The following is a 72,089-nucleotide window of genomic DNA, read 5'->3' as shown; positions in this document are numbered from 1 at the left end:
CCCATACATAATTCATAAAAATAATAGCAAGTGGAAGTATAATTGAAAATACTCATTATCCATGTCATGAATCCTAAAGAGAGTAAGGTAGGAAATTCATAGAAAACTCTTCAATTCTATGAAATAATCATTAATTCATATTGAAATAGGATCATAATCATAAATTAAAATTATAATTCGTGTAATTAAAATATAGATCATAAAACCATAAAAATACATACTTGATTTGATTGAAAAAGATGAGAATTTATTGGGCTCCCTATGTGAAAGGTACCCTAGGATGAATTACCCACATACCTTGAATGAGAAGATCAAAGAAACTTGAAGAAATTGGGACTTTTGATGTAGAGCTTGGGAGAATTCCTTGAATGTCTTCAATGGAGTTTTCTAAAGCCTTTGTAGAGAGAGAATTAATTGAATAGATGAGTTGTGGTTGAATAAATAAGAGTTAGGGATTTAGAGTAATTATAGGGTCGAATTAGGTCCTAAAAATGTTCAACTTTATTAAATTATAGTTAGAAAAAGGTCAAAAGTGTCTTTACTTAAAAACTAAATTTGAACGAAAAAGCTAACCAGGTCCGCAATGCGGACTTGTTCCCTGACAGGCCAATTTTGAGAGGATGAAAATTTAGCCAGATTTGACCTAGGAAAAAAATTGTACGATGGGTGAGTAGGTCGGCGAAGTGGACCTGTCGCTTACTCTTCTCTAAATATAATTTCTGTAAAAATTTGTCTTCCGAGATATTTGACCTAAAAATCCACCGAGACTATTTTTGCAATGTTTAAGCTTATTATTCCATATTCCAACCTTCAAATACCCAAAACATCATAGGAAAATACTTCTAGAAATTCATTCACATCTAAAACTGACTCAAGAGTAGTGGCCTCAGAATTTGTATCTCTAACCCTACTAGATGATAAATACAACCTTTAGAAATTATCTTTTGAGCTTTAAGGCATGAGATAAACCGACCCTTATATATTGAATTATTACCCTTCCATTCTATGACTAGTTCATTCGAAAACTGAAACTAAACCACTTGAGTGCTATAGTCAATAGAGGCATAAAAAGTATGAAGCCAATCCATACCAAGAATAACATCGAGGACAATCATATCTAACCATACCAGATCAACTTAGGTGATTTTTTGAAAAATTGAAATCGAGCAATTTCTAAATACTCGTTTAGCTAAATTGAATCACTGATCGGAGATGAGACTAAGAAAGGTTCTACTAGGGTTTCGAGAATGACATCAAACTTCATAGAAATATAAGAAGTCACAAAAGAAAAATCTGCTCCAAGATCTAAAAAAAGAATAAACATTAAACTGAAAGACTCATAACATGCTAGTGACCACATCAGGGGAATCCTCTTAATCTTGTCGAGTCTGAAGGGCATAAAATCTATTCACCACTACCAGACCAGATAAAGTACCTTATTGACTCGGGCAACCCAAAAAAGTAGACTATGTTTGTTGACGACCATCTTTACCATTGCTAGCATGCGAAGGACAATCTCTCAATCTATGACCAACCTTACCACAACCATGGCATCTATAGGTGCCAGCTAAACATCTCCCCGAGTAACTCTTGCCATATTTATGGTAAGTGGGGAAAGTTTGACCACTAGGAGCACTTCCTTGAGGCTTAGGGTTAGACACCCTATGTAGTACCCCGGAAGTCAAGAAGTTGGAACTAAGGAGAAAATTCTCAAAATTTCTAATTGACTCATGTTTACGAGTCACTCTACGACTCGTAAGAGGGAGTCCCAAAGGTTCATCCAGAACAAACCTTATATGACACATTATGACTCAATCAGTTGTAGGAGTGTCTACAATTCGTAATACCCAATCTCAGCCTAACTTTAGAGGCCATGTTTCAGAAATTCCTCAAGGTCAATTCTATGACTTGACAAGATGACTCATAGAAACCATTACGAGTCATAGAACTAAATCATAGCCTAAGATCAGAGATTCTCAAAGTTGTAGGTTTTGGGACCTGCAGGACGGATCAAGTCTACGACTCATAGATAAGTTGATGAGTCATAGAAACGACTTATTTGCAAACTTCAGAGACATGAAAATTAGGCCTCTTCCAAAGCCTTCAGGACAAGTCTTCTTGACTACTTGTCATCTTCTTTACGACCCGTAGGGTTAATCTCAAAGTTTTAACAAAGGGTATTTATGTTATTTCCCAAGATCGATTCAATGAACCCAGACATAATTATGGCCAAGTTCAAGCCTACATCCATGCAATACTTTGAAATTTCTCTCATTTTAAATCATTCTTCTAAAAATATCTAAGGCAAGAATCAAATTCTCTCAAAGATTCTTCTTCAAGCTAGGGTTTCAGATTTCTACAAAGTTTTCTCTTCAATTCTTAGTGAATTCAATCAAGGTATGTGGGGATTGATTCATGGGTTTCTTTCATCCATGGAGTCCCAAAGTTTCTTTCAATTTTTAATTGATTATGAACCCTAGTTTTGATAAATTACATTGGATTATTTTAATTTCATTTTGATTTATTATCAATGATTATTCTAAGCATATTTCTACATGAATTTCAAGATTTTAAGTTAAATTATGGATGCCCATGCATAAAGCTATCTCAATTATGATTCTAATATTCAAAGATGATTTTCATAAGTTGACTGTGAGTTCAATGATTTTCAACTAAAGTTTACATGATTTAAAGTTAAGAATATGATTTTAATGATGAAGTTATGATGATAAGCACATTATTATTAAAGAAAGTTATATGGTGTGATAAGTCCAATTCTCATACAATCATGTTAAAGGTGGTGATAAATACAATTCTCACCGAAGTTATGGATTCTTATTTAATCATTAAAGTTAATGAGTTACTCCTAATATGTTTTATAAAGATGAATTGATAGGTAGTTACTATGTTTCCCTATTATGTTATGATCATGTTTTATGAGTTTCTATTGGTATATTGACTAAGCATAGAGAGGACTTCTAGGTGGGGTTCGGTTTGATAAAGCAGTTAGTTATCCAAGGGAATTCTAGTAGCAAACTAAAGTTCCAAACTATGTTGCTTGCATAGGTTTATCTTTATGGTTAAGCTAGTGGATCCACATATAACACAATTGAGTTGAGATGAGTTAAGTACCATGAAGGAGTATACCCTGGTAATATAGCCCCCCCTTCTTGATGAGGGTTCTATTAAATTCCATGTTATAGCTCGCATGGTCTTAAGATGACAGTTAACTGTCTTATCCCACAAAAGTTAAAGTTAAGCTATGAGTTTAGGATGAAGTCTTATGATATGCATTGACCAAGAGTTTTCATATGTTTTCAAATACTTTTAATCTTTGCTCATGCTCATGCTCATTATGTTGGTCATGCATTTTATGTTATATTGCTCATGTCCCTTTTTTACTTGTTCATGCATATCTCACATACTTAGTACCTTCTATGTACTAATGCATATTTTGCCTACATTGTCTCATAATGTAGGGATAGACGAAATTCATGATCATCTTTTTTGTGGCTAGAGTTTGCTTTAGATTTCAAGGAGTTAGTGAGTCCTCATTATATTGAGGATATGAATTTCATTCTTATTGATCACTTGACTTTTCTTCACTTGATTTGGGTGATATAGGAGCTTGTCCTAAGCCATCATCAATGATTAAACTAGAGGCATGTTTAGATGGTATTATGATATAGTCTATTTGGACATTAGTTGATTTTATCCCTTTGTCCCATTCCCTTAAGTTGTTACTTTCGCTTTTATTATCATATTTATTTACCTTATGTAAATGATGTATGATATAATGATTTGGTTAGGGTCCCTCGCATTCTGATCGTTGTGTCATGGCTTGGCCCTAGTTTGGGTCATGACAAACTTAGTATTAGAGCATAAGGTTTAGAAGAGTCCTAAGAAGTATAACATGCCGCATTAAGTAGAGTTTTATTCATTGGTGTGAAGCATATCACATCCATGAGTAGGATGTTGTGAAACATCTTAGAAAAGTCTCACTTCTTTCATGATCTATGTTATGTAGTAGAGTGGTTAAGTCTTTCCCTCTAATGCTTGTTCTTTGTGATTTTTAGAAAATGCCTCCACGAAGATACCACACTAGAAGGAATTTGGCTAAAGAGAAGCAACAAGCTTGGAATGATCCTTTGAGTGATCAAGTCTCCAATGCCATGTCTTGAACGACCTTTGAAGTACTTGCTCAAGTCATTACTGTTTAAGTTCACCGTGAACTGGTTGTTCCTGTGAACCCAAATATGGGTACGATGGCGATAAGAGTTCGTGATTTTATAAGGATGGATCCTCTGGAGTTTTAGAGTTCTAAGGTAGAAGAGGATCCACAAAAGTTTTTTGATAGCATTCACAAGATTGTGGATATCATGGGGATTAGCCCAGTTGAGAGGAAAGAGTTGATTATGTATCAATTGAAGGATGTTTCTCGTATTTGGAATGATCAATGAAAAAGTGAGAGGCCTAGAGAGGCGGATCCCATGACTTGGGATGAGTTCAAAGGAGTGTTTCTTGATCACTTTTCCCAATGTAGTTGAGGGAGGCCAAAGTGCAAGAGTTCATCAACCTCAAGCAAGGTGGTATGAGTTTGGAAGGAGTATGCCCTTAAGTTTATCCAATTATTGAAGTATGCTCCATTCATAGTTGCCGACTCAAGCACTCATATGAACAAGTTTGTGTCGGATATGTCAGATATAGTTTCAAAGAAGTGTAAAATGGCTATGTTAATGCGAATAATAGATATCTCTAGACTTTTTATGCGGAGCAAATAGAGAGTGAGAAGCTAAAGAAGAAAACCAGGGAGTCCAAAAGGCCAAGGATCGATGGTGATGAATTCTCTCATGACAAGTACGGAGGTGGTGGATGTCTTTATTCTCGCCAAATATATTCTGGTCCAGGTTCTTCAAATGCTACTAATCTAAGGTTTAACAAAGATAGGGTGCCCAAGCCTAAGCCTCAAGGAGGTGCTCCTATTGGTCAAGTAACCCCTGCATGCAAGAAGTATGGTAAGAACCACAAGAAGGAGTATTTAGCGGGCTTGAATGTGTGCTACCGATGTGGTAAGACGAGCATCCTTCTAAGGAATGCAAGGTCAAAGATGGTCTTCCTCAAGTCCAAGTTGCTCATGGAGGCCAAGTTACACAAGGTGCTCAAGTGTAACCAAAAGGTGGTCAATGCAAAAATTGGTTCATGGTACGCAAGAGGTGCAGGAGACTCCCAATATTGTTATCGATATGTTATGGGTCGTTTACTTTGATGTTTATGCCTTACTTGATCCTGGTGTAAATTTGTCTTTTGTTTCCTCTTATGTGTCCATGAGATTTGATGTTAGTCCCGAGATACTGTTAGAGCCTTTTTCATTTATACTCTCATAGGTGAGTCAGTTGTGGCTAAAAGAGTTTGTAGAAGTTGTCCGATTTCATCTTTTCATAAAATTACTCTATGTGATCTTGTTGAGATTGAGATGACCGATTTTGATGTTATCCTTGACATGGATTGGCTATATGCATGTTATGCTTCTATTGATTATAGAACTCGAGTGATTAAGTTCCAATTCCCAAATGAGCCAATCCTAGAATGGAAAGGTAGTAATTTTATATTCAAAGGTCAATTTATTTTGTTCCTTAAAGCTCGAAAAGTGATTTCCAAGAGTTGTATTTACCATCTTGTGAGGGTTAGGGATGAAAATTCTAAAGCCACTACTCTAGAGTCTGTCCCAATAGTTAATGATTTTCTGGATGTGTTTCCCAATGTTCCTCCCGAAAGGGAAATTAATATTGACATAGATATTCTTGTGGGTACTCAACCCATTTCTATTCCTTCTTATTGAATGGCTCCAACAGAATTAATGGAATTAAAGGACCAATTGAAATACTTGTTAGAAAAAGGATTCATTAGACCAAGTATATCCCCATGGGGTACTCCCGTCTTATTTGTTAGAAAGAATGATGGTTTACTATGTATGTGTATTGACTACCAAAAATTGAACAAAGTAACCATCATGAATAAGTACCCAATTTCGAGGATAGATGATTTATTTGACCAATTGCAAGGGGTAAATTATTTCTCTAAGATGGATCTCCTTTTCGGTTATCACGAACTAAGGGTGAGGGAGTGTGATATTTCTAAAATGATATTTCGAATACGGTATGGCCATTATGAGTTCTTAGTTATGTCATTTGGTTTGACCAATGCCCCCGCAATATTCATAGATTTGATGAATAGGGTGTTCAAACAATACTTGGACATGTTTGTAATTGTGTTCATTGATGATATTTTGGTTTACTCTCGAAATAAGGAAGAGCATGCTAATCATTTGAGGAGGATGTTACAAACTCTAAGGCACAAGCAATTATTTGCCAAGTTTGATAAATGTGAGTTTTGGCTACGGGAGGTGGAATTTCTTGGTCACATTGTATCCGGTGAAGGGATTATGGTTGATCCTAAGAAAACTGAGGTGGTGAATAATTGGCCGAGACCATAGTCCCTTCGGGTATTAGAAGTTTCTTAGGCCTATCCCGATATTATAGGAGATTTGTGGAAGGGTGTTCATCGATCTTGTCACCTTTGACTAAGTTAACTCAAAAGAAGGTAAAGTTTTAATAGTCGAAAGCTTGTGAGAAGAGTTTCCAAGAGTTCAAAGATTGTCTCACTACTTCTTCTATTTTGACTCTACCGAAAGGGTATGATGGTTTTGTGGTGTATTGTGATGCTTCAAGGGTTGATCTAGGTTGCGTATTGATGCAACATGGTAAGGTGATAGCCTATGCTTCTAGGCAACTTAAGGAGCATGAAAGAAATTACCCAACGACTTAGTACTGGCGGCGATATTATTTGCTTTAAAGATTTGGAGACACTATCTTTATGGTATCCATGTGGATATGATCACAGACCATAAGAGTTTACAATATGTTTTTAAGCAAAAGTACTTGAACCTTCGACAAAGGAGATAGCTATAATTATTGAAGGACTATGACATGAGTGTGTTGTACCATCCGAGCAAAGGTAATATGGTTGCTAATGCACTAAGTAGATTACCATGAGTAATGTGGTACATATAGAAGAAGGTAAGAAATAATTGATTAATGATGTTCATAGATTGGCACGTTTAGGTGTACAGTTGGTTGACTCCGATGATGAAGGTGTTCTTGTTCATAATGGTTCAGAATCTTCTATTATGGCGGATATGAAGGCCAAACAAAACTATGATCCAGTGATGGTTGAGTTAAAGAAGTCACTTGCTGAAAACTCCATTGAGACTTTCTCTCAAGGGTGAGACGGTATACTCTGTTATCAAGGTCGGTTGTGTATGCCCAATGTTAATATATTAAGAGAGTTGATATGAATGAAGCTCATAGTTCCCAATAATCAATTCTTCCAGATTCCACCAAGATGTATTGTAATTTGAGGGAAGTGTATTGGTGAAATGGCATGAAGAAGGACATCACATAATTTGTGGCTAAGTGTCCTAATTGCCAACAAGTTAAAGCTGAGCATCAACAACCAAGAGGTCTATCCCAAGATATTAAAATTCCTACTTGAAAGTGGGAAGATAAGATTATGGATTTTGTAACGGGTTTGCCTCGTACTATGAAGCAATATGATTCCATTTGGGTTGTTGTAGATCGGATGACTAAGTCGGCTTATTTTCTACCAGTTAAGACTTCTTATGGTGCGGAAGACTATGCTAAGTTGTGTGTTCGTGAGTTGGTAAGACTTCTTGGTGTTCCCTTGTCCATTATATCAGATCGAGGTGCTTAATTCACTTCACACTTTTGGAAGTCATTTTAAAAGGGTCTTGGTACAAAGGTTAAGCTAAGTACCGCTTTCCATACTCAAAATGATGGTCAAGCCAAAAGATTGATCTAAACTTTAGAATATATGTTAAAGGCGTGTGTTATTGATTCTAAAGGGATTTGGGATGGACATTTGCCATTAATTGAGTTCGCCTACAATAATAGTTATCACTCTAGCATCCAAATAACTCCTTTTCAAGCCTTGTATGTGAGAAGATATAGGTCCTCAGTGGGATAGTTTGAAGTAGGTAAAATGGCCTTGATTGGTCCAGAATTAGTAATAGATGCCATGGAGAAGGTGAGACTTATAAGGGAGAGATTAAAGACGACTTAAAGCCATTAAAAGCCCTATTCGGACGTTAGAAAGAGAGACCTTGAATTTGAGGTAGATGATTAGGTTTATTTGAAAGTTTCATCCATGAAGGGTGTAATGCGTTTTGGAAAGAAAGGGAAATTGAGTCCTAGATACGTTGGACCTTATAAGATATTAAGATGTGTTGGTAAAGTGGCCTATGAGTTAGAGTTGCCATTTGAATTAACTATGGTTCATCCGGTGTTTCATGTATCCATGTTGAGAAAGTTTGTGGGTGATCCAAATTCCATTGTTCCATTGGAAGATGTAAGTGTTGAAGAGAATTTGACATATGAGGAGGTTCCGGTGGAAATTCTAGATCGGCAAGTTAAGAAGTGGAGGAACAAAGAGGTTGTGTTCGTTAAAGTATTGTGAAGGAATCAACAAGTAGAAAGTGCTACTTGGGAAGCAGAGGTGGATATGATGAAGCGATACTCGTACCTCTTTCCCTCTACTCAAGCCTAATGTAGTAAGTTGTTCTTATTCAAGTTGATTGAACTCTTATGCATTCAGTTCCTCCCATGTCATTCATATGCAGGCATGTTTATGAAGTTGATTTTTAAATCATTATTTATGGTAAGTTTGAAGTCTTCATGTTCTATGTATTTTAAAGGTGTCATTATGTTCATGTTGGGTTGCTAGTCCTCTTTCTTTGTCTCTCTTATTCTAGTTAAATCTTATTCGAGGACAAATGTTCCCAAGAAGGAGATATTTTAGCACCTTAAAATTCAGGAAGTTGGAACCAAGGAGAAAATTCTCAAAATTTCTAACGGACTCATGTTTCTGAGTCACTTTATGACTGTAGAGCTTTCTTCGACTCGTAAGAGTGAGTCGTAGAGTAAGTACCAAAGGTTCGTCCAGAACAACCTCAGATGATACCCTACAACTCTACAGGACGAGTCATAGGAGTGTCTAGGATTCATAATACCCAGTCATAACCCAACTTCAAAGGCCATGTTTCAGAAGTCCCTCAAGGTCAAGTCTATGACTTGATAGGATGACTAATATAACCGACTCGTAGCCAAAGATCAGAGACTCTCAAAGTTGTAGGTTTTGGGACCTATAAGACAGATCAAGTCCATGATTTATCGACAAGTTGATGAGTCATAGAAACTACTCATTTGAAAACTTTAGAAACTTGGAAATCATGCCTTTTCCAAAGCCTGCAGGACGAATCATCTTGATGACTCTTTATCTTCTCTACAATACGTAAGGTCAGTTTCAAAGTTATAACGAAGGGTATTTGTGTTATTTCCCAATTTTAATTCAATGAATCTAGACACAATTATGGCAAAGTTCAAGCCTATATCTACCCAATCCTTTGGAATTTCTCTCATTCTAAGTCATTCCTCAAAAAATCTCGAAGCCAAGAATCAAATTCTCTCAAGGATTCTTCTTCAAGCTTCAAGCTTCAAGCTAGGGTTTCACATTTCTTCAAGTTTTCTTCAATTCTTAATGAATTCAATCAAGGTATGTGAGGATTGATCCATGGGTTCCTTTCATCTATGGAGTCTAGAAATTTCTCAAAGTTTCTTTAAATTTTCAATTAATTATGAACCCTAATTTTGATAGTTGCATTGGGTTGTTGCAATTTTATTTTTATTTGTTATCAATAATTATTCTAAGCATGTTTCTACATGTATTGCATAATTTTAAGTTGAATTATGGATGCCCATGTAAAAGCTATCTCAATTATGATTCTAAGGTTCAAAGATGATTTTCATGAGTTGATCATGAGTTCAATGATGTTTAAAGAAAGTTTTATGATTTAAAGTTGAGATAATGATTTTATGATGGAAGTATGATAATGATCAAAGTTAAGATCAAAGAAGTTATTATAGTTTGATAAGTCTAATTCTTACACTATCATATTAACGGTGGTGATAAGTACAATTCTCACCGAAGTTATAAATTATTACGAATCACTAAGTTAATGAGCTATTCCTAATATCTTTTTTAAGGATGAATTGATAGATAGTTAATATCTTTCCCTATTATGTTATGATCATGTTTTATGATTTTTCCATTTGGGATATTGACTAAGCACCGAGAGGACTTCCAGGTGGGGTTCGGTCCGGTAACGCAGTTAGTTACCCAAGGAAATTCTAATAGCAACCTAAAGTCCCAAGCTATGTTGCCCGCATAGAATTGCCTGCATGGCCTAGCCAGTGGATCCACATATAGCACAATTGAGTTGAGATGAGTTAAGTAGCTTGGCGAAGTATACCCTGTTAAGGTAGCCTCCTCCTTCTCAATGTGACTTCCATCGAATTCTATGTTATCAATCGCATGGTATTAAGATGTCGATTAACAGTCTTATCCCATACTAGTTGATTTTAAGCTATGAGTTTATGATGAAGACTTATGATATGCATTGACCAAAGCATATGTTTTCAAATGCTTTTAAGCTTTGCTCATTCTCATTATGTTGGTCATGTATTTTATGTCATATTTCTCATGTCACTTTTTACTTATTCATGTATATCTCAGATGCATAGTACCTTCTACGTACTAGCGCATATTTTACGTACATTGTCTCATAATGTAGGGATGGACGACACTCATGATTATCCTCTTCGTGGCTAGGGTTTGCGTTAGATTTCAAGGAATTGGTGAGTCCTTATTATATCGAGGACTTAAATTTCATTCTCACTGTTCACTTGACTTTTCTTCAGTTGATTTGGGTAAGCTAGGATCTAATTCTAAGCCCCCATCAAATATTAAACTAGAGGCATGTTAAGACGGTATTATGATGTAGTCCATTCGGACATTGGTTGATTATTCTATCCCTTGGTCCCATTCCCTTGAGTTGTTATTTACACTTTTATTATAATATTTCTTTATCTTATGTATGATATGCATACTAAATGGCATAGTTGGGGTCCCTTGCATCCAAATCACAGTGTCACAGTGGGGCCCTAGTTTGGGTCGTGAAACCCTATCTTTGTTGAACTTTTGACTTCAATGATGTGTAAAGAAAGTTTTCATGATTTAAAGTTGAGATTATGATTTTTATGATGGAAGTATGATGATGATCAAAGAAGTTATTATAGTGTGATAAGTCCAATTCTCACAAAATCATGTTAAAGATGGTGATAAGTACAATTCTCATCGAAGTTATGGATTATTACGAATCACTAAGTTAATGAACTATTCCTAATATCTTTTTTAAAGATAGATTGATAGGTAGTTAATATATTTCCCTATTATGTTATGATCATGTTTTATGAGTTTTCTATTTGGGATATTGACTAAGCACCGAGAGGACTTCCAGGTGGGGTTTGGTCCGGTAATGCAGTTAGTTACCCAAGAGAATCCTAGTAGCAACCTAAAGTCCCAAACTACGTTGCCCAAATAAGATTGCCTTCGTGTCCTAGCTATTGGATCCACATAAAGCATAGTTGAGTTGAGATGAGTTAAGTACGATGACAGAGTATACCCTATCAAGGTAGCCTCCCCCTTCTTGATAAGGGTTCCATCAGATTCTATGTTATCACTCGCATGGTCTTAAGATGTTGATTAACGATTATATCCCATAAAAGTTAATGTTAAGCTATGAGTTTATGATGAAGTCTTATGATATGCATTGACGAAAGCATATGTTTTCAAATGCTTTTAAGCTTTGCTCATGCTCATTATGTTGGTCGTGCATTTTATGTTAAATTACTCATGTCACATTTTTCTTGTTCATACATATCCTACATGCATAGTACCTTCTACGTACTAGCGCATATTTTGCCTACATTATCTCATAATGTAGGGACGAACGACACTCACGATCATCCTCTTCGTGGCTAGGGTTTGCTTTAGATTTTAAGGAGTTTGCGAGTCCTCATTATATCGAGGACTTGAATTTCACTCTCATTATTCACTTGACTTTTCTTCACTTGATTTGGGTGAGCTAGTATCTAATTCTAAGCCCCCATCAAATATTAAACTAGAGGCATATTTAGACGGTATTATGATGTAGTCCATTCGGATATTGGTTGATTAATTGTATCCCTTGGTCCCATTCCCTTCAGTTGTTATTTCCACTTTCATTATCATATTTCTTTACCTTATGTATGTGATGAATGCTAAATGGTTTGGTTAGTGTCCCTTGCATCCCGACAGGCAATAGTTCATTTCGTGAGAACCTATCTTTGTTGAACTTCTGAATTTGTAAGGCCCTGAAAGTCAAAAAGTTGGAGCCAAGAAGAAAATTTTCAAAAAATTCAAAATGACTCATGTTTATGAGTCCTTCTACGACTCGTATGAGTGAGTCGTAGAGTGAGTCCTAAGGGCTCATCCCGAACCAACCTCAGGTGACACCCTACGACTTAACAGAATGAGTCGTAGGCGTGTCTACAAATCGTAATAACCACTCTTAACCCAACATCAGAGGCCATGTTTTAGAGGTCCCTAAGGGTCAAGTATACGACTTGATAGGATGACTTGTAGGAATTATTATGAATCGTAGAAATGACTCATAACCAAAATCCTAAGACTGTCAAATCTGCAGGTTTCAAGACTTGCAGAACGAGTCTATGTTATAACTCATAGGCAAGTTTACGGGTCATAGACACGACCCATTTGAAAACTTTAGAGACCTGATTTTCATGCCTTTTCTAAAGCCTGCAGTATGAGTCATTTTGACGAATTGTCAGTTCTTCTATGCCACGTAGAAAGGGTCTTATAGGGTCAAATTTCAAATTTAATGAGGGGTAATTTTGTCATTTCCCAAGTGTGGTTCAATGAACTTAGACACAATAAGGGAAAAGTTCAACTCTATAAATACCCAATTCTCTGAAATTCCCTCATTCACAAGTAATTCTCCAAAAATTCTCTAAGGCAAGAACAAAGTCTCTCAAGATTTCTTCTTCAAGCTACATAAAAGTTAGGGTTTCCGATTTCTTCCAATCTTCCTTCTCAATTCTTAGTGAATTCCATTAACGTATGTGGGGATTGATTGATGGGTTCCTTTCACCATGAAGTCCCAAAGTTTTCTCAAATTTCGTTTCAATTTTCAATTGGTTTCTGAATCCTAGTTTTGATAAATTGCATTGGGTTGTTTTAATTTTATTTTAAATTGTTATCAATGATTACTCTAAGCATATGTCTACATGAATTTCATGATTTTGAGTTGAATTATTAATGCCCATATATAAATCTATTTTCAAGTGATGATTATGAAGTTAAGGATGATTTTCATGAGTTGATCATGAGTTCAATGATGTTTAAAGAAAGTTTTTATGATTTAAAGTTGAGATTATGATTTTTATAATGGAAGTATGATGATGATCAAAGAATTTATTATAGTGTGATAAGTCCATTTCTCACACAATCATTTTAAAGATGGTGATAAGTATAATTCTCACCAAAGTTATGGATTATTACAAATCACTAAGTTAATAAGTTATTCCTAATATATTTTTTAAAGATGGATTGATAGGTAGTTAATATCTTTCCCTATTATGTTATGATCATGTTTTATGAGTTTTCCATTTGGGATATTAACTAAGCACCGAGAGGACTTCCAGGTGGGGTTCAGTCCGGTAATGTAGTTAGTTATCCAAGGGAATCCTAGGAGCAACCTAAAGTCCCAAACTACGTTGCCCAAATAGGATTGCCTTCGTGGCTTAGCTAGTGGATCCACATATAGCATAGTTGAGTTGAGATGAGTTAAGTACCATGATGGAGTATACACTATCAAGGTAGCCTCCCCCTTCTCGATGAGGGTTCCATCAAATTCTATGTTATCACTCACATGGTTTTAAGATATTGATTAACGGTTATATCCCACAAAATTTGATGTTAAGCTATGAGTTTATGATGAAGTCTTATGATATGCATTGACCAAAGCATATGTTGTCAAATGCTTTTAAGCTTTGCTCATGCTCATTATGTTGGTCGTGTATTTTATGTCATATTGCTCACATCATATTTTACTTGTTCATGCATATCCCACATCATAGTACCTTCTACGTACTAGCGCATATTTTGCCTACATTATCTCATAATGTAGGGATGAACGACACTCACAATCAAACTCTTCGTGACTAAGGTTTGATTTAGATTTCAAGGAGTTTGTGAGTCCTTATTATATCTGTTATACCCTACCCTTTTTAAAATTGAAATGTCTCATAAGTTCCTTGGACATTATCATGTGAGTTAGATATGCTACGACACTATCAAACGACTCTAAGGAAGGGAGAATGTAATACCCCATAGTAGAGAAGGTTGGAGATGGAGTCATAAGAATCCGGAAGGAATTGGAGGCTAAGTAATGAGTCGTAAGACTCGATTTACCTACATAATATACTAACTTGAAAGTCTTACATACTTAAGCTATTAGAGTACGTACCAAGCTTGCGTAGCACATATTACATAGGCTCTTAAAATAAGACGAGATTACGAACCCACGAGGGAGGGGAAAAAAGATGATGTGGCAGCCTAGGAAGGTGACACGTGGCAGCACCTCAAACGGGCAGGTGACCCACCTACTTGGGGTCAAGTAGGTGACCCACCTGCTTGGGGGAGGTAGACCCCACTGCCACATAGCAGCACCCCATTGGCCGCATGGTTGAGGTGGACCAATAAGGACCTGACATATGTCACCTTTAGGGGCTGACATGTGTCACCTCATATATATATGTACTATGTGACTATTCACTTATTCATTATCCAAAATCAGCCAAAACATAGAGGTAAAAGGTTAGAGGAAGAGGCAGCCATGGTTTGAAGACTTGGAGGTAAGTTTTCTAATTTTCCTCCGTAAATTAATTATATACATATTTTACGATGTTTACAGAATTAAAACTTCAGCTTTACAATTGGAAACTTAGAAGAAAGAAGAAGAGAAAAACGCTGGAGGTAAGAGAGAAGGGCTATGGGGTAGGCCTATTGGAGGTAAGCCTCTGAGTTTCATTCCGTGAATTAATTAATTATGGTATCCTGTGGTTGTATAGAAATGTTTAATAATGATAAAATCCAATTTGGGGCAGCGAGGAAGTCATACAAACAGCCCGCTCAATTTCAGCGCGTTTGAAGAGGTTCCGAGTGGCGATTTGACAATTTTGGCCAATTTCGGGTAAGGTAAGGTTTCTACTTTTAATTTGGACTTTATGTTGTTGTTATGGAGTGTGTTACACTCCCTATAGGTGGCTGGAAATGTGAAAATAGCATAGAAACACTTGACGTTCTGAATAAACTAAATTGGAGTCGCTATAGTTGAATTGTCGTCGAAGTAAAGTGTTGTTCTTGTGAGGTGTTGTTGTAGGGGTGTGGATTGTTGTTGCAGGGTCTAAATATCTTCTAATTGAGGTGGGGGAGATTCTGGTTTCATCCACACAACCCCCCACTTCGTACGGTTAAAGGTTTTTCCAAATGGAGACTAGAAACCCTATTTTGATATCATATTTTTGAACGAGTCGTTTGGAGTTTCTGTTGTATATTGTTGGTGTAAATTGCATAAACATATGTTGTAGGTTGTTGTTGTTGGTTGTATTTAGTATTTAGGTGTCTAATTGGAAATTTGGATAGGGCACATTATAGGGGAGGTGTTGCCCAATTTTCGTTAATGCCTTAACTAGTTAAGGAACTAGTCGAGAAGGCGAGCGAAGGGATGAATGCTATGAATACTCGTGGGTAGTCTAAGTTGATGAAAAGTCTAAGGTTGTTAACACTTGCACTACTTCCATGTTAAATAGGTTTCGAGGACAACGACGTGAACACGATTAAGGGGAGTCCATAAGAGGTATGTGAAGCTTCTCTTGGTATGTTTTTGGTATAGGTATGTAAAGCCTATCTTTTCTTTTTTGGCATGTCTTAGATGTAAGTAGGATATGATATGAGCTTTGGGGGTAATTTCATTCCCAGGTTCTGAATATGACTTCAGGACCCTCACTCACTTTTGAATGATTAAACTTTAAAGTAGTAAGCTGCTATCTTCGAGTCTTCTATATGACTGTATAACAATTGATTCGACTAAGCTCTTGTTTGTAAAAAAGAAAGGCTCTGAGATAACCAATGCTCGGACTGCTATAAGATATTTCACATTGGTATATGTCTAAGATTTCAGAAAACTCCTTTTTACATAGTCCTTAGTGACAGTTAGAGAGTATACGTCAGATACCTTCTGCCCTGATCCCCAGGTGATGGTTCACTTGATGACTTCATTGAGTCTCAGATAATGATTTAAACTGTGTTTTGTTTCTCACTACTCTATTCGTGTATACTGTAACACTTCTTCTCCGAGTTCTGGGCCGGTTATCAGATTCGTGCAATTCACTGCATTGTTCACTGAGTCCCTCGCTAGAGGGCCAGCATCCATATGTATAAATATGATGATGATGTGTTGTAATAAGGTAACGATGGCACGGGTCCTGATACTGATACTACAAATATGATTCACCAGATCCCTGATAGGGCCGGCTATATTGAAAGTTTGAGCATGTATGATTTTACTTTTCTAAGTACCAGTTTCTGATTTGACATTTTATCCCCTGCTTCTCTACTTCAGATATGCTTCCAGTTGTATCATGTTATGTTTTACATACTCAGTACATATGTCATACTAACCTCCTTTCTCGGGGGGCTGCACTCATGCCCGCAGGTATAAATACAGGTTTTGGGAGTCTGTCAACTTGGGATTCCATGCAGCTCAGCTGGAAGAGGCTCTATTGTATCGGGGCCTAGTTTTTGATACTATCCATTAATGTATAACATTGTTTTGTCCATTCAGGGGTACGGCGGGGGCCCTGTCCCACCATATATTGTCATTTATATTTTTAGAGGTCTGCAGACATATATATGTGGGTTGTGTATGTCAGTTTGATTCAGCTGGGTCTACATGATATATGATATATGTTATTATGTTATGGCAGCCTTGTCGGCTTGCGTGCCCTATCATGTTGTGATACAAAAGAAAAAGGCTACAGGTTTATGAAAATGTTATCGCCCGGTGGGGCTCTGTTATATGATATTGTTTTATTTACAGTTCAATTTGACCATAGTTGATAGCTAGGTACACGGGGGGTCTAGGTCAGACCCCAGTCACGTCCTACCGAGTTGGGTCGTGACAATATCGAGGACTTGAATTTCACTCTCATTGTTCACTTTACTTTTCTTCACTTGATTTGGGTGAGCTAGTATCTAATTCTAAACCCCCATCAACTATTAAACTAAAGGCATGTTTAGACGGTATTATGATGTAGTCCATTCAGACATTGGTTGATTGATTGTATCCCTTGGTCCCATTCCCTTGAGTTGTTATTTCCACTATCATTATCATATTTCTTTACCTTATGTATGTGATGCATGCTAAATGGCTTGGTTGGGGTCCCTTGCATCCCGATCGATAGGCAATAGTTCAGTTCGTGAGAACCTATCTTTGTTGAACTTCTGAATTTGTAAGACCCCGAAAGTTGAAAAGTTAGAGCCAAGAAGAAAATTCTCAAAAAATTCAAAATGACTCATGTTTATGAGTCCTTCTACGACTCGTATGAGTGAGTCGTAGAGTGAGTCCTAAGGGCTCATCCCGAACCAACCTCAGGTGACACCCTACGACTTAACAGAATGAGTCGTAGGCGTGTCTACAAATCGTAATAACCACTCTTAACCCAACATCAGAGGCCATGTTTTAGAGGTCCCTAAGGGTCAAGTATACGACTTGATAAGATGACTTGTAGGAATTATTATGAATCGTAGAAATGACTCATAACCAAAATCCTAAGACTGTCAAATCTGCAGGTTTCAAGACTTGCAGAACGAGTCTATGTTACTGTAACATCCCTCAAAAATTCCCATAATATACTTGAAGAATGCCTTGAAAATAGGTCGCTCACGTAACATATTATCCTTAATCTTTTTTGAAAATCCGAGTTTGGAATATTGATCAGGGGGTCAAAACCTACGGAAAAATGGTCTCGGTGGATTTTTAGGACCCCTAGATCGGAAGAAGGATTTTTTAAGAATCCACCAAATAGTGTGGTCCGCGACAGGACCGCATCGCGGACTTGGGGACAGTTTTCCTGCCAAGTTGGTCCAGACAGGGCGGACCTGAGAAGTAGATCTAGCCGAAATTAAGTTTTTTTAAGGTCATTTTAGACTTTTCCCAAATTATTAGTTAATGAACCTAGACGTTTTTAGGACCTTATTCAACTCTATAAATTAACCTAAACCTCTAATTTTATTCATTCTTCTACAATTCATCTATCAAATATTTCTCTCTCAACAAAAAAGGCTCTCAAGGGTTTCCATTGAAGACTTCAAGCAAATTAACTCAATTTCTCCATCCAAACTCTCAAGTTCTTCCAAATTAATTGGTGTTCTTACTTAAGATATGTGGGTATTGATTCATGGATCCTTTCATCCATGAAGTCCAATCAATTTCTCAAGGTTTTCTATCAAATTAAAGTATGTTATTTTATGGGTTTTGTGATCTCCATCCCAATTGCATGAATTTTGATTTAAAGTATGATCATGAGTCTATTTTGATATAAATTAATGGTTATTGAATTAAATTGAATAGTTTTTCCATAAATTCTCCTATTTTGATTTTTAGGATTCATGATGTAAATTATGAGTATTTTGATTTATACTTTTAAAGAATATTATCTATATGAATTATGTATGGGCTGATATAAAGTTTATGATCATGCATGTTTTCAAGTAAATTTTATAATTTTCAAGTCAATTGATCATGCATTTATGTCATACCCTAATTTCAAGTTCAAGATATGGTCATGAATTTTCAAAGCATAAATTATGACTATGTATTTCCATTATGATCATGAATTATAAGTATGTTTCAAATTATTGTTTTCATGCAAGTTATGAAGTAAGGCGACCTAAGGCGTAACTATATGAATTATGCAAAAATGATTGTAATGATGAAAGGACAATTCTCACATTACAAGTATGTTATGAAAATGAGCTACTCTATGATTTCAAGCCTATGCTTATGACTATGATATATGAAATTATGATCTTATGTTATGTATGTATTTCGTGGTATTTGATTTACCACCAAATGTGGACTTGAGGTGGGGGCTCGAAGCAAGGGGTCCTTATATAAAGTTTCTTGTCTCATAACTACGTGCCACCATAGGATTGCCTTTAGGACCTAGCTAATGGATCCAAAAATAGCACATGTTCATGATTACGAGTCTACCTTGGCAAAGTAGCCTCCCCTTCTTGATGTGGGAATTATCGGATTCCATGTTATAGCTCGCATGGTCTTATTATTGGTTATAGTTCTTATCCCACATAGGTATGATCTCTTACATATGTTATGACTTGAATTTATGTTTTAAATGCTTTGGTCAAAATCATTTTCTCATTACTTTACGTATTCCAACTTATCATGTATTTTACTTGACCTTTGCATTACATGATTTACGTTGCATGTCACGCCCTCATACTTAGTACATTCCAACGTACAAAACATACTTTTTTCCTACATTATCTCATAATGTAGGGGTTGAGGTTGAAGATCCTAATCGTCCACGTAATTAGTAGGCGTTCCTATCCCAAGGTGTTGTGGTGAGTCCTCATTATCCGGGGACTAGTTTCAAGTTGGTTACTGTTTTCTTTTTAAAAGACTTTTGCTTATGTTGTATATTGAGGGTGATCTAGAGACATGTCTTAGTCCCCACCCATACTCATATTTAGAGGAATCTCGTTGGACATATGTTTGAGTTTATGTTGTCGTAAGACATTTTTAGATTTCTATTCATGATTTAGACTCTCTTATAATATTTCTGCTTTTATATTTTACCTTATGTATGCTTATGATATGTACAAGAGGCTTGGTTGCAGCCCTTCGGGGTTTCAATCATCGTGTTACGACTAGGCCCTAGGTCGGGTCATGACAATTATGACTCGTAGGCAAGTTATGGGTCATAGACACAACCTATTTGCAAACTTTAGAGAGTTGATTTTCATGCTTTTTCTAAAGCCTGTAGGGTGAGTCATTTTGACGACTCGTCAGTTCTTCTACAAGTCATAGAAAAGGTCTCATAGGGTCAAATTTCAAATTTAATGAGGGGTAATTTTGTTATTTCCCAAGTGTGGTTCAATAAACTTAGACACAATTAGGGCAAAGTTCAACTCTATAAATACCCAATTCTTTGAAATTCCCTCATTCACAAGTCATTCTCCTAAAATTTTCTAAGGCAAGAACAAAGTCTCTCAAGGTTTCTTCTTCAAGCTACAAGTTAGGGTTTCAGATTTGTTCCAAGATTCCTTCTCAATTCTTAGTGAATTCCATCAACGTATGTGGGGATTGATTGATAGGTTCCTTTCACCATGAAGTCCCAAAATTTTCTCAAAGTTCCTTTCAATTTTTAATTGGTTTCTGAATCCAAGTTTTGATGCATTGCATTGGGTTGTTTCAATTTTATTTTGAATTTTTATCAATGATTACTCTAAGCATGTGTCTATGAATTGCATGATTTTGAGTTGAATTATTAATGCCCATGTATAAATCTATTTTCAAGTTATGATTATGAAGTTAAGGATGATTTTCATGAGTTGATCATGAGTTCAATGATGTTTAAAGAAAGTTTTCATGATTTAAAGTTGAGATTATGATTTTTATGATGAAAGTATGATGATGATCAAAGAAGTTATTATAGTATGATAAGTCCAATTCTCTGTCACGATCCAACCCCGTAGGCCGCGACTAGGATCTGACCTGGACCCCCATATACATATCTGTCAACTGTAGTTAAATTAAACTATGAGCAAAGTGATACTACTCACAAAAACCCCAATGAGTTAAAACTTTTTTATGTACGTGTGGCCTCTTTCATTCATATCATATCATGAAAGAGAATGCAAGCCGACAAGGCTGCCATAATGTAAAAACATTTACAACATGCCGTATAGGCATAACCGAAATAAACTCATGAACAACCCACAGATACATGTCTACAGACCTCTAAGAATAGTACGGTAACATATGGCGGGATAGGGCCCCCGCCGTACCCCTGAATGAACAAATACATATATACATCGGAGGACCAGTACAAAAAAACTAGGCTCCGGAATAGCAGAGCACCTCCAATCATAGGTGAGCGGAAATCCTGAGCTGGAGGATCTCTGAAATGAACGTTTGTACCTGCGGGCATGAAATGCACCCTCCCGAAGAAAGGGGGTTCAGTACAATATATGTACTGAGTACATAAGCATATATAACTGGGATAACAACTGAAACAGAGATGCAGAAAATCAAGTATAGCATTTAATAGGGTACTGTACCTGTACCTCATAAAATAAATTCCTGTATACCAGTATCACGTACCGTATCCAGCCTGCTCGGGGACTCAGTATTATAAATACATCATCTATCACTATAGGCATATGCATATTGTTAGCACTGTGGAACGTACAGCCCGATCCATATATATATCAAGCACATGCCAAGGAACGATGGCCCGATCCACATATCGTGTAATAATGCTGAGGAACGACGGCCCGATCCATATATATATCAAGCACATGCCAAGGAACGACGGCCCTATCCACATATTGTGTAATAATGCCGAGGAATGATGGCCCGATTCATATATCATATGATAATACCAAGGTACGACAGCCCGATCCGTATAATGCATAACAATGCCGAGGTATGATGAACTTGGTAACATGTCAAACATCCCTCAGGTATCACTATAAAGCATGTTCTAGAGCCCTTAGGTATAGGAACTTACACATTCCATCACTATTCAGCCTATAGAAGGCTCGAGGGTCGTAGTTCAACTACTTTAAGACCCTTATCATTCAAGAGTGAGTACAAGTCATGAGTCACATCCAGAGCCTGTAAATGGAACTATCTCTAACTCATATCATACCTCGTTTCACTTACATTAATCTATTCCAAGGAAAGGAAGAGATAGGCTTCACATGTATTACTTTTTATCACGTAAAAGGCTTACAAGACCATAACTCAACCATCGCGAGAGTTGTAACATCAAGAAGTGAATAAGATTAATGAATCATGCTCGGGATTCTAAGAATGGGACTATCTCCACATTACATATACCAACCACTTATGGCTAAGACATGCCAAAATAAGAGAAGATAAGCTTTACATACTTATGCCAAAAACATGCCAAAAGAAAGCTTCACATACCTCGTATGGACTTCTCTTCATCACGTTCACGTTGTCGTCCTCCGAACCTATTTAACATGGAAGAAATGCGAGTATCAACAACCTTAACTTTTCAGTGCCCTCGGTTTCACCTTAGCATTCATGGAACCTATTTCCTTATTCGTCTCCTCGACTATTTCTTTAATTAGTTAAGGCATTAATGAAAATTGGGCAGCACCGCCCCTATAAAGTGCCTTATTCGAATTTCCAATTACACCCCTAATCACTACAGCCAACTAACAACAACACCCTATAGCATATAAATATAAAACATGGCGACATCATGCAACAGATGCTCCAAATAACTTGCTGAAAATTACGACACCAAACTAGGGTTTCTATTCTTTATTTTGCAAAGCCTTTATTTATACGAAATGAGGGGTTGTGTGGTTATTACCAACAGCACCCACATCTCTTTTAGAACCCATTTAGGCCCTACAACAAACCCCCACACACCTGCAGCAGTACACCACAAGCACAACACTTTACTTCAACTACAATTCAACTATAGCGATTTTGATTTAGTTTATTTCGAACGTCAAGCATCTCTATGATGTTTTCATATTTCCAGATACTTAAAAAATATATAATACACTTAATACCAACAACATAACCTCCAAATTGAAATTAAAGACCTTACCTTACCCAAAATTGGCCAAAACTTGTCAACACTATCAAAACGTGAATTCTGGATAGCCTACTGTCTTGTATTGTCGCTTAGTTTTGAAGGGGTAATTGAGGGGAAAAAGATTTGTGGACTCAATTAAAGTTATATACATGTGTTTTAGGGTCGCATAGAATTTTGAATCACCCCTACAACAATTGTTTACAAAAAGATATGCCCAAAATATCAACAGCAGTCTGTGTAGGATTTCCCAAACCAAAATCTGGGCAGAACCTCCCCCATACTTCATCACCCTTTTTCGAGCAGATAAAAGCCAAAATATATTTTATAGGCTAAATGAAAGTTATATCCCTATCAAATATCTTTCCAAAACATCTTGAATCACATGAAACGAAGCCTTACACAAGGAGTTATACTTGTATTATTAACAGCAGTTTAATTCAAAAACGGGTCTGTTCCCTAGCATTTTTTCTCTTTCTTTCTCTCATATTTTCTTTGTTGTTCTTGGCTGAAATTTGGATGAGAATCAGATTATGATACATATACCACACATATATACACCTCCATGTTGTTGAGGAACATCGTAAATAATTAATTCACGAAGAGAAAATTGGAAACTTACCTTAGTTTCTCTTAAACCGTGGCTGCTCTCTTTTCTCTCTATGTTTGCTGAAATTTTGGATGAAGAATGAGTTAATAGTCATCATAAGACATATATATGTACCTCTTTAGAAGGTGACACGTGCCAGCCTCCTAGGGTGCCACCTCAACCCATACGGCCAATCACATGCTGCCATGTGGCAGTGGGATCCACCCCAAGTTGCTGCATCACCTACTTGTCCAAGTAGATGCATCACCTACTTGCTTCGAGTAGGCGCGTCATTTCCTTATTTCCCTTCCGTAGGTCCATAATCTCGTCTTACTTCAAGAGCCTATGCATTTCTTGCTACTTAAGCTCGATGTATACTCAAGTAGCTTAATTACGTAGGACATCCAAGTTAGTAAATTACGCAAGTAGATCGAGTTCTACGACTCATTACTTGGCCTCCAACTCCTTCTGAATTCTTATAACCCTATTTCTAATTTTTCCTATTATGGGGTATCTCATTCTCCTTCCCTTAGAGTTATTTAATAGCGTGGTAGACAATCTAAGTCACGTGGCAACTTTTAAAAAGCTTAAGAAAGCGTTCCGAAGTATCAAAGTACGGGGCGTAACATTCTCACACAATCATTTTAAAGATGGTGATAAGTACAATTCTCACCGAAGTTATGGATTATTACAAATTACTAAGTTAATGAGCTATTCCTAATATATTTTTTAAAGATGGATTGATAGGTAGTTAATATCTTTCCCTATTATGTTATGGTCATGTTTTATGAGGTTTCCATTTGGGATATTGACTAAGTACTGAGAGGACTTTTAGGTGGGGTTCGGTCCGGTAATACAGTTAGTTATCTAAGGGAATCCTAGTAGCAACCTAAAGTCCGAAACTACGTTGCTCGCATAGGATTGCCTTCATGGCCTAGTTAGTGGATTCACATATAGCACAGTTGAGTTAAGATGAGTTAAGTACCATGATAAAGTATACCCTGTCAAGGTAGCCTTTCCTTTCTCAATGAGGGTTCCATCGGATTCTATGTTATCACTCGCATGGTCTTAAGATGTCGATTAACGGTCATTTCCCACACAAGTTGATGTTAAGCTATGTGTTTATGATGAAGTCTTATGATATGCATTGACCAAAGCATATATTTTCAAATGCTTTCAAGCTTTGCTCATGCTCATTATGTTGGTCGTGCATTTTATGTTATATTGCTCACATGACTTTTTACTTGTTCATGCATATCTCACATGCATAGTACCTTTTATATACTAGCGCATATTTTGCCTATATTGTCTCATACTGTAGGGACAGACGACACTCACGATCAGCCTTTTTATGGCTAGGGTTTGCTTTAGATTTCAAGGAGTTGGTGAGTCCTCATTATAACGAGGACTTGAATTTCATTCTCATTATTCACTTGACTTTTCTGCACTTGATTTTGGGGAGATTGGATCTAATTCTAAGCCCCTATCAAATATTAAACTAGAGGCATATTTAGACAGTATTATGATGTAATCCATTCGGACATTGGTTGATTGATTCTATCCCTTTGTCCCACTCCCTTGAGTTGTTATTTCCACTTTTATTATCATATTTCTTTACTTTATGTATATGATGCATGCTAAATGAATTGGTTGGGGTCCCTTACATCTCAATCACCGTGTCACATCTGGACCCTAGTTTGAGTCATGACACCCTATCTTTGTGGAACTTCTGAATTTGTTAGACCCCAAAAGTCAGAAAATTGGAGCCAAAAAATAAATTCTCAAAAATTTCAAAATGACTCATGTTTATGAATCCTTCTGCGACTATGATTGAGTCATAGAGTGAGTCCCAAGGGTTCATCCCAAACCAATCTCAGGTGACACCCTACGAATCAACAAGACAAGTCGTAGGCGAGTTTATGGAATGTAATAACCACTCTTAACCCAGTATCAGAGGCCCCTAAGGGTCAAGTCTACGATGAACAGGATGACTTGTAGGAATTATTATGAATCATAGCAATGACTCATAACCAAAGTCTCGAGACTCTCAAATCTGTAGGTTTCAAGACTTGCAGAATGTGTCTATGTTATGATTCGTAGGCAAGTTTACGGGTCATAGACATGACCCATTTGCAAACTTCAGAGAGCTGATTTTCATGCCTTTTCTAAAGCCTGCAGGATGAGTCATTTTGACGACTCGTCAGTTCTTTTACGACCCGTAGAAAGGGTCTCATAGGGTCAAATTTCAAATTTAATGAGGGGTAATTTTGTCATTTCTCAAGTGGTTCAATGAACCTAGACACAATTAGGGAAAAGTTCAACTCTATAAATACCCAATTCTTTAAAATTCCCTCATTCACAAGTCATTCTCCTAAAATTCTCTAAGGAAAGAACAAAGTCTCTCAAGGTTTCTTCTTTAAGCTACAAGTTAGGGTTTCAGATTTCTTCCAAGCTCCATTCTCAATTCTTACTGAATTCTATCAACGTATGTGGGGATTGATTGATGGGTTCCTTTCACCATGAAGTCCCAAAGTTTTCTCAAAGTTCCTTTTAATTTTCAATTGGTTTCTGAATCCAAGTTTTGATGCATTGCATTGGGTTGTTTCAATTTTATTTTGAATTGTTATCAATGATTACTCTAAGCATGTGTCTACATGAATTGCATGATTTTGAGTTGAATTATTAATGCCCATATATAAAGCTATTTTCAAGTTATGATTATGAAGTTAAGGATGATTTTCATGAGCTGATCATGAGTTCAATGATGTTTAAAGAAAGTTTTCATGATTTAAAGTTGAAATTATAATTTTTATGATGGAAGTATGATGATGATCAAAGAAGTTATTATAGTGTGATAAGTCCAATTCTCACACAATCTTATTAAAGATGGTGATAAGTATAATTGTCACCGATGTTATGGATTATTACAAATCACTAAGTTAATGAGCTATTCCTAATATATTTTTTAAAGATGGATTGATAGGTAGTTACTATATTTCCCTATTATGTTATGATTATGTTTTATGAGTTTTCCATTTGGTTTATTAACTAAGCACCGAGAGGGCTTTTAGGTGGGGTTCGGTCTGTTGATGCAGTTCGTTACCCAAGTAAATCCTAGAAGCAACCTAAAGTCCTAAACTATTTTTCCCATGTACGATTGCCTCCATGGCCTAGCTAGTGGATCCACATATAGTACAGTTGAGTTGAATACCATGACAGAGTATGCCCTGGCAAGGTAGCCTCTCCTTTCTCGATGAGTGTTCCATCAGATTCCAGGTTATAGGTCGCATGGTCTTAGATGTCGGTTCAAAGTCTTATCCTACATAAGTAAAAGGTCAAGTTATGAGTTCATGATAAAATTTTATGATAAGCTTTGACCTTGAGTTTCATACGTTTTCAAATGCCTTTAAGCCTTACTCATGTTGAATATGATTGGTCATGCATCTTATGACATATTTATTACATTTCTTTACTTGTTCATGCATACCTCACATACTTAGTACATTCAAATGTACTAATGCATATTTTGGCTATATTGTCTCATAATGTAGGGGCGGACAATACTTACGACCATCCTATTCATGGCTAGAGTTGCTCCGATTCTCAAAGGAGTTTTTGAGTCCTCATTCTATCGAGGACATGAGTTTTATTCTTGTTGTTTACTTGAATTTCTTATATTTTTAGGGTGATATAGGAGCTTGTCCTAAGACCCCATCAAATACTAGACTAGAGGCATGTTTAGATGATGTTATAACGTAGTTTAGTCAGACATCTATTGAGCTTGCTATCCCTTAGTCACATCCTCTTGAGTTGATTACTTCTGCTTATTTCTTATATATTTCTTTACCTTATGAATGCGATATATGCTAAGATGGCTTGGTTTGGGTCCCTCGCATCCCGATCACCATGTCACGGCTTGGCCCTAGTTTGGATTGTGACAAACTTGATATCAGAGAAAAAGGTTTAGAAGAGTCCTAGGGAATCTAACATGCCGCATTAAGTAGATTCTTATTCATTGTTGTGAAGTGCGCCATATCCATGAATAAGGGGATACGGAATGTCTTAGGAATGTTTTACTTCTTTCATAATCTATGTCATGTGGTAGAGTGGTCAGTAAGTCTTTTCCCTCTAACGCTTATTCTTTGTGATTTTCAGAATATGCCTTCTCAAAGTTACCCCGCTAGAAAAAATGTAGTTGAAGAGGAGAAATAAGCTTCAAATGATCCCTTGAATGATCAAGTCTTCAATGCCGAGTTTTGAGAGGCTTTTTAGGAACTTGCTCAACCCGTTATGTCTCAAGTTAATCGTGAAGTGGTTGCTCCCGTGAACCCAATTATTGGTACAACAACCATAAGAGTTTGTAACCTTATGAGGATGAATCCTCCGGAGTTTTGGGGTTCTAAAGTTGATGAGGATCCATAAGGGTTGATGAGGATCCATAAGAGTTTGTTGATAACATCCATAAGATTGTTCGGATCATAGGGATTAGCCCAGTTGAGAGCATAGAGTTGGCCACACATCAATTGAAGGGTGTTGCTCAAATTTGGTTTGATCAATAGAAGAGTGAAAGGCCTAGAGAGGCACATCTCGTGACTTGGGATGAGTTCAAAGGGGTGTTTCTTGATTGCTTTTTCCCATTGGAGTTGAAGGAGGAAAATGTGCAGGAGTTTATCAAACTTAAGCAAGGTGGTATGAGTGTGAGGGAGTATGGCCTCAAGTTTACTCAATTGTCAAAATATGCTCTGCTTATGGTTGCCAATTTAAGAGCTCGTATGAGCAAATTCATGTCGGGTGTGTCAGACATGGTCTCAAAGGAGTGCAAAACGGCTATGTTGATTAGGGAGATGGATATAACTAGACTCATGACCTATGCATAGCAAATAGAGAATGAGAATCTAAAGGTGAAGAATAGGGAGTCCAAGAGGACAAGGACCGATGGTGGTGAATTCTCTCATGCTAAGTTCGAAGGTGGTAGATTTCCTCATTTTCTCCAAAAGTACTCTGGACAAGGGTATTATAATGCCACTACTCCAATGTTTGACATAGATAGGGTGCCCAACCCAAAGCCTCAAGGAGGTGCTCCTATTAGCCAAGTTACTCCCGCATGCAAGAAGTGTGGTAAGAACCACAAGGGTGAATGTCTAGCTGGTTTGAATGTGTGCTACAAGTGTGGTAAGCCGGCTCATCATGCTAAGGAATGCATGGTCAAAGATTGTCATCCTCACAGGGATTCGGGTTGAATTTTCTTGGATTCTTCCATTGTAGCATCCGTAACGACCTAGGGAACGACTCCAGTAGCCCCGACGGTGCTTTAGAGGGGTTAAGGAGCATTTTATTGGCAACGCAATAGGAATTAGGCGATTTTGCTAGTTTTTGTGTGTGTTAGCCCACGGATTTTTTAGGTGCCGAGGGTCCGGGTCGAATGTTCTTAGATTCTTCCATAGTAGCATCCGTAACGACCTAGAGAACAACTTCAGTAGCTCCATTGGCGCTTTAGAGGGGTTTAGGAGCATTTTATTGGCGACGCAATAGGAATTAGGCAATTTTGCCAGTTTTTCGTGTGTGTTAGCCCACAGATTTTTTAGGTGTCGGTGGTCCGGGTCTAATTTTTTTGGAATCTCCCATAGTAGCATGATATGTTCATTTTTATTTAATATAACAAATTCTTCAAAAAAGCATAAACATTATTTTTTGGACAAAAAAATAAAAAATACTAATTAAGCATATAAGTTGATGATGTTCTATAATGAAGTAAATTAGCATAATGAGAAAATATATTTTATTAATAATAATTAAAACTCTAATATTTATTTTGCACAAGGTGATCAAGTGCAACCAAAGGGTGGTCAATGCAACAATAGGTTTTATGCTCTCCATGGTAGGCAAGAGGTGGAGGAAACTCCCGATGTTGTTACCGGTATGTTATGGGTCTTTCACTATGATGTTTATGCCTTACTTTATTCGAGTGAAAATTTGTCTTTTGTTTCCCCTTATATTGCCACGAGATTTGATGTTAGTCCCAAAATATTGTTAAAGCCTTTTTCCGTTTATACTTTCGTAGGAAAAAGTAAAAAAATTGATAATGAAAGAGTATAATAGATATTTTAAAATTTTTAATTAGAATATATTTTAAATTTTTTAATTAGAATAAAGAGAGAAATTTGATTATTATTTAAAGTTGAGGAGAAGTTTGATTTTAAAACCAAAATTGAAGGCAAAAATAATTTTCACCCTAAAAATAAAGTGGCATTGTTTGAAAGCATTCCGCTTAATTCACTCTTTTGCTCTCTCTACAGAAAACATCTCAGATAGTACCGCACTGCACTCTCATCTTATCCCGCAAAAATAAATAAATAATACCCCAACGGCGACGGACAATGTCTTATGTACCTCCGCACCTGAGAAATTCTGCTGCGGGAAAAACCACTACCACAGCTACTATAAACAGTGAAGGCGCCGATCCCTTCTCTCCCAAACACACCTCACATCAATCCAGAATTCCTTCTGTCTACGCCAATGGTGAACTCGAAAAGGCGTCCAACGGTTACTCCAATTCAACTCGCCGGAGCCCCGTCAATTACTCCTTGCCCAAGACTGCTGCCGTCCCTGACCCCGTGTTTCCCCAGTGGAAGCCTTCCGAACGTGTTCTTCGTCTTAAATCCGAGCAGGTATCCATTTCCTATGACAATTACTCATACCACCAGGAACTGGCGTTATTTAGTATCGGAACAGCTGGCTAAAATGCGAGTTGTGTCAATTTTTTTAAATATGTTTTTAGGGATTTATGAAATATATGTGTCATCTGCTTCCTTTTTAATTTATTCCATCTGAAAGTTCTTTCACTGTTGCAAAATGGTTGCTTAATTTAGTTTGTGTTTCCTTAAATCTATCAAAACAAGATATAAGTTGGTATACACTGCGCTAATTGGCAGTGGAAGTGGATTCTTCAAACTATTGATATCAGTTTTATTGAAAAGCTGCATGATATGTTTGTGCTATAATTTTCTTAGCCTAAGATTCATTTCTCCTAGAGCAACAGTTATTTTAGGCCTTCACTGCAGCATTATAATTATTATCATTGTTATATCCACTTTTCAATTTTCTGATGAACTTTGGATATTTCAGTTTTAAAACACTAGTTATTTAGATTCCAAGCGTGCAACATTTACTAACTGCAATTTGAGGGTGCTACAAAAGTAATCGTTATGATCCTGATTTACATCCTTGATCTGCATTTTTATCTGCAGATAGAAGAGATTCGACTGCGGCTGAATGTTGATGTCAATGTTGCTCCAGGCTCACTTCCTGCACCCTCACCTATTGAATCATTTCCTGATATGGTTAGTTGAATTGATCATTGTGACAAATCGCTGTATTGGGTTTTCTATATAAGGGCCTAATTTAAATTACTTGGAACCTGGTTGTTTGTTCTCTCTGCAGTGCTTGCATCCAAGCATCATGAAGGATATTGAAAAGCATGGCTACACTGCACCGACTTCTATTCAGGCTCAAGCCATGCCTGTTGCTCTTAGTGGCAGGGATCTCTTGGGTTGTGCTGAAACTGGTAGTGGGAAGACTGCTGCATTCAGCATACCTATGATACAGGTTGTGTATTGAATTTGTGTTATTATCATGTCATACTGTGAGTCTGTCAGTGTTGTAATTGATCCTACTTATAGGAGTGTTTGCTGTATAATTAATATTATACATATTTTTATCGATATAGCACTGCCTGGCTCAACGACCTCTTCAACGTGGTGATGGACCTTTGGCATTAGTGTTGGCACCTACGAGAGAGCTTGCACAACAAATAGAGAAAGAGGTGGGTCTGCGGGCACTTTAAAACTTACTGCATTTTTTCCGTATCCTGCATATATATGTCTCATTGGCCTTGCTAATGTGGTTTTCCACATCTCATAATCTAATTGCCTTCAGACCCTTGTAACACCCTCATCTCTGTCTTTTATTGTGTAATTCATCTATACAAAATACACTGGTTTCTTTTCCTACACTGGTTTCTTTTCCTTTCTCTCAGTTTCATAAAAACATAAAAGACTTTCTCTAATGTGGTGTTAACTGTCTAATAACCATATCAAAGAGGACTGAAAGGCATAATATGCTGCTACTCTATGGTTGCTTCGCTTCTTCAAACTTGAATAATGCTCATCTTTCAAGCAGTCTGGTTTAGTCAATTACATAAAGTACCAGCTTTTGCTACTGAAGCATGCTTTATTCCCTTGCCTTTCTTTTGTCGTGTCACTGCTAATAAATTAACTGGGTCTCCATGATCCACAAGAAGTGGACTTCAATGTCACTAGGTCCCAATTACTCATTACATTGCTGATGCCGTTTTATTACTGTGCAAAGCTCATCATCTTACTTCAATAATTTTCCTCATAACCAATAATTTCGCATGTGAATGATCCGTGTTTGTTATTAGCAATATATATAGTTTGGCCATGGTGTAGACAAGAAAAAACTTCATTTATTGTATTTTGCCTTTAAATATTATGTTTGTAATTAAACTGCTAAACATCATCTTTTCAGGTTACGGCTTTCAGCATGTCTTTGGATTCCTTTAAGACCGCAATAGTTGTAGGTGGGACAAACATTAGTGAGCAGGTAATTTCATTTTTATCATCATTATTAGGGTGCTATCTGTGTGGTTCATACGTCTACAGGTGTATAAAGTAAACCAAATGTGAGATTCTTTTATTCTTAGACTTGTTACTGGGTTGTGCCTTGGAGCAGTCATTTTCATCTTTAATGTTACATCATGATGCAAGTCTAGCCTTACCATATTTTGTAATTGTGGTTTTCCATTTGATGCTAAGACAGAGGTCTGAGCTTCGAGCAGGAGTACATATAGTTGTTGCTACTCCGGGAAGACTTATAGATCATTTACAACAAGGAAATACTTCCCTCAGCAGGATCGCTTTTGTAGTTTTGGATGAGGCTGATAGAATGCTTGACATGGGGTTTGAACCTCAGATAAGAGAGGTATCTTCTTTTTCAATTTTGTTTATTTTTCTTTTCAAGGGAACATTATATTCCATTTTACCTGTTTGTCTGGTCTTCTGTAACTCATTTTTGAATCTCCCTGATGTCGTGAGGAGTACACTATTGTTTTACTTGTTCTTACATGCATTTGACGGCCAATTTAGTCTGTTTTGCTACATTTAATATAGAACAGTGCTTGAGAATGCCTTTTACATTATTTAATTCTGCTAGTATCTTTTTGTGAAATCAGAAAACCTCTTATGTCATTTGACTCCTGAATTATTATCTCTGCCTTTTGTTCATTGACTATTGTAATATGTTACAGAGACCAGTTTGGCATCAAACTGGAATGATTCAATTGTTGTTTTTGCTTGTTCTGCATGACTAAATATGCTTATCGAGCACCATAAATGACAACTTCCAAGTTCGGCTGTCTGCTCTCGTTTGCTTCTTGATGTTGACTGGGTTATGTAAAGGATGCTGATACCATGCTGAAGGCTTTAGAACTTCTACATGTATAGATGAGGCTCTAATAGTCAGCCAAATCTACTTTTGCTTCTATGTTCTGCTCACTCATCTCCTTCTCTTTTGTTGATGTTGTAAATATCCCAGCACTTGGTGCTGTTTTGACTGCAATGAAATACCATCTACCTTTTCAAAAAGAACATATAAATGGCAACTTCCAAACGTTACTCTGTCATAGGTGATGCGAAAGCTTCCGGAAAAGCATCAAACATTGCTCTTCAGTGCCACCATGCCAGCAGAAATTGAAGCATTGGCACAGGTTAGGTGTCTATTTACTTCTTCATTATATTTGCCCATGCATCTAAAATTGTATCTGGTGGGCTTATTTTGTGGATACTAGGATTCTAAGATCGTAATGGGTAATTCTAAGAATGATCAGATTCTGCAGACATCTACAATTGAGTTTCTCTCAATTGAGTTGTCTACGTCCCCTTATTTTCTTTTGGTGTAATCAGAAGGTTCCTTGTTGTATAGGGGGATTGGGAGGAGTTCTTCGAGAGTCATATTCTGGAGATTCTTTACTTTTTGGTATACCACTTGTATATGGCCCGTTTGGCCATGTTTATGAATGAAAATACCTTAACTTGATGAAAAATGATATACCATGCGAATTCAATGCCTGGAAAAAGAAAGAAATTAGGTCAAGCTAGAAAGTACTCTCGCTTTTGATTTGGTTATTCTTCTTATTAAGGGTAAAGTTTTTAAACCATAACAAATTCACTTAAAGGAAACTTATATGGCCTGGAATCTTGAGTTCTGTTTGAGATCTTGTTCATAAAGCACTTTTCCATATTTTGTTGTTTTTCTCCTACGATGTCATTTTCCATGTATATGCAATTCATCATCACTTAAAAAGTCTTCAGGTTTGATAAACATATGATGTGGTCAATGTTATTATTCTGTAAAAGAGGTGTCACATATCTCTTTTGATTGTTGCAGGATTACTTGACTAATCCTGTGCGAATAAAAGTTGGAAAAGTAAGCAGCCCGACTGCAAATGTTTCTCAGACTTTAGAGAAGGTACCCGAAAATGATAAGGTATGTTTATTGTTGAACTTAAACAGCAGAGTAAGCAGATTGACTTGCATTACTTTTAATGGCTTCAATGGTAATATTTTTGTTGCAAGCCTTTATTTTTATATTATTCAATTTTTTTCATCTTCCTTATTTGTTACTTGTATACATAGTTGTTTGAGATATGCATCTGACGATGTTGCATTCTTCATTCTTTGCCGATAGCGTGCGTCTTTCCGGGGTATTTCGGAAACAACCTCTCTACCTCCAAGAGTTAGAGGTAAGGTCTGCGTGCACTCTACCCTCCCAGACCCTTCAGTGTAATCACACTGGGTATTTTGTTGGAGAAGACGGAGTTATGCCATTAACTATCTTGTGCTTGAGGTCAATCTTAGATGGGAAAACAATTTTTCAAGAACAAATATTAATTGTCACTTAAAAAAAGATAGTAATTGTCACCAGATTTATGGGTCTTTCATCACGATTATAGCTTGATTTTATTGTGATGATAAATCTTGTAGATTGATCGCCTTTTGAATTTGCTGGTTGAGGAGGCTGCTCAAGCTGAAAAATCTGGTCATCCCTTCCCTTTGACCATTGTATTTGTGGAACGGAAGGTATAATTTCTTGTAATCTGATTTTCCTTTTCTGATTTTTCTGTTGCCCTATCTATGCTAATGTTGCTGTCCCAAGGATTCCCTGCTAAAAAGTATAGAAGATCATTACAGGAAAAAGTGAAGCATAAAAGTTAAAATCACCTGCTACTTTTTTAAGTGTGATTACCTTCTTTAAGGTTTCTCATCCAATTTTTATTCTGTGTATTCAGCCATGTCTTGTTTTGGCTGCAAGGGAACAATAGTGATCACACAAATGTTAATAGACAACCGACCTTCTACCTGCAATGTGATCATGTTGACCTCTAGCATCATTTCAATGAACCATGTGAAAGATTAATGGTTTGTTGCTAAATGGAGAAGTTAATTGTCTGTTGACTAAACTATATAGGCTTGAAAATCCAACTTCTAAATGTGAGACCCTGAATTTTGATAGCCAACAGCATGATAGTTTATTGTGGACGAGATTATTTCATGGAACCTCAGCTGTCTGGATCATTTAATCTTGTTAGAGACTTGTGAGTCCAATGAAAAAAGTGCCATAGTGGATATTTGAGTTCTCATAAAAGCTAGGATTGAAAGTCCTATTATCATTCACATTTGTTGGATTTGTTCCGGAGCTACAACATGAGTTCAACACAACATCATCAAATTAAGCAAGGAATTTGGGGCTTTATTTGATGCTCTAGAAAAAGAAGCAGAGGTTTTGTTTGAAAAACTAGACCAAAGGAGTCATGAATTTAATTTTTGAGATGAAGTACAAGGATGGAGAACCAAGAAATGAATTGAGAAAAGTGTGGAGACCAACAATTAATGATCAATGAAAATCAAGATCACATCTTGGAATGTCGGGTCTTAATTGTGTTGACAAAAGGAGGAGGTTGGTAAAATAATTAGTCCAACAGTTGGTAGCAAAAGATTCATTATCTTTTAGAAACCAAATTAGATGGAGATGCCAAGAACTTGATAAGAGAGTTATGGGCCAACAAATGGGTGGGGGAGGCTAGGGCTAATAGTGGAGGAATCCTAATAATGTGGGACAAGAGGGAGTGGGTGGGGGAACCGATTGAAGTTAGCAGTCAAGTGATCCCCTGCAAATTCACAGGCATAAATCAGGAGTTGACATGGTTTCTCAGTGCAGTCTATGCAGACTGCAATTGAGTTATCAAAAGAGAGCTCTGGGGTGAATTGGCAACTTAGCAGAGTCAATTGTGAAGGTACTTGGGTGGTATGTGGTGATTTCAATGTCACAAGTTTTGTGTCCAAAAGGGCAAACTGTAGCAGAATCTCAGGGGCAATGGCTGAGTTCTCTTAGTGAACAAATGACTTAGAACTAGTAGACCATCCTTTATTTGGAGGGTCTTTCACTTGGAGGGGAGAAAACCATAGGAGTGCATCCAAAATAGACAGTTTCTTGTACTCGGCTGAATGGGAGGACACATTTTCACAGGTTAAACAAACCTTGCTTCCAAGGTTGGGTTTTGACCACAACCCAATCTTCTTAACATGCGGGGATTGGGACTTTAAGAAGACTTGCTTCACAAAATCGAAAATTGGTGGCTAGAAGTAGAGGGGTTTTAAGGACAAGGTGAAGGTATGGTGGAACTCAATTCCAAATACAGGAAGACCTGCCTACATCCTAGGTAACAAACATAAGCTCCTCAAAATGGAGCTAATTAAGTGAAGCAGGAATAACAACGTGAATTGGAAATTGAGGAAAAAGGAATCCTATGTGGATTAGCTCTTGGGAAACTATTCATCGTATAATCATAACACAGTCTTTGAAAAAGGTATTGTAATAATGTAAATGTTCATGGTTGCCATACCAGATTTTCATACTATTGAACTCTAGTTTATAAGAAAAACTGATCCATGATCATTGATGGTATTTCGGGTACCATACTAATCGGGACTTACTTTTAGGAAAAATGTTCAAAAACATTGATGACATATTTGGTTTCTTACATGTCATGTTTCTAAGAGCCTGCTTGGATAAGCTTTTTTTAAGCTGCCTATAAGCTGAAAACTGCTTGTTATAAGTTTAAAAAAAACTGGGGTAACCCAACTTATTTTTTTGGCTTATAAAACAACTTATAAGCTATTTTAGATAAGCTAAGTCAAACAAACTCAATTATTTTTTGGGGCTTATTTTAAGCACAAAATGACTTTAAGTTGGCTAGCCAAACACTCAAAAAAGCTGAAAATAGCTTATAAGCTAATTCAAACGGGCTCTAAATAAGACGCAATAGTTCCTTTAAATCATATCATGAACCATCAACGCAATCAATGTCATAAGAGATAATTAATAACCTTTAGATCATGATAAATTTTTTCATAGAAAATCATGGAAATTCTTCATGATAAGAATACTTCACCTTTTTGAAGCAACCTTGTTTCCATAAAAACATCATTGATACTTTTTCTAAAAGCATCCTTGAAATCATAGTTCATAAATTCATGATGTATGCATAATTCTTGAATATAGTTCATAATCATAAAATAGACATAATGCATGGGCTCATGAGAAATTCATCAAAAACATGTAATTAAGATCAAATCGTGCATATAATAAGATCAATAGAAGTGAAATAAACCATAATTGATTGAACCCAATGTAAGATCATCAAAAACCTAGGGTTTAGGAAGAAATCATAAAGAGAAATTGAAAATACTTTGGGACTCTATAGATGAAAAGGAATCTATGGATGGAATTCCCACATACCTTGAATCAAAGCCCTAACAAGATCTTGTAATGGAGACTTGAACTTGAAACCCTAGCTTGAATTGAAGAAGAAGAATTGAGAGAACCTTGGGGTTTTGAGTGAATGAGAGGGAAAGGGGGAATTTTTGAAGGGTTTGGGTAGTTATAAGCTTTAGGAATAAGTCCAAAACGACCTACTTTAGACATTAAAAGAATAAGAATTGACTAAAATACCCTCGAAGAAATAACTGCTAGCATGGTCTACGGGTGCCTCTACAAACTGTAGAAGCTTATATGGCCCATAGAGAACTGTCTGTGGAAATCGTTTGAAGATTCTGAGTTTCCGAATCCAGGTTCTACGGGTCACTTCTATGACCCGTATACATTTATACGACTTTTAGAAATCGTCCGTAGAACCAAGTGCCTGTAAGTCCAATATTTCTGAAGCTCCCTTCTACGACCAACTTATACGGTCCGTAGAACTTTATACGGACCGTATACTCTCATCCTGTACAACTATGAAACTCTCCATCTACGGGCATTCTTACGGATCGTAGGATATTATACAGTACGTAGGTAGGCTCGCACAAACACTTTTGAAACTCAGAAAATTTCCAACTTCCAGGACCCCTTCTACGAGGCCCTTCTATGAACCGTAGGACTTTATATGGTCTGTAGATGGTCTCTTATAAATCACCAGTGACCAAATTTTTTTCCAAGTCTTAAACTTTTCTTTTCACGACTGATTCCTATGGCCCGTACAACCTTATATGGTCCGTACAAGGGCTCATGAAACCAGTGCACCAGTAACTTTTTCTGAGTTGTTTCTTTCAATTTTGACTTTCCAACTTCCAGGGCATTACAGTAGTATGGTGAAAACAACACTCCAAAATAATTGGCTGAGAGTTTTCAAGTTAAGTGATACAGGAGTGGGTAAGTTTGGAGATTTACGAAGCTAAAATGGAACATAATAAATACATCAGAGTTATGCTAGCAGTTTTTGAAGCTGTTTCGGGTTTGAAGGTAAACCGGAGGAAAACAATCTATTCCCCATTAAAGAGGTTAACAATATTCAGGCATTGGCTGGCATTCTAGGGTGTGGAGTGGACAAATTACCTCCTGTTTATTTAGGTATGCCCATAGGCAGTAGACATAATGATGTGGAGCTCTGGGACAATATTATAGAGAAGGCAATGAAGAGATTATTGCTGTGGAAAATTCAGCAGTCAATTACGAGCTCATATTAAATATTGCAAGTTTCTAACCAAGAGAGTTTCATACGAGCTAGAAAATTTTGCAACAACTCTTATTTGTAAGGAAGAGCAGATCTCACTTGGCAATTCTAGCTTTCTTACAATTTTCTTGGAAACCTTTCATGTGTTCAAGCTCTCTCCCGTTTACTAATTTTCTTGAATAAAAGTTCTCTCCATATTCAAAGTAATGCGAAGTTCTTTTATTTATGGCTGTTTTCATTTTCAGTTTGTATTTTTCTGCACCACATTTTTATAGTATCAAGATTTAAAATCAATATTAGTAATTTTTATATGATCCATGATCCTATCCCCAATGGTATGTCCATCGGTGAAGGTGTATTATACCTTGATGTCTATATTAAAGCATTTGTTAAGCAATGCAGAATGCAGAACCAAGGGCTTATGCAAGCTTTCTGTCCCAGTAGTTTAGTTAAATGCTTGCTGCATTTAAATGAAATGGACAAGTGGTGTTCGCTATTAAGTAGCATACATGTGAAAGTGCACAAGGACATTAAAAAGTTTATTTTTAAGTAGCACAAACCATAAAGTTCAGGCTAACTTAAGGGCTGTTCAATGTGAGGTTCTTAAAGAAGGTACGGAAGACACTTGTATTTTTCCAGTCAGCTCCAGATTAAGCCAATTTTTCAGTGTAAAAGATGTCACCATCACTTTTGTCCTACCTTTGTCTGTCATTAATCTGATTTGCTACATTCTCAGTCCATCTTATTCAGTTAGGCACATACATGCTCATTAGCAAAGCCCATTGTACACACTTGAGAACTCCTTAGGATTAGTACAACTACTATTCTTTTTTTTGGATCAGTTATTACAACTACTATGTTTGTGCACTTGATTGTTGGGAATGAGGCGGATGATCTCAATAGCTCAGGTTTGAGATCCTAGAGGGGGCAGTAAGACTAAGGATTCCTTTGATCTGATAATTTTCTTCCCTCTTAGAACTGATGAGTGATGACTATCCAGTCCCTTCTATATGCTTTTGTGAATGGCTAGGGCTTTTTCAGCTTGTACATCCTTATGGCCTGGTTCCTGATATGGGCTTTTAGTTTGTTCTTGCATGACTGTCGTATAATTTTGATTTATCTTCTTGAAGGCCTTCAGTCTCTTTTTTTAAAAATCTATAAATGCATGCTTTTAACTATGACACTATGCACCATCATCGTGTAGACAAAATGTGATGAAGTAGCAGAAGCTTTAACGCAGCAGGGTTTGCTTGCAACTGCACTTCATGGTGGTCGTAGCCAAAATGAAAGAGAGGCTGCCCTTCGTGATTTCAGACATGGACCTATCAATATCTTGGTATGTTTAAAACATCTACTGCTGTAATATTTCATGACATTTTCACTTGTTGAATACAGATTACCTATGAATTTCTTTATCCCTGATTTATGTCAGGCAATAGGAGTAGTAATATCCCCAAGCAACATCAGTTGGTAGTGCTTGAGAATGTGAAACTTTTTTGTTTTCCTTTAGGGCAAAGTATGCTTTCTTGAAATCAAGTAGTCTCTTCTGAGAAAAAAATGGTCTCTTCTGTCTTTCCATCTTTTTATTCTCCTTTTGCAATCTGTCAGCATTATTTCCAGATTGGAATAGAATACAAGTGTCCGCTTCACCCTTTTTTGATGCAAAGAGATGATGTCGGTTTAAATTGTAGGAAGAGGAAATGTTTTGGGGGTGTTTGGACCAGGAGTTTTCTGACAATATATGATAACTTCCTGTTTGTTTGTTTGTTTGGTCTGTTTTTAACAAGATCTCTTAGGAAAAAAAAATAGTTTTCTGACATTTAAAAACAGCTTTGAGGCTGTTCCCAGAGTTTTTTTTTGGGGGAACAGAACGGAACTTTTTAAACAGCAACTACTATCTTAATGTGCTTTGTTTTTAGTCTACTACTTCAAAATCATTTCTGAATAGCTTTCCACACACCACCAAATTAAAGTCCCTTTCTTCTCTAAGAAGGCATGTGGAAAGCAGGCCTCTGTTTTTGATGAATTACAATATCAGCAATAAAAAAGTGGCGGACCCTTACATGTGAGTTGCATTACACCAAATGAAATTGTGAATGCCGTTTTTTTTTTTTTGGAACTGGTAACATTTTGTGTTCCTCTCTATGCTGGCCGCCTCCAAAAGATGTTACAAGAAAAGAAAAATACAAAAATACTTATAAAGATCCTATGAAGTCCACTAATTGGATCTCCTCTTCAATATTCCTGTTCTTTACACCAAAGCCTAGAGTAGTAATTTCTTTTCATTTGATCTTTTGTATCGTACACTCCTTTCCTTCAAAAATTCTTTAATTCCTTTCTTTCCATATAATCCATCATGTACGTGCTGGAACTGTTCACCATCTTTTCTGGCTCTTACTGCCTCCTCTTTTGATCCAACATCTTAGGAGGTCAGAAGTGTGTTCTGGCATAGTCTAGTATTCATTGGCTATGCTAATAAACAGAGCCCACATCTGTTTAGTAAGAGCCTCTTTACAAAGGAGGCATCTAGATGCTGTGTTGATGCCCCTCTTCTGCATTGCCTCATGAGTCAGACAACTCTTCCTAGCAACCAGCCAAGTGAAGCACTTCACCTTGGTAGGGGCCACACTTTTCCATCATGTTCCAAGGTCCTGTGGATCTTCCTGTACTTCCTCTAAGTCCGCAGTTGTATAGTCTGTTCATAGAAAATATCCCATCATTGTGATGTCTCCATGCTATTCTGTCTGGCTCTAGAGTAGTACCATGGAATCCACCAATCAAAGCTCAAGAGGTTCACCACTCTATCAATCTCCCCGTCATTAAGCATCCTTCTGAATACTAGGTTCCAACTTTGTGGAGACCACATCTCCTCTATCCTGCTACAGAATTTGTGCATATTGAGAAAAGACCAGTGAGCAGGTTCCTTAACATCCCATTGGCACACCAATCATCTGTCCAAAATTTAGTTTCATCTCCTTTGCCCACAATAATCTTTGAGCTGCTATTGTGAGCCAACCACAAGCTCCTGATGGTCCTCCACACCCCAATACTATAAGTGTCAATGACTTCACTAGTACACCACTGATCCTATTACCCATATTTGTGATGTATTAACTCTTTCCACAGAGCCTGCTTCTCCTTAACATACCTCCACAACCATTTTGAAAGTAGGCTCTTGTTATGAAGTTTTAAGTTCCTCACTCCCCGTCCCCCATTTTCCCTACTTTGTTGTACTATAGGCCATTTAACCAAGTTGAAGCTCTTTTCTATCTTATTTCCTTGCCAAGGGAAATTTCTTCTTAGAGCATCCAGAGACTTGACAGCCTTACTAGGAATTAGGAAAAGGGACATCACATATGTGGGCAGAGAATCCAGTATTGAGTTGATCAGTGTAGCTCTTCCTCCTAGAGATAATTATTGGGACTTCCATATAGCGAATTTCTTCTCAGATTTCTCTATTATACCATCCCAATTTTTTTCTGCTTTGTGCTTGGAACCCAAAGGCATGCCTAGGTAGACCGTATGCAACTCTTCTGTCTTGCACTTCAAAATATTTGCCAGAGTCGCTATCTGCTGCACCTTCTTCGTTGGAAATATACTACTCTCTCCACTTAACTTTGAGTCCTGAGCAAGCTTTAAAACCACCAAGATCACTCTTAAGTAGCAAAGTTGTTCCTGCTCTGCTTCACAAAATATCAGTGTCATCTGAGAAATTTGTTCTTCCTTTAAAAATTAGATTACCGTGAATCATCTTTATCAACACTTCAATATGTCCGTCCTAAACTGTCCTTGGGTCACATACAATAGGGACAATTTTCTGCGATGTAAATTTGGTTCTTCATGAATCTACAACATTGGGGTTTGGCGACCCACATTCTGCCGACCCTAACTAAGAGCGTTCTCTAAACAAATATAGATACGACAATAAAGAAAGATGATTTTTTTTTCTGTACCCCCAGTACAAGTTGCATGCAGAGTCTCATAAAATGGAAATTGCATGTCCAATTTGAATCGATCTCAATGGACTAGTAGTTACAGTAATAGGTAGGGATGGAAGGGTTTGATAATTTTTCACCCAAAACGAAGGTGCTATCAAACTGCGCTAAATCCATGTCAATTCGGTGTTGAATTACAATGAAATGAATTTGATTCGTCATTTCTAAAAAACAATGATTCTTGACATAATTCTTTGGCACCTTTTGAACTTCCATGTATCTGTGCAATTAACTTCTTATGATGGATTGGCAGGTTGCTACTGATGTCGCGTCTAGGGGATTGGATGTCACAGGAGTTGCACATGTAATTAACCTAGATCTTCCAAAGGTATAACAGACTGCAAGAAAAGATAAGTTACATTTAGAGCTACTCTCTATGGAAGAACACTATTAACTTTGCTAAAATTGTAGGCACACCTTTGGATAGTTACTCCTACCCATATTAGAATTGTATCCCTACCTGAGTCCATGTAACATAGATTTAGAAGCTTCACATGCATAGACGAGCTTTCAAATTTTGGTATTTTAGTTCTCTTCAAAATGTTATTCTAGTAATTCCCTGACATATTTTGGTAAGTCGTCTTTAGTTCTCCCCCAGCAACTCTTCAGTTATCCATTTAATATAGGTCTAAAAATTCAATTTGTTATCTTGAATATGAGTAAACAAGAGCTCATGCTGATGACTTTCTGAATTCTCCCAATTATTGGACTCTTACCAGTTACCAGTGTGTGGAACTGTGTAAAGTTTAATGCATCTTTTCCTATGTTAATTTAGACCATGGAAGATTATGTACACCGGATTGGACGGACTGGTCGTGCAGGGTCAACGGGCCGAGCTACTTCATTTTACACTGATCGTGATATGGTCTTTCCTTTCGCTATACTCACTCTCTCTTCGCTTGTTCATATATGTTGATGTTCCTGTTTTGACTTGTGCTCTCTTGCTTTGTTTAATTTCACAGTATCTTGTGGCTCAAATAAGAAGAGCAATCGCTGATATTGGTTCTGGCAATGATGTGACCATTGCTATGGGAAAGGTATGCCTCCGTGGTTCTATCTCATTCTTGTGTTCGTATCCCTATCCACTCCTATTTCTTCTCACTATGTATCTCAAAGCATTTCTGTCTATCATTTATTTTATTTTGAGGTATTTCTGTTATTTTCACCTTATTAGACTGCAAGAAGAAAGGAGAGAGAAGCTACAGCTGCGGAAAAAGAAGCAAGGAATGAATTGTCTAAACTCTCTTTAGTAGGGTCCACAGTAAATGTGGAGGATAAGTATAGGCACATGATTGCCCCTTCAATGATCAAAAAGGAGGGAGCCGCAGATGATGCTTGGGATGACTGATGTTTGTTGTCCACATCTTATGTGCCTCTGCTCTGATAGTTGTAGCAGTGGCAAGGCCGTGATGATACTACGATTTATGAGATGCTCCAATGTGTGTGTACATTTGTAGCGCAAAAACATCTTTAACATGCAAAAAAAGATATCAGCAACATAAGGAGCTGCTAGCCCTTGAAACCCTTTCTGTGTGTTGTATTTGGTGTTCCCACGGAGTTTTGGTTCTTATCGATGAAGGGAATTGAGCACAGTTTTGCAGGCCAGGTGGGAAATGTGCTAAAAATGACTTGTCAAGTCTTAATTCTATTTGTCTAAATTTTTGTTGTTGGTTTGATATTACCTTAAACACTGTTCATCTTCTGCACAAGGCTGTAGTAGTGACACTTGTGTTGGGATATTCTTGAGCATTTAAACCAACTGCTTTCTGCATTCACCGACTCTTGACAAAAGAAAAATTAGTAAAAAAAGGAGTAGCGAAGAAGCATGAAAAATGACCTGACAAATGTGATGATAGCGGGCAAAGTCCATGGCTGTTATGGAAGGAAGATAGGGTAATTTAGCAAATTTAGTTTTCAAACATGATGCACGACTTTTTTTGTCATTTAATTAACATTGAATTGTAGAAAATTGCGCTAAATATAAAGCTGAGGTATTTGTATCAAGCTCAAACGTGAAATTGTGTTGGACGATAGGCGGTGGTTGCAAATAGTGTGTTTTATATGTAAAACATGGCGCCTGTAGCTCAGTAAATAGAGCGTCTATTTCCTAAGCCGTTGTTATTCCTTGAATTGGCTTTTAGTTTAAAGAGCTAGTAAGCACGAAGTGCTCATCAGTTATCTGAACTAAGTACATTGACGTGACCATCATTCAGACCATAAAGATATTATCTTTTAAGATTCTAATTTACAATACATAAATCTACTATTAATTGATTACAAAAGATAGTTTTTAATTATAATACACAACAATTTGAGTGGGCCGCATATTTTGGGTTTTGGTGCTAATTATTGTGAATTCCCACCATTATGCACCTTCCCTATTTGATACATCTACTATTGCAAAATATTTTTTCCCTCTCTATTCAGTTCAGTTTCAATCCTTTTTTGGGCAGACCTCCTTTTAATTCTCTCTTCAGCTCTATTTCTCTTTTCTTCTTCAGCGATATTATATCTCAATTTTGCTTTGTTAGAAAAAAATATTGCTCTTCCACATATTTCGTTTATACAACTTTTATATTTTGGTCCGTATTTCAAATATTTCTTCTCTACATAAACTATTTTCAAATATTTTTTCTCTACATAAATGGTCATTTATGGAGGTTTATTTGCACCCAATTGCTGGAAGTCAAGGGGCAAAAAAAGAGTTTAAGTTGGAGATAAACGAGATATTGCTCTTATGAGTAAGGCAGTCGATGCGTTGAAGGATGAATACGGGGCGCCACTGGCGTGGTAGATCGAGAAGAATAAGAGAATGGTTCAACACGAAGATGAATCTTGGATTCTCATGGATTGTGAGGATGATGACACTTATTTCTTACCATAAATCGCAATTTATTATCTTATCTCTGGATTTTATCGTAGAACTATTCTATTACATTGTGTATTGATAATTTTTCAGTTAATATTGTAATAAATAAAAATATACTAGGTATATAAAATGGTGTACAATGTGGTATAAAATTGGTGTTTAGTATAGCTGTTGTTTTAAAATTTATCTCCAGCAAAAAAAATTGTTTACACCAACATACCGATTTTGCTTACACGAACATACCAAAGAATATTTGGCTTAAAACTAGGGGTGTGCATCAGTCGGTTATGTTCGATTTTTAAGTATTATCGGTTCGATTTATCGATTTTTGTTTTTTTTAAAATATGCTAAATCGATAACCGAACCAATAAAATATTTGTTATCGATTTTCGGTTTATCAATGTTTGGTCTAACGGTTTGATTTTTTATTTAACTAATACAAAAGTGCTTTCAAAACAAATATAGTACTTCTCCAACAATTTGATGCGATACATGCATACAACGAAACAAACAAATTAGGCGTTCTTGTTGTGAATACTCACAATTCACAATTCTAGCCATCGCCTGATTCTTGCCATTGTCGTTGGAAACCATAACCGCTGTTCTTCTTAGTTCTTTAGATTTGACGTTGTGAATCTAAAGTAATACTAAAATTTAAAGGGTAAATACAATGTGAACTGTGAAGTAGTGTGAACTGTGAATTGTGTAGGCTACTGATAGTCTGATATAGTGATTATATTAATATTTTTTGTTTAATACTTTGATATTTATGTATGAGTAAAAATTAAAGTATTAAATTTTTATAATCTTAATGGGTTATCGATTTACCCAATAACCCAATATTAAAATACCAATACTGAATCGATAACCCAATAATTTTTTTTACAAAACCATTAAATAACAATTAAACCGACAACCCAATAATAATAAATCAATAACACTTTTTTCGCTTTGATTTATTGATCGGTTCAGTTTTTGTACATCTCTACTTAAAACTAAGCTTTTTCATATTAACAATTAAAATCGTATATAAAATGATTTACACTATGATTTTAACATTGGTGTCCAGTTTATTTGTCACCATAATGAATGACTTACACCAAATTATAATCAACTATATATATAAAATTGGCGTATAATGGGTGGCAAAGTTGGTTTATGTTATATGTTTAAACCTTACCATGCATAACACCATAATCTAATAAGTTTGTACCAATTTTTTAGTACCATCAAATTTATTAATAGCTATACCAATTACTATAAACTGATCACCAATGTCATTAGCAAATAATTTGTATAAAAAATGATCCACAATGTAGTATAATGATGGTGTTGTTTACTATTTATCAACAATGACAACTGCCTAACTAAACCAACAAACCAACCATTTACACCAACATACAAATACAAAATAAAATTGTTTTACACCAAAAAATCATTCAATTTAAATAATTTTTTTCACAAATTATTTTATTAATTATTTTAGATTTTAATTCAAAAGTTTAGATAGGAAACGACATTGGGTTAACTATAACTATTGCAATTGATGCAACAAAAAACCTTTAAAATAATCAAACTCGAAATATAAATATAAATCACAAAATAGATCTTAAAAACTAGATTTAATAACAATTTTTGTTTCAAATCTCTTTTTCATTATTATTACCTATTAAATTCCATCTTTTGCCGTGTTGAATTAAAACTGAGATGATATTATTTTCATCCACATAACCAATTATGAGATGTGTAACACCTCGAAAGTGCCTAACTCAGATGAAGTACAGAAAATCAGCTGAATTCTGCAGCTTTTTGGGTATTACGATACTAAGTACGGATCATAGAATGTTTTATGACTCATGAAAACCAATCATGTTGACACTTAAGATTTTAGAATTTTGGTTCAGTGCTTACGAGTGGGGTTTTACGGATCGTGGTTTGTAGTACATGTCGTGTATAGGCTCGTAGGAATAAGTTTAGAAGCTTCAGAAATTCAAAGCTCAGGTCTCAATGTACGTGCCAATAATACGACTAGTAAAAGAAACTACAAGTCATAGTTGGTCTCGTGGACTCAATCTTCAGAAAGTTATAGTTTCAGTACTTTGACTTCTACGAGAGGTTGTACGAGTTGTACATTGGACTACGAGTCATAGATGAAAAGTCATGGTTCATTCTACAGAAACTTAAATTTTCAGTAGTTGAATTCTACGTTGTTCATATAAGTTGTTACGGGTCATAAAAAGGTGGCCGTAGTTCAAGGTTCTGAACTTAGGAAATATCAGCTGACTTTTTGTGGACAGACTCTACGGTGCGTAAAAGGATGCACAACCCGTAGAATGTCTCGTAATGCTTGTTCGACAGTTAATTCTCAAGGTTAATTGAGTCTTTTTCTACTCTTTTAATTCCTATACTATGTCATTTTGGGCTTATTTTGAAGAGTATAACTGATTCCTAAGACCCCTAATCATCCCATTTCATTCACCCAAATTGCAAAAACCTCTCTCTCATGTCTTCTCCCTTAAGCAACCTAGGGCTTCAAGATTTCAGGTCTCCATCGAAGGATTCACCTAGGGTTTCTATAAAGATGTATTATATCTTCATCAGTGGGATCTTCTTCACCCATTGAGTCCAAAGAAACCTTAAATTTTTAATCTATAATTCTTCCCTAATTCTAGGGTTGCATGATTTCTTATGGGTTCTTATTGAATCTCAACTTTTCCTCTATGATTGATCTTATTATGCATGAATTGATTTCAATTCACTGATTTCAATGATATTTTCATGAACCCATGACATGCAAGTATTTTCATGATCACTATTATGGTATTTTCACATGCAAGCTTTATAAATTCGGATTTTCATGAATTAAGGATGCTGTCAGATTAATTATCAATCAATTTATATGATTATCATGATTTAGATGCTTTCAAATAAAGTGTCTCTCAGGTTATGTTATCATGATTTTAAGGAGCTACTCTTATGATTACCAGATTTCATGAATGATTTAGTATTTCCAGATTCTTACCTTTTCTTATGATTATTCATGTTTTGTGTTGGGAGTAGTACTTAGCACCGAGTTGGACTAGGGTCGATTACCCAAGTCCCACAACTATGTGCCACCGTAGTCTCGATTGGACATTAGCTTAGTGGATTCACATTAGCTCATGGCTCATGTCTTTATGCCTTGTCAAACATATTGGGCCTTTTTGGTATGGAAATACACTATACTCCATGTTGTAGCTCACATAGTTATATGTCAGTTATCAATTTCTCCCACACATGTATGATTTTCCAGAATATTGCATACCTTATACTGTGTTTTCATAATCAGATCATCAATTTCATGATATGTTTACTTGGTCATTGCATAAGAATGTTTTCTAGACTTATCATGTTATTATATTGTCACGATCCAATCCCGTAGGCCGTGACTGGGGTCCAACCTGAACCCTGTATACATACATATCAAATGTAGTCAAGTTGAACTACGAACAATATGACAACTTACATAAGAACTCCAATGGGTCATAATGTCTTCATATAAATATATCCCTATCATTTGTCTCCTTAGGAGTCTCCACCAATCATATCATGAAAGGCCACGCAAGCCGACAAGGCTGTCATTTCATATTAATATTCAAAACACATCATATAGACGCAGTTGAACAAAACTTACACATAACCCACATACATATGTCTACAGACCTCTAAGAGTGTCAACTGTATCATATGGCGGGACAGGTCCCCGCCGTACCCCTGAATAAATGAATATATACATCAACAATATCAATACAAAAAATCTAGGCTCTGGTATAATAGAGCACTCCAAAATAGCCGAGTGAAAATCCTAAGCTGGTGGATCCCCAAAATATGTGTCTGTACCTGCGGACATGAAACACAGCCCTCGAAGAGAGGGGGTCAGCATGGAATACGTACTGAGTATATAACGTGTAAGAACATTAAGCATAGATGAATCATGAAAACAGTCTCAATAATTGAATGCATCTGTGGCCAACATGTGATAATATCTGCATAACTTTACATAACTGAATTTGACTTTACGGCGTATGTAGGCATAGATTATGGTATAACTATTAGTGTTGTGGAACGTACATCCCGATCCATACATAATATAATAGTGCCGAGGAACGTACGGCCTAATCCATATATAATATAATAGTGCCAAGGAACGTACGGCCCAATCTATATATAATATAATACATATACGTGCATGTAAAACTCGATAACATATCAGACATCCCTCGAATATCATCATAAAGTATGTCAAAGAGCCTTAAGAATCATAGTCATATGTCACTATAGTATGAAATATCTTATAGAAGTCCGAACATTAATTATCATAGAGTCCCTAAGAATAGAAATGGGTATATATCGACTATTATCCAATGTACAGAAAACTGGAGGGGGAGGCTCAATTACTTGAGAATTGTTATATCAAGAAGTGAATAAGAATCATGAAGCACACTCAAAGCTTATGAATGGAATTACCCCAAATTTCATATACATATCACTCCTTACTTATATCTAAGACGTGCCAAAAGAAAGGAGGGATAACTTTACATATCTTTAGCGCTTATTCGCCACACGACACGTATACGCTGCCCAAAGAGTTTCAACATATATTAAGATATCAAGAACTATGCTTAGGTTACGTAAAGGTCCAAAACGTATTCTAACATTAGTAACTCCTTTCTAGAAAATTAGGTGACGTTTTCCTTATATTCAAATCAACTTCGTAACAACTAAGCCAACATCAATACCCACATATTCATGTACTGTATCATATCAAGGCTATTCGATCCAAGAATCAAAAACACGCCAGACAAGCCCGCATGCTATTTCGAATCAGCCCACACATAACATTTGATCAAACCCTTTAACACAATAGCTCGGCCAACATGCAACACAATGTGTAACTTTAGCTACTATTAATCCTCCGAGCTCAACAAGAATAACAACGTACCAAAACAGTCCCCCAATACGGCCCAAATGGAAAGTCAACATTAACATATACAATTCCCTTTACTTTTAACACATAATCTATAACCTAATAGCAAAACAAAAATCAACCCAATTTAATTTACGCACATTCTGATTCTGTCCGTGCCCGTTTCAACACCAATACTTAATCATGGGGTTTTCTCATTTCAATTTCATTTAATTCCTTCATCCTCATATAACAACAGCAATCACGACGTTAATTAAAATTAATTCATCCTTTTTACTTCAAAACAGCCCCTACACAGTTTTCATCACCCTTCAACAGTAACGTGTATAATTTCATATTTCCAGCCCTTCAACATACATAAATTACCTTCAAATACAATACCATAATAATGACAACACTAATCAAACTTTAATCCAACTAGAACAACTTCAATTCTGTTCATTTACAATATCAACAATACCCATGTAATTTTCTTACCTCCAACCCCACTTAATATAAAGTAATCTCTCCATTACAACATCATTGACTCCAATTTGAAAAGAAGAAACCCTACCTTAGCAACTTGGCTTCTTAATATGGCTAAAAGTTGATGGCTTTGATTAACATGATGTTGCTACTCCTAGGATCACCCCACATTGTTGTAGACTTTCGAAGGGTGGAATTACTTTGTAAAGATTAGGTCCGGATCACTAATTTGGGCTGCAAGTTTAGCTACCCATGGCTGAAGTTCTAAGTCTCTCTATCTCTCTATTTTTCTCTAAGTTAGGAAGAAGACTAATGAGCTAAAAATGAGCTCTTAGTCAGAGTTTAGACCTATATACACCACCCTTAAGAGTGACACGTGTCAGCCCCTAAGGGTGACACGTTTTTAGCCCCTACACATGTCCAGCCCCAAGGGTGACACGTGTCTAGCTCCTACACATCCATCCCCTCCATGCTCCAACCAGCTGCTGCCACGTGTCTTGGTGGGGTCCACTTTAGTAGGTGCATCACCTACTCATTCCAAGTAGGTGCATCACCTACTTACTCTTTTTCGTAGGTTTATAATCTTATCTCACTTTAAAAACCTATGTGATCCTTGCTACTTAAGCTCAACATGTACTTAAGTAGCTTAATTATGTAAAACATCCAAACCGTTAGCTTAAGCAAGTAGGCCGATTACCACGACTCATTATTTGGCCTCCAACTCTTTTCAAATCCTTCCAAACTTATTTCCAACCATCACTACTCACATAAACCTGGCCTATGCAAAATATGGGGCATTATATTCTCCCTTCCTTCGGATTATTTGGTAACGTCATGGATAACATGGATCACATGGCAACTTTTAGGGAACCAAACAAATGTTCCCATGTACAAAAGTGAGGGGTATAACATCCTCCCCTCTTTAGAACATTCATCCTCGAATGTTAACTAGTCTCATAAGGTCTTACAAGGATTTTGGGAAATCTCTATAATAGTTGCCATATATAGGTCACTTATTAATCAATACAACCAATTTAGGAGTTTAGATTACCTGTGGGTATAGGGAACAAGTACAGATATTTATTTTTCATCTCTTCCTCAGCTTCCCAAGTCATCTCTTCTCTATTCTTACTTTGCCACAATACTTTGATGGAGGACACGTCCTTGGTTCGCAACCTTCTAATCTACCGATCTAGGATGGACATAGGTTGTTATTCGTGGGATAACTCCTTTGTGACTTGGACACCATCTACGAGAAATACTTTGGATAGATTGCCTATATATTTATGGAGCATTGGCACGTAAAAAATGGATGTATTGTATTATACCCCGCACTTTTGAACCTTGACATGTGTCCCTAATCGTCTTGAAAGTGGACATGAGACCCTTACTGTCCACACACACCAAACAACTCTAATGAAAGAAGATTGTGAAACCTCGCGAGAAGGAAGGTTGGAAATAGAGTCAAAAGAATCCGGAAAGAGTTGGAGGCTAAGAAATGAGTCGTAGGACTCGATTTACCTACGTCAGCCACTAAGTTAAGAGTCTTATACACTTAAGTTTCTTAAGGATATATCAAGCTTACGTAGTGCGGATTACATCGGCTCTTAATACAAGACGAGATTACGAACCCACTAGAGAGAGGAGAAGGCGACACGTGGCAGCAAAAGGAGGTGCCACGTGGTAGCCTAAGGAAGTGCCATGTGGCAGAAGGTGACCCACATTCTTGGGTTCAAGTAGGTGACCCACCTACTTGGGGGTGTGCCCCACCAAGGACACGTGGTAGCCTTGGAGGCTAAGGGTGGATCCATGGCCTAATAAGGGCTTGACACGTGTCACCCTTAGGGGCTGATACATGTCGATTCATAAGGAACCATATATATATGTGTTAATGACTCTTAAGTCATTTGGAGTCCAAAAAAATCAGCCAAACATAGAGAGAAAATGTGAGTGGAAGAGAGTACTACGGCAGCCATGGTTCAAGAAGAATTAAGGTAAGTTCTTCACTTTTCTTCCGTGAATTAATTATCTATGATATTCCCTAAGTACGTGGATATGTATATATGTGTTTTATGATGTTTATGGAACCAAAAATTCAGCTTTACGATTGGAAATTTGGAAGAAAAAGAAGAGAAAAATGTTAAAGGGGCAAGGAAAGAGGGCTACGGGTTTGGCCCTTTTGGGGTAAGCTTCCGAGTTTCGTCCATGAATTAATTATATGAAGTATACCTAAGTTGTATAATGGTGTTTAATAACATAAAATTTCAATTTGGGGAAGCGAATAAGTAACACAAATAGCCCGCTCAATTTCAGCGCATTTGGAGAAGTTCCGAGTTGCGCTTTGACAATTTTGGCTAAATTCGGGTAAGGTAAGGTTCTCATTTCAATTTTGAATTTATGGTGTTGTTATGGAGTATATTATACACCTTGTGGGTTTCTGTAAGTGTGTAAATATTATTGGAACGCTTAACGTTCGTAACAAACTAAATTGAAGTCGCTAGAAGTGAATTGTCGTCGAAATAAAGTATCGTTCTTGTGAGTTGTTGCTGCAGGGGTGTAATGTATTGTTTCAGGGACTAAATGAATTCTAAAAGGGGTGTGTATTATTCTGGTTTCATCCACACGACCCCTCGTTTCATATAGGTAAAGGCGTTACAAAATAAAGGCTAGACGCCCTATTGTGATATCGTATTTTTGAATAAGTCTTTTGGAGTTTATGTTGTATACGGTGTGAATTGCTGCAGGTTGTTGTTGTTGGTTGGCTGTAGGTCTTATGGAACTAATTGGAAATTTGGATTGGGCACATTGTAGGGGAGGTGCTGCCCAATTTTCATTAACGGCTTAACAAACTAAAGAACTAGTCGAGGAAACGACTACGGAAATAGATTCCATTAATACTAAGGTGTAACCTAAGATGCTGGAAAGTTAAGAAGGGTTGATATTCATATTAATTTTATGTTGGATAGGTTCAAAGGACAACGGGGCGAACAGGATAAGGAATAACTCAGACAAGGTATGTGAAGCTTTCTTTTGGCATATTTTTGGCATAAGTATGTAAAGCCTATCTTGTTTCTTCTTTTGGCATGTCTTCAAGTTGAGTAATGAATGTTATGAGATTAAGGGTAAATCTACTCATAAATGCCAAACGTAATTCCCGGTCCTCATGTACTTCTTGATGAAAGCACTCTTACAGTAATTGAACTAGGGCTTCTCAAGCTTTCCATACGCTAGGAAGTGATGAGTATGTAAGGCTATCCTTCCCTTCTCTTGGCATGTCTTAGTCCTAAATATGATGTGTATATAACATGTGGGGAAGAATCTACTCACGAAGTTCCAAATATGATTCACGACCCCTTCCTACTTCTGGAGGTAAAAGCTCCTATGCTAATTGAGTTAGTATCTCTCACGGTCTCCTAGATAATGGAAGGTAGAGGGTACGTAAAGCTAATTCCTTACTCTTCGCATATCCTTGATAGAAGTGCAATACGTGTATTTGCGTATGCAAGTGGGGATAATCCCATTCATAAGGCCCCGAGCATACCTCCTAATTCTTATCCACTGCTGAACACTAGGACGCTACGATAGGTCAATTATTGTCTCTCAAACTCCTTTGGGATAGGAAGGGACAAACAGGTGAGGCCTACCCTTTCTTTCTTTTGACATGCCTTAAAGAAAATGATACATGATACAAGCTCTAGATTAAGTCCATTCTTAGGCTCCGAATACGCTATATGTCTCATATTCACTCCTTGGCAGGAAAACTCTCATCGTAGTTGAGCTACTTTCCCTGAACCGTCTATATGTCGATTAATAGTGGGACTTAGAGCTCCTATTCCTAAGGACTCTATGATGACAGATGTTTATGATTTCCTTAAGCCGATTGACATTGCCCTAAAATATGTCTATAATTCCTGAGACTTCACTTAATATAGCCCTAGTGGCACTCAAAGGGCACCTGAGATGATTATTATCCTAATCCACGAACGATAGTTCAGTATGATTACCCTAGTGAGTCTCAGATAATGATCTACCTATATATGATGATTATGACACCGAGTCCCCTAAAGGCTCGGGTACGATATATGATAATATGATTATAACACCGAGTCTCCTAATGGGCCGGGTACGGTATGTGATGATATGATTATAACACCGAGTCCCCTAAAGGATCGGGTGCGGTATATGATGATAACACCGAGTCCCCTAATAGGCCGGGTATGGTATGTGATGATATGATTATAACATCGAGACCCATACTAGGCCGAGTACGGTATGTGATGATATGATTATAACACCGACACCCATACTGGGATGGGTACGGTATGATATATAGTGATAGATAGGCATGCATGTGAAAACATAATAATGTAATCGTAACATATGACACGATGCCGTATGCAATGACATGGTAACACTGAATCCCCCAGCGGGCCGGATACGGTATGTGAAGATGATGTACATGCCCTTATATTATAAGATGCAGGTATAGTGCCTTATTAACTGTTATACTTATTTCCTGCATCTCCATTTTAGTTGTTCTCTCAGTTGTGATGCGTTATGCTTTATATACTCACTACATATATCGTACTAACCCTCCTTTTCTTGGGGGGATGTATTTCATACCCGCAGGTACAGATGTTCATTCTGGAGATCCGTCAGCTTAGGAGTTCCTCTCAGCTATGTCGGAAGGGCTTCACTGTTCTGGAGCCTAATTTTTGATACTGGTCACTTAATGAATATAATTGTACATTCAGGGGTACAGCGGGGGCCCTGTCCTGCCATATTATTCTGTTACTATTCCTAGAGGTCTGTAGACATATGGATGTGGGTTGTTTATAAGTTTGTTTCGACTGTGCCTATACGACATGTTGTAAATGTTTTTATGTTATGGTAGCCTCGTTGGCGCGTTCCCTTTCATGATATGATACTAATGAAAGAGGCTACAGGTACATGAAAAAGTTTTAACTCATTGGGATTTTTGCGAGTAGTATCCCCTTGTTCATAGTTCAGTATGAATACAACTGATAGGTAGGTATACAGGGGTCCAGGTCGGACCCCAGTCGTGACCTATGGGGTTGGGTCATGACAGAAGTGGTATCAGAGAAGTTCGTCCTTAAAATGTCTACAGACCGTGTCTAGTAGAGTCTTGTTTATCGGTGTGTTGTGCACCACATCTATAGACATGAGGCTATAAGACATTTAGGATGTTACTTTTTTTTATATCTAAGATCATGCGATAGAGCCGAGCCATAGGAAATGAAATTCCTTATACTAACCTGTGATTTTAGCAGGAGTACAACGCCGATAGAAGAAAATATCCGACAATATTGGATGTTATGAAGTACGCAGGTAAGCAAAGGCACGAAGGACCTATGTCAGGTAAGGTGTTGCAATACAATTGATATATAAAGTTGGAAAATGAAAGGAAAATTATACAGGAAAGTGCAACAGGTGCAATTTGAGGGGACATACTTGGTAAGTCCATGTTCATACTGCTAATGTGGGTGCCCTGTGTGGCTGCGATATGAGATGATATGAATATATATATGTACCCTGGGTGGCTGCGATATGATACGATACGAATATATATATGTGTGCCCTGTGAGGCATTATTGGTATTTTCTGTGTGCAGCTATTGAGATAGTAAGAAATACAGAGGAAACTCTGCCTAAATTTTCCTCAAAATAAGAGGAAAATGAGATACAGGGCTATAGTATGTCTTGAAAGGTTGTTCTCGCAACAATGATGAGATTTGACTAAACGAGTATGGCTAACCTCGAGAAATAAGTTAATTGCTGAGTTAATGGCAATAGAAACTAGGAGGTCTACACTGGAATAGTAGAACGAAGTTAGAAAGGACCTATAAGCCAAAGAAGATGACTCAGAGAGGACTGATAGATCGGGATAAAATGATATAGTAAGGCATCGCCTGAATTGATACATAGGGATAGACTATGACAAGTTATAGTTGAAGGAAGTAACCATATGATTAAGACAAGAGTACGAGGGATAAAGAATTGTGACGGATATGAAGTGTTAATAAGACAGCTTGTGAAACATTAAGGATAACACTAACTAAGAAAGATAGGTAGCCCATAGTAAGAATCATGAAGAAAGTGAAGCGGTGTTATACTATGGGATTGAATGTGAACAGGGTACCAAGTGAATATAACAAAAATCATTGTGAGAATAAGTAAAGCTTAGTAAGGAAATTTTCGAATAAAGGTTGTGTGATGACAAAAAAGGTAGCTAGTACAAGGAAATAAAGAGTAATATGGAATTCCTTGCGCCCAACCAAAAATGGAAATAAGCTGGAGGAATAATAGAGAAGTTATAATATAGGCGTTCAAGATAGATGTGATTAATTAAGTATGAGTACCGAACAAAAAGGGAGATAGACAGTTACGAATTAAAAGTATAGTATGATGAAAGAGTAATAAGATAAGGCCCCTACTACAACGAAGTTAATATGGTTTTAAGCAGGATTAGAAGGGAGCCTGAAGCACATGACAAAGATGAAAGTTCAGAAGGCATAACGAAGTTAATATATGTGACTCCACCTTGATGATTAGTGAGATCCTGCAAGGAGAGGGTATGTCGATTTGCAGAACAACTGCTGCATTGTGAGGTTATTACAAGAATAAGCTGTATCCACAGGAATAAAGTTAGTATAATGACGAAGCTTGGATTATGAGTCATTAAAGTATAAGTACACTCGAATGGGGAATTTGCACCAATTATGAGCCCCCGCTAATTACAGATTGGGATGAATGGAATGTGGCTTTGAATGCATTGCTATATTACGGATATTACTCGAGTATCAATCATTAGATGAGATTTTATACGATATATTCCAATTACTAAAGCACCCTACGGTTGTGCTAGGGTTTCCTATAAAGGTAACCTAACGTATGAAAGATTTAACAGAACATGTAGATATGGTGCAGCACGTTAAATATGTTGGAGTGGAATCGTTCACGTGTGAATAGCTGAAAATAACTGGAGGATGACATGGGTACACCCTAAAAGGGGGGAAGTGGACAATAGAAGTACAAGCGTAAGAGAAAATTGACTGACGCTATCGTATGTAAATGGGAATGCTTAAGCTTCAAACGAGACCCCATAAGGGATGGACACGATCAAACCCGCACTAATGCACCAGATGTCGTCAAAACTCCGAAGTTAAGCGTTCTTGAATGAGAGTAGCACTGGGATGAGTGACCCCCTGGGAAGTGAAAAAGGGAACGAAACAAGTATGACAAAAAAAGATTATAAAGGCGTGTTAGTACAATGACACATATAGAACAGAGTAAGCCAAGAGCAGAAAAGGTTATGACTGAAATACAACGCACCTCATAAAAATGGCACAAGAATAGTTGTGCAGCTTACGAACATTGGCATACTAAGAGCAAGGTCAAATGATTACTTGATAAAAGGAAGTCAGTAATAGCAATGTGATTTCCATATTTAGAATCTATTAAAGAAAAATGTAAGATGGTTTAAGGCAGAACTATTAAGATATAATCGGTATTAAGGACAAAAGCCATAGCGGAGCCTTGACCTCGACCGAAGGAGGTAAGCTGCTAGTATAGCAACACTAAAGCATTTTCTGAATGTCTCTACGTACCTACACACATTTTTGTAAGAATTACGGTATAACGGGTGGTAATAAAACTAGAAGGAAGATCTGAGTAAAGGAGTAAGATAGCATACCTAAGGTGTTACAAGTTGAATTAAGAGGAGTTGTATAATGGCTTAAACGAAGAGGAGCATCAGAGGCTTGATAGCCTATTACGGGGGATGGGAATCTCGACTCGGAAATGGAAGGCGATTAATGTAGGTTATAGTGCAGGCTGACCTCGTACACTATGGAAGTATAAGTTCATATGGGTTATGGTAGATAAGCTGACAAAATTAACCCATTTTCTTCCAATTAGGAAGGTATATTCAGCTAAGGGTTATACGAGATGACATAGCAAGGAAACAATAAGATTTTACGGGGTTCCCACATCTATTATCTCGGACGGGGAAGTTTAACGTACGGCTAATCGCTGGAGATCATTTCGGTAAGGATTGGGAACACAAGTGAATCTTAGTACGACATTTTGCCCTTCGACTAATGGATAGGCCTAGAGGGGATCCAGTAAATTATTGATGAAGTAAAGCTTAATCTGGGACAAACTATTGATTAGAAGCCTAGAGTAGGCAAGAAGAGGATACATTGATCCTTCTCAGGGCATTTGTAGAATAGATAAAGCTGACTATGAGTGGGACCTACCATCCAATTTGAAACTATACATTCAGTTTTCACAGATCAATGCTCCGCAAGAATGTGAACGACGCTCCTAAAATATTTGCCATGGAGTAGGTCCACGTAATAGGGAGTTATCCTATGAGGGACAACCTATTTCCATCTGGGATCAGCAGATTAAACGGGTTGCAAACTAAGGACATAGCTTCCGTCAAGGTACTGTGGTGAAATAAGAATCGTGAAGCCATAACCTGGGAAGTTAAAGAGGACATGAAACACAGGTGTCCGTACCTATTCCCGATGTCTACAGATAACCCTAGTCTTGGAACTCGTATATTAATTACTTGGATAAAAATGTATGTTATTCTAGTAGAATGGAATCTCTCTATGATCCGTATAAAGTCTTAAGGGAAACTTAATTAACATTCGGGGATGAATTTTCTAAGGGGGGGAAGGATGTTATACCGTGTACTTTTGAACATTGACACGTATCCCTAATCGTCTTGAAAGTGGCCATGAGACCCTTACTATCCACACACACCAAAAAACTCTAAGGAAAGAAGATTGTGATACCTCGCGAGAAGGAAGGTTGGAAATAGAGTCATAAGAATCCGGAAAGAGTTGGAGGCTAAGAAATGAGTCATAGGAATTGATTTACCTACGTAAGACACTAAGTTAAGAGTCTTATACACTTAAGTTACTTAAGGATACATCAAGCTTACGTAGTGAGAATTACATCGTCTCTTAAGACAAGATGAGATTACGAACCTACGGGGGAGAGAAGACGACATGTGGCAGCAAAAAGAGGTTCCACGTGGCAGCCTAGGGAAGTGCCACATGGCATTAGGTGACCCACCTGCTTGGTTTCAAGTAGCTGAACGACCTACTTGGGGTGGGCCCCACCAAGGACACGTGGCAGCCTTGGAGGCTCAGGGTGGATCCGTAGCCCAATAAGGGCTTGACACGTGTCACCCTTAGGGGCTGACACATGTCACTTCCTAAGGAACCATATATATGTGTTAATGAATCTTACTTCATTTGGAGTCCAAAAAAATCAGCCAAACATAGATAGAAAACGTGAGAGGAAGAGAGTACTACGACAGCCATGGTTCAAGAAGAATTAAGGTAAGTTCTTCACTTTTCTTTCGTGAATTAATTATCTACGATGTTCCCTAAGTACGTGGATATGTATATATGTGTTTTATGATGTTTATGGAACCAAAAATTCAGCTTTACAATTGGAAATTTGGAAGAAAAAGAAGAGAAAAACGTTAAAGGGGCAAGGAAGGAGGGCTACGGGTTTGGCCCTTTAGGCTAGGATTCCGGGTTTCCTTCCATGAATTAATTATTTGAAGTGTCCTTAAGTTATATAATGGTGTTTAATAACATAAAATTTCAATTTGGGGCAGCGAAGAAGTAACACAAACAGCCCGCTCAATTTCAGCGCGTTCGGAGAAGTTTCGAGTTGCGCTTTGGCAATTTTGGCTAAATTCGTGTAAGGTAAGGTTTGTCCTTTCAATTTGGAATTTATGGTGTTGTTATGAAGTGTATTATACACCTTTTGTGTGTCTGGAAACGTGAAAACAGCATAGAAATGCTTGGCATTGAAGACAATCCAAATTGTAGTCGTTATAGTCGAATTGTCGTCGAAGTAAGGCGTTGTTCTTGTGAGTTGCTGCTGCAGGGGTGTAATGTATTGTTTCAGGGACTAAATGCATTCTAAAAGGGGTGTGTATGCGTCTGGTTTCAGCCACACGACCCCTCGTTTCGTATAGTTAAAGGCGTTACAAAATAAAGGCTAGACACCCTATTGTGATATCGTATTTTTGAATAAGTCTTTTGGAGTTTATGTTTTATACGGTGTGATTACCCTAGTGAGTCTCAGGTTATGATCTACCTATATATGATGATTATGACACCGAGTCCCCTAAAGGGCCGGGTACGGTATGTGATGATATGATTATAACACCAAGTCCCCTAATGGGCCGGGTATGGTATATGATGATATGATTATAACACCGAGTCCCCTAATGGGACGGGTATGGTATGTGATGATATAATTATAACACCGAGTCCCCTAAAGGGCCGGGTATAGTATATGATGATATGATGGTAACACCGAGTCCCCTAATGGACTGGGTATGGTATGTGATGATATGATTATAACACCAAGACCCATACTGGGCCGGGTACGGTATGATATGTAGTGATAGATAGGCATACATGTGAAAACATAATAATGTAATCGTAACATATGACACGATGCCGTATGTAATGACATGGTAACATCGAGTTCCCCAGCGGGCCGGATACAGTATGTGAAGATGATGTACATGCCTTTATGTTATAAGATACAGGTATAGTGCCTTATTAACTGTTATACTTGTTTCCTGCATCCCTATTTTAGTTGTTCTCTTAGTTGTGATGCGTTATTCTTTATATACTCAGTACATATATCGTACTGACCCCCTTTTCTTGGGGGGAGGGGGTGCATTTAATGCCCGCAGGTACATATGTTCCTTCTGGATATCCATCATATTAGGAGTTCCTCTCAGCTATGTCGGAAGGGATTCACTATTCTGGATCCTAATTTTTGATACTGGTCACTTAATGTATATAATTATACATTCAGGGGTACGATGGGGGCTCTGTCCCGCCATAAGTTGTTGTTATTATTCCTAGAGGTCTGTAGACATATGGATGTGGGTTGTTTATAAGTGTTTTTCGACTGTTCCTATATGGCATATTGTAAATGTTTTTATGTTATGGCAGCCTCGTCAGCGCGTTCCCTTTCATGATATGATACGAATGAAAGAGGCTACAGGTACATTAAAAAGTTTTAACTCATTGGGTTTTTTGCGAGTAGTATCCCCTTGTTCATAGTTCAGTATGACTACAACTGATAGGTAGGTATACGGGGTACAGGTCGGACCCAGTCGCGACCTACGAAGTTGGGTCGTGACATATTCCTTCTAAATCAGATGGTAGGTCCAACTCATAGGAAACCTTGCCTACCCTACAAATGATCTAATAAGGGACAATGTACCTCGGCTAAGTTTCCCTTTCTTGCCAAATATCTTATTATGCCTTTCATTGGTGACACCTTCAAGAACACCCAGTCCCCAACTTCAAACTCTTAAGTGTCGATGTCGGTTATCTGTGTATGACTTTTGTCAACTCTGGGTTGCTAACAATTTCTCTTGAATGAACTTCACTCTATCAATAGCTTGCTAAATCATGTATGGGCCTACTAGTTTAGTCTCACCAACCTCAACCCAACCAATAGGTGATCTGCATTTTCTGCCATACAAGGCTTTATATGGTGTCATCCGGATGCTAGAATGATAGCTATTATTATAGAAAAACTTAATAAGTGGCAAATGATCATCCCAGCTACCTCTGAAGTCAATAATACAGGCCCGCAACATATCTTCTAGCGTTTGAATAGTATGTTCGGCCTGTCCATTAGTCTAAGGGTGAAATGCTATACTAAGAGTCACTTGTGTTCCCAATCCCTTTTGGAATGGTATCCAGAAGTTATCTATAAATTGAGTCCCTCTGTCTGAGATAATAGATGTGGGAACCCTGTGAAGCCTTACTACTTCCTTGATATATAACCTCACATAGTCCTCAGCTGAGTATGTAGTCCTAACTAGAAGGAAATGGGGTGATTTTGTCAGCCTATCTACAATAACCCATATGGATTCATACTTCTGTAGAGTGTGAGGTAAGCTTGTAATAAAATCTATATTAATCGCTTTCCATTTCCAAGTCATGATTTCCATCTCCTGTAATAGTCCACCAGGCTTTTTATGCTCAATCTTGACCTGTTGGCAATTCGGGCACTGGGCTACGAACTCTACTATGTCCTTCTTCATGCCATCCCACCAATATAAATATTTGAGGTCATGATACATCTTTTTTGACCCTTGTGAACAGAATAGCGGGCATAGTGTGCCTCTCCCATCACCTATTGCCGTATCCCTACAATCTCAGGTACACATATTCTGCCCCTATATCTTAGCACTCCGTCAGGTGTGATCTCGATGGAGTCTTTTCCTTTTGAAGAGATGCATCCCTATACTGTGCCAGAACAGTGTCCTTGTACTGGAATTGCATTATTTCTTCCATGATAGAGGATTCGGCAACTCCTCAAACCGAAACTCCACCATCATCCGAATCAGCCAAACAGACTCCAAGATTAGTTAACTAGCAAATTTCATGGACTATGTTTTTCTGTTCTGGTTGTACATATGCCAAGATACCCATAGACTTACGGCTGAGTGCATCAGCTATAATATTTGCTTTCCCTGGGTGGTATAGAATATTGACATCATAATCTTTTAGCAACTCTAGCCACTTTTCTGCCATAAATTTAGCTCCTTCTAGTTAAAGATATATTGGAGACTTTTGTGACTTGTATAGATATCAACATGTACGCCATATAGATAGTGCCTCCATATTTTCAAAGCATGAATTACTACTACTAACTCCAGATCATGAGTTGGATAATTCCTTTCATGCTTCCTGAGCTGCCGGGAGGCATAAGCTATGACTCTACCATGTTGCATCAATACACAACCTAGCCCAACACCATAAGCATCACAATAAATGACATAGCCATTTGGTCCTTCAGGAAGAGTTAGAACTGGGGTCGTAGTCAACTTATCTTTCAACAACTGAAGGCTTCGTTCACAAGCATCGGTTTACTAAAACTTAGCCGCCTTCCAAGTTAGCCTTGTTAAAAGTGTGGAAATCGAAGAAAATTTCTCTACGAATCTCCTGTAATATCCTGCTAGCCCTAAAAAACTACGTACCTCAGTAGGTGTTATAGGTCTCGGCCAAGTCTTTATGGCCTCAATTTTCTGTGTAAAACTTTATAAGTCTTTCTTATTCATTCTATAGCTCGCCTTTATACTTTAGTCACATATATCACGTCATATATTTTAGTCACTTCCTTACTGGGCTTTATTCATTCTCATAACAATCCTCCAAACTATCACAAGAAGAAGGACTAGAATCTAACAAGCACCACGGGTCTTCTAATGCTGGATTCACATAGTTTACCTTCCGATTTGTTCTTGGGTCATGAACAAACTATTTAGTTCATAAACTACTTGCTGTATTCTTTATACTCTTCAAATAAACATGAAACTTAATTGTGAACATTTTTTATTTTCAACATGAGCCTCTTCTAAGGTAAAATGTGGTTGGGAAGTATTCTGGTCCGTTCAAATGAATTCCAAGCTTTGCTGCTCATATATGCTTTTTCAAAATAGGGTCATCCAAAAAAGAATGATTCCCCTTATGAATGTTTTGGGGATATTTCTTAACTCTCCAGTCCAACATAATAAATCTATCTTGACGGTATGAACCTTTAAAATATATTATAAATTTATGTCTCATTCCCTTCCTTTTTTCTATTTCTAGGAAAATTCGGGCAGAGTTTCCTCTGTACTTCTTACTATCCCAGAACCTGCATGCAGGAAATACCAACAATACCTCATACGGCCAACATATATACATATATATCATATGTATCATAGCTACTTAGGGCTTCCTATATCAATCCCAAGACGAAAATGACAAAATTACCTCTATATCCAACACCAACTATACTTATCACTCTTTCCTCTTTACTTTCTCTTTCCATATTTAACTGCAGGTTTCAAACATACCTATAGAATTCATACTATGTTTAACATATATTCCATTTACAGTTACTGGTTCCTTTAACTTCGTCTACACACTTTCTAACTAGATTTATTTAAGACATGTACATTCAACCTGTTTCCTTACTATACTTTACCATCACTAGCCATAATGATGGCCAATTTGCCATTCCGTATATACAAGTTCTCCTTTTGCTCCTTTGCTATCCAATTTCCACCTGTAGGTGTAACTATTTTCCATCTTAGTTTGCAAAATTCCCATGGGTGGGAACGCCTTGGTCACTGTTACTCATAAATACTTCGTTATTGACTTTATTAATTTTCTCTTGCCGCTATTAGGTAAGTTTCTATGGAAAATGTACATACATAGGAAATTGTGATAATATCTCCTATACCTGTAGTCGATCATTCCATAGTCCGATCCGGTGATCTAGGAAATAAAGTGTGCTCCTCGTCATTGTCTATCCGCCATCTACTCATTTGCCCTTCATCGTCTTCTTTATTTGAATCCTGGGAACATAGATTACTGGGTAACTCCTAGTTTATTGATGAGCAAGACAGGGGGATGGAATATTCTATAACACTTACCAGGGTAGCCGACCTGACGTGGTGTCCTATCACAAAAGCAAGTGGTATGGCTTCAGGGACCACCTCCCTGGATACCAAAAACTCTGGGGGAATTGTCGCTGGGTCCTTCGAGGGTCAATATCGATAGAATAACTGAGACTCCTCCTACTCAGTCCTGGAGCCTGAGATCCCAAATTTACCCCAAGGGCCTTCTTTTCACCCCCACTATCTGTAGATGGACTCTTCATCTTTCGCAAATCTTCCCCTACCTATAGGAAAAGAGGTCAGAAATAATCTTTCCTAGGTTCAGGCTCTATCGCATGATCTAAAAAGAAAGGAAGGATAATATCCTAAATGTCCTGTAGCCTCTTATTTATAGATATGGTTCAAAACATACTGATAAACAAGACTCTACTAGACACGGTCTGTAGACACTCCGAGGATGAACTACTCTAATATCACTTTTGTCACAACCCAACTCCATAGGCCGTGACTGGGGTCCGACCTGGACCCCATATACATACCTATCAGATGTAGTTAAGCTGAACTACAAACAATATGACAACTTACATAAGAACTCCAATGGATGATAATGTCTTCATATAAATATTTCCCTATCATTTGTCTCCTAAGGAGTCGCCACCAATCATATCATGAATGGACACGCAAGCCGATAAGGTTGCCATTTCATATTAATATTCACAACACATGGTATAGATGCAGCTGAACAAAACTTACACACAACCCATGCACATATGTCTACAGACCTCTAAGAGTGTCAACGGTATCATATGGCGGGATAGGGCCCCCGCCGTACTGTCACAACCCAAGGCCGCAACTAGGGTCCGACGTGGACCTCCCGTATACATATCTATCAGCTGTGGTCACAACGAATTATAAACATGCCATGCATATGAATTAAGTGTAGTCAAATCAGACTATAATAACATGATACATACATGAGAACCCGCCATGGGTCATGACATTTCATATGTCTGTAGCCTCTTTCATTTGTATCATAACATGAAAGGGCATGCAAACCAACAAGGCTGTCATAATATAATAACCCGTACAATATATCGTATAGACCTAGCTGAACCAAACTGACATATACAATGCACATATATATGTCTGCAGACCTCTAAAAATATTAACAACAACATATGGCGGGATAAGGCCCCCGCCGTACCCCTGAATAGACAACACAATTTTACACATCAATGGTTAGTATCAAAAACTAGGCTCTGATACAATGGAGCCTCCTCCAGCTGAGCTGAGTAGAATCCTAAGCTAATAGACTCCCAAAACCTGTACCTGTACCTGCGGGCATGAAACGTAGTTCCCCGAAGAAAATAGGTCAGTACGACATATGTACTGAGTATTTAAAACGTAATATAATACAACTGGAGGTATATCCGAAATAGAAAAGCAATGGAACAAGTTATCAAGTCAAAAATATGTACCTGTACTTTGTGAATTACAAAAGCATGCATGTTCAAATCAAATCATATAGATGGACCTTTCGGGTGTTACACCCCGCACTCTCGAGCTCGGAATGTCTTCTTAAGTTCCTTAGACACTATCATGTGAGCCAGATAAGCTACGACACTATCAAACAACTCTAAGAAAAGAAGATTGTGATACCTCATGAGAACGAAGGTTGGAAATGGAGTCATAAGAATCCGAAAGGAATTTGAGGCCATGTAATGAGTCGTAGGGCTCGATTTACCTACGTAAGCTACTAACTTGGAAGTATTACAAACTTAAGCTATTGGAGTACCTACCAAGCTTGTGAAGCATGGATTACATAGGCTCTTAAAGTAAGACAAGATTATGAATCCACGAGGGAGGAAACAAAATGATGACATGGCAGCCCAAAAGGGTGACACGTGGCAGCACCTCAAGCAGGCAGGTGACCCACCTTCTTGGGGTCAAGTAGGTGACCCACCTGCTTGGGGAGGTGGACCCCACTGCCACGTGGCAGCACCCCATTGGCTACATGGTTGAGGTGGCCCAATAAGGGCTTGACATGTGTCACCCTTAGGGGATGACATGTGTCACTTCCTAAGGGACCATATATATGTATGTTAATGACTCTTAAGTCATTTGAATTCTATAAATCAGCCAAAGTATAGAGAGAAATGTGAGAGAAAGAGAGTACACAACGGCAGCCACAAATTGGAAGAAATTAAGGTAAGTTCTTCACTTTTCTTCCGTGAATTAATTATCCACGGTGTTCCCTAAGTACGTGGATATGTATATATGTGTTTTATGATGTTTATCGAACCAAAACTTCAGCTTTACAATTGGAAATTTGGAAGAAAAAGAAGAGAAAAATGTTAAAGGGGCAAGGAAGGAGGGCTACGGGTTTGGCCCTTTTGGGTTAAGCTTTCGGGTTTCATTCCGTGAATTAATTATTTTACATGTCCCTAAGTTGTATAATGGTGTTTAATAACATAAAATTTCAATTTGGGGCAGCGAAGAAGTAACACAAACAGCCCGCTCAATTTCAGCGCGTTTGGAGAAGTTCCGAGTTGCGCTTTGACAATTTTGGCTAAATTCGGGTAAGGTAAGGTTTCTCCTTTCAATTTGGACTATATGGTCTTGTTATGGAATATATTATACACCTTTTGGGTGGCTAGAAGTGTGTAAATATTATTGTAACACTTGACGTTCGGAACAAACTAAATTGGAGTCGCTAGAAGTGAATTGTCGTCGAAATAAAGTGTCGTTCTTGTGAGTTGTTGCTGCATGGGTGTAATGTATTGTTGCAGGGACTAAATTCATTCTAAAAGGGGTGTGTATGCTTCTGGTTTCATCCACACAACCCCTCATTTAATATAGGTAAAGGCGTTACAAAATAAAGTCTAGACGCCCTATTGTGATATCGTATTTTTGAATAAGTCGTTTGGAGTTTATGTTGTATATTTTTGGTGTGAATTGATTCAGGTCGTTGTTTTTGGTTGTCTATAGGTCGTAGAGACCTAATTGGAAATTTAGATACGGCACATTATAGGGGAGGTGCTGCTCAATTTTCGTCGACGCCTTAGTGAATAACAGAACTAGTCGGGGAAACGACTAAGGAAATAGATTCCATTAATACTAAGGTGTAACCTAGGGTGATGGAAAGTTAAAAGGGGTTGATATTCATATTACTTTCATGTTGAATAGGTTCAAAGGACGGCGAGGCAAACAGGATAAGGATTAATTCCGACAAGGTATGTGAAGCTTTCTTTTGGCATGTTTTTGGCATAAGTATGTAGACTATCTTGTTTCTTCTTTTGGCATGTCTTCAAGTTAAGTAATGAATGATATGAGATTGAGGGTAAATCTACTTATAAATGCCAAGAGTAGTTCAAGTTCCTCATTTACTTCTTGATGAAAGCACTCTTACAGTAATTGAACTATGGCTTCTCAAGTCTTCCATACGTTAGGAAGTGATGAGTATGTAAGGCTATCCTTCCCTTCTCTTGGCATATCCTTGATAGAAGTGCAATATGTATATCTGCATATGCAAGTGGGGATAATCCCATTCATAAGGCCCCGAGCATACCTTCTAATTCTTATCCACTGCTGAACACTAGGACGCCTACGATAGGTGAATTATTGTCTCTCAAACTCCTTTGGGATAGGAAGGGACAAACAGGTGAGGCCTACCCTTTCTTTCTTTTGACATGCCTTAAAGAAAACGATACATAATATGAGCTCTAGTGTAAGTCCATTCTTAAGGTCTGAATCGTAGTTGAGCTACCTTCCCTGAACCGTCTATAGGTCGATTAATAGTGGGACTTAGAGCTCCTATTCCTGAGGAATCTGTGATGACAGATGTTTATGATTTCCTTAAGCCGGTTGTCATTGCCCTAAAATATGTCCATAATTCCTGAGACTTCACTTAATATAGCCCTAGTAGCACTCTAAGGGCACCTGAGATGATTATTATCCTGATTCACGAACGAAAGTTCAGTATGATTACCCTAGTGAGTCTCAGATAATGATCTACCTATATATAATGATTATGACACCAAGTCCCCTAAAGGGCCGGGTACGGTATATAATGACATGATGATAACATCGAGTCCCCTAAAGGGCCAGGTATGGTATATGATGGATGATATGATGATAACACCGAGTCCCCTAAAGGGACGGATACGGTATATAATGATATGATGATAACACCGAGTTCCCTAATGGGTCGGGTATGGTATGTGATGATATGATTGTAACACCGAGACCCATACTGGGCCGGGTACGGTATGATATGTAATGATAGATAGGCATGCATGTGAAAACACAATAATATAATAATAACATATGGGACACCGCCGTATGCGATGACATGGTAACACCATGTCTCCTAGCGGGCCGGATACAGTATATGAAGATGGTGTACATGGCCTTATGTTATAAGATACAGGTATAGTGCCTTATTAACTGTTATACTTATTCCCTGCATCTCTATTTCAGTTGTCCTCTCAGTTATGATGTGTTATGCTTTATATACTCAGTACATATATCGTATTGACCCCCCGTTCCCCGGGGGGCTGCATTTTATGCCCACAGGTACAGATGTTCATTTTGGAGATTCATCAGCTTAGGAGTTCCTCTCAGCTATGTTAGAAGTGCTTCACTGTTTTGGAGCTTAATTTTTGATACTGGTCACTTAATGTATATATTTGTACATTCAGGGGTACAGCGGGGGCCTTGTCCTGCCATATGTTGCATTTACTATTCCTAGAGGTCTGTAGACATATGAATGTGGGATGTTTGTGAGTTCATTTCGATTGTGCCTACACGGCATTTTGTGAATATAGTTATGTTACAGCAGCCCTGTCGACCTGCATGCCCTTATGTGCTATGAAATAAGTGAAAGAGGCCACACGTGCACAAAAAAGTTTTAACTCATTGGGATTTTTGCGAGTAGTTTCCCCTTGTTCATAGTTCAATATGACTACAACTGATAGGTAGGTATACGGGGGTCCAGGTCGGACCCCAGTCGCAACCTATGGGGTTGGGTCATGACAGAAGTGGTATCAGAGCAGTTCATCCTCGGAGTGTCTACAGACCGTGTCTAGTAGAGGCTTGTTTATCGGTGTGTTATGCACCACACCTATAAACAGGAGGCTGCAGGATATTTAAGATGTGATCTCTCTTTTCTATCTTATATCGTGCGATAGAGCTTTGTTGTTAGGATGAGCTCTCATTAACATATCATTATGTTTACAGTGATGCCTCCGAGGGAAACAACGACTGCCCAGGAGGGCAAGTCTGTAGCGGGGGTATCTAGTCAGACCCCGAGAGTTACCAAGGCTCGTGCCTAGTCTATGCCAGGGATTGTGCTGCAATCGGTAAGCTCTACTATGTCGCCACCTCTAGAGGAACTAGAACAGCAGCAACGGCAGATCCTGAAGCTCTAATGCCTGAGCCTCCAGTTCCACAGCCAGGGCCGGAAGATAGGGCCATGAGAGATGCAGTGCAATTATTTACTAGGATAGTGGCAGGGCAGGCTCGAAGGCATGGGTTAGGAAAAGATGATACAAATACACAAGATAGTTTAAGGGTCCGTGACTTCCTAGCCTGTAACCCTCCGGAGTTTCACGGGTCGAGACTTGCAGAGGATCCACAGGAGTTCATTCGATAGATGCAGCGTACATTGCGAATAATTAGGGCCTCGAAGACTGAGTCGGCCGAATTGGCTTCATATCGGCTGCGTGACGTAGCCGTTAATTGTTATGAGTCCTGGGAATTATCGAGGGGCGAGTGTGCTCCTCTAACAGTCTGGGATGAGTTTGTGGAAGCCTTCTTTGGCCATTTTCTACCTCCAGAAATGAAACGAGCCAGAATTGATAGATTCTTACAGTTAAGGCAGAATGGTAGAAGCATTAAAGACTATAGCCTCGAGTTTGACTCGTTGGCAAGGCATGCGCCCGGTATAGTAGCTGATATGACTGATAGGGTGCATCGCTATGTGATGGGGTTGGACTATTATTTAATTGATAGCATGTGACCATGGCTTCTCATCCAGGCATGGATGGGTGTAAGATTGGCACAGAGGACGATAGCCCGAGAGAGATTTTGGTAGAGACCAGCATAAGAGGACTAAATCAGCTAGTTATTATGGTGGCTTTCGAGGCAGGAAACCTCAACAGTATGGTAGATACCCTTCTCAGTCGGCCTAGAGTACACCCCTACAGTTCCCAGGTAGTAGATTTAATAGCACAATGTATTTAGGAGCCGGTCAGAGCTCTAGGGTTTTAGGCTCACAAACGAACAGGGGTATACATCAATCAAGGTTATCTTTGCCCCAATGTTCTCATTGCAGTAGGTTTTATTTTGCGGAATGCCGTTTTGCCACCGACGCTTTTTTTGCTTGCGGCCATCAAGGCTATGTTATGAAGGAGTGCCCATCTAGGGGTAGGCTGGAAAGCGTAGTTCAGCCTACTGGGTAAGTTGCCGGTCCTTCTTCTTCTGTGGCTATGCGCCCTAAGGGGCGGGGTCTGTAGACACTAGCAGGCCATGGTAGAGGTCGTGGCGGAGCTTCCAGATTCAGTGGCCTTTCAAATCGCATATCACCCTGGCTAGTAGACAAGGCCAGGAGGCGCCGCCAAATGTGGTTACCGGTATATTATTAATTGTCTTTCAGAATATATATGCATTGGTATTGGGAGCCCTATGTGGCTGCGATATGATATGATATGAACATATATGTTGGCC

The 72,089-nt window shown here is 37.7% G+C and overlaps 1 protein-coding gene across 1 annotated transcript; it reads left to right on the top strand.

Annotated features, from left to right (window-relative positions):
• The first annotated feature begins 29,757 nt into the window (after nucleotides 1-29,757).
• Nucleotides 29,758-44,348, top strand: LOC129882538 (ATP-dependent RNA helicase DBP2-like). Its single transcript, XM_055956882.1, has 14 exons — nucleotides 29,758-30,173; nucleotides 30,753-30,845; nucleotides 30,946-31,110; nucleotides 31,232-31,327; nucleotides 32,053-32,127; nucleotides 32,344-32,505; nucleotides 33,209-33,289; nucleotides 33,970-34,068; nucleotides 34,566-34,661; nucleotides 39,798-39,929; nucleotides 42,842-42,916; nucleotides 43,364-43,453; nucleotides 43,551-43,625; nucleotides 43,763-44,348. The coding sequence occupies exons 1-14, from the start codon at nucleotides 29,883-29,885 to the stop codon at nucleotides 43,934-43,936; spliced, it is 1,704 nt and encodes a 567-aa protein (XP_055812857.1). The 5' UTR covers nucleotides 29,758-29,882; the 3' UTR covers nucleotides 43,937-44,348.
• The last annotated feature ends 27,741 nt before the right edge of the window (nucleotides 44,349-72,089 follow it).

This window comes from Solanum dulcamara, chromosome 3, assembly GCF_947179165.1.
Source record: "Solanum dulcamara chromosome 3, daSolDulc1.2, whole genome shotgun sequence".
Taxonomy (NCBI): Eukaryota; Viridiplantae; Streptophyta; class Magnoliopsida; order Solanales; family Solanaceae; genus Solanum; species Solanum dulcamara.
This window is presented reverse-complemented; position numbering and strand designations above follow the sequence as displayed.

Bases quoted from the DNA above. Each gene is read 5' to 3' on its own strand.
- LOC129882538 (XM_055956882.1), top strand. From the start codon at position 29,883: ATGTCTTATGTACCTCCGCACCTGAGAAATTCTGCTGCGGGAAAAACC. The intron at 30,846-30,945 runs GTTAGTTGAATT...TTCTCTCTGCAG, and splicing joins TTGAATCATTTCCTGATATG to TGCTTGCATCCAAGCATCAT. The intron at 31,328-32,052 runs GTGGGTCTGCGG...TCATCTTTTCAG, and splicing joins CACAACAAATAGAGAAAGAG to GTTACGGCTTTCAGCATGTC.